Source organism: Microtus pennsylvanicus, chromosome X, assembly GCF_037038515.1.
Source record: "Microtus pennsylvanicus isolate mMicPen1 chromosome X, mMicPen1.hap1, whole genome shotgun sequence".
Classification (NCBI taxonomy): Eukaryota; Metazoa; Chordata; class Mammalia; order Rodentia; family Cricetidae; genus Microtus; species Microtus pennsylvanicus.
In genome coordinates, this window is record NC_134601.1 from 110,930,930 (window position 1) to 111,003,018 (window position 72,089).

At 37.2% G+C, this 72,089-nt stretch overlaps 2 protein-coding genes across 2 annotated transcripts; one reads left to right on the forward strand and one right to left on the reverse strand.

The window, feature by feature from the left end:
* Positions 1-12,534: 12,534 nt before the first annotated feature.
* Positions 12,535-13,164, reverse strand: LOC142841787 (claudin-34-like). The gene has a single exon (XM_075958863.1). It carries the CDS (start codon positions 13,162-13,164, stop codon positions 12,535-12,537), a length of 630 nt encoding a protein of 209 aa, XP_075814978.1.
* A 19,349-nt stretch (positions 13,165-32,513) lies between these two features.
* LOC142840495 (claudin-34-like) lies at positions 32,514-56,689 on the forward strand. Its single transcript, XM_075956987.1, has 3 exons — positions 32,514-32,743; positions 33,012-33,230; positions 56,035-56,689. Exons 1-3 carry the CDS (start codon positions 32,514-32,516, stop codon positions 56,687-56,689), a joined length of 1,104 nt encoding a protein of 367 aa, XP_075813102.1.
* Positions 56,690-72,089: the final 15,400 nt, after the last annotated feature.

Genomic DNA, 72,089 nt, shown 5'->3' on the forward strand with positions numbered 1-72,089 from the left:
CCAGATGTATAGGTGCTAGCATAAAAACACAGCAACAGTATTTTGGAGGGCGGCAGTAATGGCATATGCCATTCATCACAGCACTTGGCAGACACAGCCAGGCAGTTCAAAGTCAGTTCAAGGCTAGCCTAGTCTACAGAGAGAGTTTCAGGAGAGCCAGAGCTGCACAGAGAAACTATGTCTCAAAAAAAAAAATCAACAACAACAAAACTAACACAAACTGTGGGAGAAAATAAATAAATTCCTTAAAGAAAACTAGGAGGAAAACAACAAAAAAAGTTGAAGAAGATAAAGAAAACTGTTCAAGGCGTAAATGAGTAATGTGATATGTATTTGCTTATATATGGATATTAGCCACTAAATAAATGATAACCAAAGCTACAATCCACGACCCTGAGAAGTTACTTATAGTAAAACAACGAGGGGAATATAAGGATCTTCATAAAAGGAGAAAGTAGAAAAGATTTTATGGATGAATTGGGGTTAGTGGGAAAAGGAATCAGGATAATCAGCTGAGAAGGGGATGTAGAGAGCTGAGGTGAAGTGTGTGGAGAGACAGAATGGAAGGTCATTTTAGGAGTGGTATAGAAATCTGTTGTAGAGAAAATGCCCCTAAATATATATGAAGGTGATCCTAATGAAATTGTCAAAAAAAAAAAAAAAAAGAAAAGAAAAGAGGGAGAAAAAGTCCCAACTAGACATCTCTTGTCACCAATCAAAGCTTCCAGTACCAGAACTTGGTTTCTTCAAATTGTGTTGTCAGCCAAAGGGGATCTATTGAAATCCCCAAGTAACCCTGGCCATTCCCAAGATAATAGGTTGCTCTCTACAAAAGAATAATACTTATTATTCTGATTTATTACTATATAATGAATTATTACTGAAGATAACTACACTACTTACTAAATATGGAAAAGTTTATTTGCTTGCATAAAATCTTCTCTCCTATGCTTTAGTGTCTTTGGGGTGGGAAGGTACTCTGAAAGCTACCAAATGAGATTATGTAAATGCCAGCCCAGCCACAAACCACAAACCTTTTGATCTATAGTCTTTCCTGCCTGCCAATATGCCAGTGCAATAGTGGCTCAAAATTTGTGGGAATCCAACCAATGTCTAATTTGACTTAAGGCTCACACCATGAGATGGAACCCATAACGAATACTGTTTGGGTGATTAAGAAACGGATACTAGAAATCCCAGGTACCTAGAGGAAAACCAAATACTATTACACTACTGTCATAAAAGAAAAAAATATGTAGCAATAAATTACTTCAAAAGATACTCATAGATCTCTGCATTACCCAGGCATCATTAGAGATACTTCCTCCTGCAGAAGATGGGAACAAATAGAGGGATCCATAGCCAGGTATTATGCTGTAGCATGAATAATAAAAACCAGAGACATAAATTGGGGTTCAACATGAAAACTAGAAAAATAAGGCAGCAAAGCCACTAGAGAAGTCTTACCTTTTACCAAGGGTGGGTGACCGCAAAACTAAGCAGACTAAGCATCGCTCTGCTCTCATTTTATATTCCCTCTACTGGTGGGATTAAAGCATGACTCCCTAGTACTGTATTAAAGGTTAAGCCACCATCACCTGGGTCTGATTCTGCAGTTATCTTGTATAGCGCAAGGTATCCTTGAACTCACAGATATCCATCTGCCTCTGTCTCCAAAATCCTGGGAATAAAGGTGAGTATTGCCATTTCCTGAACTCTGGTGCCTTTAACTTTGACTCTAGTCTTCAGGCAATAATTATTTATTAAAATACAAATAATATACCACTATATTATGCAGAGAGTTGAGAGACATTGAAGTACTGAATCCTAAATGAGATGTCTTCATATTCTTTCCTTCTGGATTCAAGATACCTCATGGAAGAGGAGGTAAAAAGCATGTAAGAGCCAAAGTCAGCAGAAGACATCAAGGAAACAAAGCCCTCTAAATCAACATTTTCTCTGCACATGTCAACTTTCAGAGACTAAAGCAACAGACACAAGGACTGCAGAAGTCCGCACCGTTTGGGGTCTTAGATATGAAAGGAAAAGTGGACACAAACCCATACCTAAACCAATAGCTATCTCTAATTGATAGAGATTTGCAAATGAAAATTATTTACTTCAAGGAAGTCTCACTGGGGATTCAAACTACTCTGAAGGGTAAGCCACATATCCAGTAGTAGAATTGGGCATGTGACCAACAGAAATTAACTCAATGGCACCTTTGGGGGTTACTTGTCCATATTGTCCTGTCACGGATAATTTTTTAAATTTTATCTATCCACCCATATCTATCTATCTATCTATCTATCTATCTATCTATCTATCTATCTACCTATCTATCTATCATCTATCTATCTATCTATCTATCTATCTATTTACCTATCTATTTTTCCTCTCATATATCATATATTACATCCAGACAACATTTTCCCCTTGCCTCTCCTCCCAGTTCCTCCGCATCACCTCTGCTTTCCCAAAGATCCTCTTCTCCTTCATTTCCTATGTACCTAGTCTTATTTTTATATTTATTTGATTTTATTTATATTTTTCTTTTCTCTTTTACCCTACATGTCTTTTGCATATTATATTATGGCTTTCCATTTAGTATTTATATGGGGTTCTTGAATCTGTGAATAAGTGGGTCACTGTTTGTTGTGCCTTCTCTTGGGCGCTTCTCTTTCTGTTTGTTTGTTTTGTCCAATTGTGATATATCAGCCTTTGGGTTACCATATTATATCACATTATATTTTATATCGGCGGTTTTCAATATGTGGGTTGCAAATCCATTAGGTGTCAAATGACAGTTATTAAGTAGAAATGAAAAATTTATCGTTGGGTGTCACCACAACATGAAGACATCACACTGTCTCTCAGTTGCTTAGAAGGGACTACCCATATGATAGGCATTCTTACATTTACCTTCAATAACTGCAGGAACTAAAGTTAGAGGTACATAATTCGTGTACTTATGGCTTAGCACAGTGGTTCTCATTTTTTCAATACTGCTACTCTATATACAGTTCCTCGTGTTGTGGTCACCCCGACCATAAATTATTTCATTGTTAATTCATACTGTAATTTTATTACCGTTACAAATTTTGTAATACAAATTTCTGTTAACCAATGATCTTACATGACCCCTGTGAATGGGAAGAAAATGAGGGGAATAGAGAGAAGGAAAATGATAAGAACATATTATGTGGGAAAAAAATCTGCTTTCAACAAAAGAGGGGAGTGTTATTTGAGATTTGTATATGTATATATATATATATATATATATATATATATATATATATATATACATTGAAAGAATCTTATTACATAGGGTTTCCCTAAAGCAGTTTTGTCCACTTAACAAATATCTTTGAACAGTACATATTCCATTTGTACTCACTGTTGAATAATTATTCATTATTACTTATGAATATATCTTTCAGAAATTTTCATGCAATAGATACCTCAGTGTACATTGTATGGATAAAAGGGCTAATAATGGTGATAATAACTTGTGTTTTATATATGTTTTAATGATAACAGAGATGAGCCTTCAAAGGAAGATTCATGTTAAAGTGTCATGGTCTATAACATTGAGGAAGATTAATAAGATTTTTGTAGCTGGCTGTATGATAAACAGTTGAGCCAAATGGTTGTAGGGACAAGGCTCTAGGCCATTGGCAGGGGGACATCTCACTTCCTAAAGCCCTTGAGAAACTTGAGTGAGACATTATTTTCTTTCACATTTTTCCTTCCTTCCTGTCACATTTGCTTTCACATAAATCAAGAGGATTTGAAGAAAGTCTCTATTTCACTAGAGTACCCCAGAACATGTTGTTTGCTAGACATAGACATGAGATTGCTTCCAAATCTTGTTGTATGTGACTAATATACTAGTAGACTGTATGGTAAAGCTTCAAGCTGGTCCTAAAAGTATGAGAAAAAAGAGAATTTATTATACTTAACAACAACCAAGATATGTATAAATTCAGAGGTAATACATCTATAGCTATAACATCTATAGCTAGCAGACAGACAAACTTGATAACAGACAAGTCCAGAGCCTGACATGGACCAAACAGGGCTCCAAACATTAGAAACTGGGGTGATAGTGTGCAATCATCCCGTGCTTAAATCAGGGAACTATTAAATCCCATAACAATTATCTTACACAATGTCTAGTTTCTTATGTAACTGACAAAATTACAGAGACAATAAATTTTAGCATTTACTTGTTTGATAAATCTTCCCACCTTCAGCATATTCTTTCCTTAATTTCTCTCTATTCCTCAATTTCACACTTTTCTGAAATTTTTAATAAAGCTTGTTTAATCTTTGCATGCTTCCAGGTCACTCTTCATCTTTATTTTTTAATAGATTGAGACAAGGGATTTGGAGTCATCAACCTTTCATTACTACGGCATTACCATGATCTGGATCAAGGGCAACTGTGCAAAGGAAGATCCTGCTGTTCCAATAAACCTTGTAACAGTATTACTTCACCCTGTATTTACAAATCCATGTATGTAGTTCAAGTAATTGTTGATTACAAATGTTTCAGTAATGTGGAATATCACATTTTTGAATTTACCAGAATTATGGGTGCATAATAAATATTTAATGAACTGTTAAATAACTTATATTTTCCATGAATACATGTATAAATATAAAAACATACATCTATATCTAGTATTTTGATGCTGTAATTTATTTGTTAATACATTACTGTGTCGGTGTGTGACTGTATGCGAGAGGTGAGTGGGAAAGTCAGGTATGTCACACCACAATGTGGAGGGGAAGAATACATTGTAAGAATTACTTCTATCCCTTTACCATTAAAGTCCCACATATCAAACTCATGTTGTGAGGCTTTGTGGAAAACATGGTAGATAGGAGAATTCTTACTATCATTATTATTCAAAAGGCCAAGGACTTTTCTGATAAGTCTGTACTGAAATTACTGTGGCAATGCTGACTGAAGAAGTTCCTGTGGTTTGCTTCTTATATTTTTAGTCTAGAAAGATGGTCAGCATTTGTTGCTCTTGTAGAGGACCTGGACCTGGTTCTTAGCACTCACAGCAAAAAGCCATTTCTGTTGTAGAGGATCCAAACCTCTGTCGGCATTAAGCATGCTTTGGGGGCACATACGTACATGAAGGCAAATGATTCATAAATTTATTTTACTGTATCATCAGTTGAAACAGTCCATTCTGAAGTGAGACTCTTATGATTATTAGTTTTTATTTCTCCCAGTGCTATAAATATATAAATATTAATAAGAAAAATTTCCCATTGATAATAGATATTTCATACAATATATCCTGATTTCAGTTTCACCTCCCTCTACTCCTTTTAGTTCATCTCCCACTTCCCCTTCTCTCCATGTAAGGCCCCTTTCTTTCTCTTACTAAGAAATGAATAAGCATTGAAGGGATAATAGCAATATAAGATAAAATAGAAAACATAAATATTTGAATAGGATAAATAAAACAAACAGAAAAAATGAGCCCAAGAAAAGACACAAGAAAGAGCTATTGATTCAGGAATTCCATAGAAACACATCATTCAAAGTTATAATATGTATGTAAAGGACCAGTAGGGCAAGAAGTAAATAAATAATTAAAAATAAAAAGATAAAATAAAAAAGAGAAAGAATAAGAGAGAGAGAGAGAGAGAGAGAGAGAGAGAGAGAGAGAGAGAGAGAGAGAGAGAAGAAAGAAAGAAAGAAAGAAAGAAAGAAAGAAAGAAAGAAAGAAAGAAAGAAAGAAAGAAAGAAAGTCTGTTGCTCAGGGCTGCCTGGCCACACATATGCAATCCAGGCCACACAGTTGTCATGGCAGGCTTGATAGAGACTGGCTGTAACAAAGGCCTGAGTTTCACTTTACTGGCAGGCAGCACCAGGTTCCCGGAAAAGTCATAAGCTGACACTACCCAGGGATGACTGGCATCTAGAGGGAAGTACCTGATGTTCCAACCATTAGATAAGAATAGATAAGATCACCAGATGTCCCTGAGCCCAGAACAAACTTATTCCCCTTTTGTGAAGATATGATACCCGTAGACAAATGTCAGCCAGTTAAGATTGCAGGAAGAAGCTTCTTTGATGATGAGTGAGCAATGATCACTGATCTATTAGTATAGCAGAGTGCATTCAGGCAGGTGTGATCCTGGAGAAGAAGCTGAGAACTACATCCAGATCCACAGGCAGAAGCAGAAGATTCTGGGCTTAACATGAGCATTTGAAACTTCAAATCTCTCCCCAGTGACATACTTCCTCTAATAAGGCCACTCTTTCTGATGCTTCCAAATAATGCTACCCCCTGGTGACTAAGAATTCCATTCTATAAGCCTATGGGGGCCAATCGAATTCAAATCACCACATGGATACTGGAGGGTTATTCCTACTGGATTTTGAGACCACTGTATTAGCATATCTTGCATGTAGGATACCATTTTAGAACAAAGGGTTTATAGCTGGATTGGTATTTTCATTTCTCCTTTGACAGTGTGCAGAGTACCTCCAAGTACACATACTACAGTTCTATAGGGGAGAAGGCTAGAGGTTCACACCAGCTCCATGTCTCGCTCCATCTTCAATGGGTTGTATATATTGTATTCAGAAATGGGGCCTTGCTGTTAGTTTGTGAAATGAACGTTTTAGACTTTGAAAAAGCCCAGGTTGTTTGGGGGTTTCTATTAAACCATTTTAGCCAACAATTCAACTAGATGTAACATATTTCTGTACTGTGTGTGACAAGAGATCACCACCAGATTTGTGCGCCCTGTTTCTGGTACTGTGTGTGACAAGAGATTACCACCAGATTTGTGTGCCCTGTTATTTGCCAACTTCATTTAGATCACTTTCATATAATGTAGATATTTTAGGAAGCTTTGTCTGTATTAGGTTTCCATTGGTGTGGGAATTCCTTCTGTCTGTGTGTTGGTTTTAATGGTTAATGAATAAAGAAACTGCTTTGAACCTACAACAGTGCAGAACTGAGCTAGGTGGGAAAAACTAAGCTGAATGCTGAGAGAGAGAAGCCATGGAGCTACTGGAGTTACACTCTGGGAACTTTACCCGGTTAGCCATAGCCACATGATGATATACAGATTAGTAGAAATGGGTTAAATTAATATCTAAGAGTTAGCCAATAAGAAACTAGAGCTAAGGTGTCAAGCAGTGGTTTAATTAATACAGTTTCCATGTGATTATTTTGGGTCTAAGATAGCCAGGCAGTCGGGAAGAACTAGTGGCCTCTTCCAACAAATTGGCGCCTTAGTGGCCAAAAACAATCCTCATGAAACCTGAGGTAGCTTAATTCTAGACACAAAAATATAGAGTTTAACACAGCTTCTTGCTGTTTACTGGCAGCATGTCACAGCACTTTTAAGAGAGGTTTTCCTGACTCAGATATAGCAGAAAAAAAAAATTGCTGCTCTGTTTTAAAATGCTGGCTTTCTGGGCTGTGCTGCCGGCACAAACACTGACTCTTTTGGGAGGTCTGGCTATGGACCACTTGAATGGAATTTGTGGGCCCAGGTACTTGGAGGCCCTCTTGGGAACACAAGGCATGCACAGGCAGTAGAGCATGGTGGATTCTTGCTACCATTCACAGAGATATTTCCACCCTGCACAGTGCTCTGCATGTCAGATCTAGCTATTACTCATAGAAAAAGGCTTTATGTGCTGTACGTTCATTCTCAGTGTGAAAGTGCTGAGCACAGCTCCTACCTGGAGGACCCAGAGCTGTCAGTGATGGTACATCCACCATTTTATATTTTTGGTTGTGAGCCTAGCCTTTAACGGCTGAGCCATCCCTCCAGGCCCATCCACCATTTTAAAAATGGAGAGAGGTGGATCCAGCATCCAGAGCAGCTGCAACCAAGCTGCTTACCATTTTGAAAGCTCTTCAAAGCATTAAAGAATTACAGATAATACAGTAAGGACAGATTCAGATATAAAAGACCTCTAACGTACATTAATTAGGCTTGGGAGAGAGAAGAAAAAGAGTGCAGAGAGCTATAAAAAGAATTAAAGGATTTTTTTAAAAAAATAGTCTTTAAAGAGACAGAGTACAGACAGTTATAGCTTAAAAGAAATAAAGAAAAATAAGACATATAAAGATGGACTATACATAGAAAGTCTGGAGTATGTATATTATTGTATTTTCTTTGAATTTTTTGACTGTGAAGGAGCTAAGTACAGAGAGATATTTCATTATACAGGTTGCAAAACTAAACCAATGTAAATGTATATAGACTTTAAAATTTGAGTCTGTGGATATGTTGCTTTGGAAAAGAGGTTCTTTTCTTATTTCCACAGAAGATGAGAACCTGTGGATTGCTTCTAAACTGATATGTTTGGATGGACCAAGACCTCCTGAAAGGTCATCTTGAACACCCTTCAAAAAATTACTTAACCCCATAAACAGCAGGAAGAAATTTAGACAGAACCATATCCATATTACCAAATATTGTATATAAATGTTTGTTTACATTTAAATGAGTATATGCTATAGAGATGAATAATTTGCTTTAGTATGGATCCTGGTTTATTAATAAAAATTTAAGGTCAATTTTGTTATAACATATTTATGTATTTCTGATCTTGATTACAGTATTGTATTTGTACAGATCATTTAAAAATGTAATGTATAATTAAGAAAAACAGGTTAATGGATAATCATCTATAATAGTCAAGCTTGTAGTCATGTTAATTAGATTTTATAGATTACAGAGATTTTTTTCAGTTAGATAGATATTCTTCAAATCTTTCAGAGACCTTCAGAATATGGCATATATAATGTTGAAGGACTTAAAACTTTTTATGACAGTGAGACACATCTGCTCCTGGCAGCACCGATTACTTCAAGAGGATGATGGGCATCAAAGAGGCTCTTATGGAATTTGCTAGACATTTGATCAAGAAACTTCTCTTGCCTGTACTGCTTAACTGGATATGCAGGCCCCACAAGATAATGACTGCTGAACTTGCCTAAAGGTGAAATGGTTTTTCAATGTTCCTGCTTCATAAAAGACTCTACTAGACATTCTGCAAGATAGAAAGTAAAGTGACTGGCAAACTGCCAATATTTCTGGAACTGTCTTTGAAATTTCCTACTTCCTGAAAAGGTCTGCTGATACTATGGGCCTGTAGGCTGAAGATCGATGCCCCAATGGTACAGAAGAACTTTGGGTGACTGTCCGGGCGATGAGATGTCTCTGTCAATTCTAGAGTTTTGGAAGCTGCTTAAAATGTACATCCTGTTTACTTAGGTGACATCACATCCTTCTGGAGTCTTTGATGGAGTTGAAGAATTTATAGTTATAGTTCCTTAGTTATGATAAAATATAAAGTAGATATAAATATTGTAACTGTTATTCTTGCTTGATAATGGTTTTGTGATATGTAATTTTACTACGTTAAAGTTAAAGCCTTCCTTTTTGTTTAAACAGAAAAGGGGAAATGGTGTCTATGTGTCCTACTGTGTATGTGTTGCCTTTATTGGTTAATGCTAAAAGAAAGAAGGGCAGAGTCAGAGAGAAGTCATGGAGCCACCAGAGACATATGCTAGGAACTTTAACCTGGGAAGCCACAGTCACATGGTGATATACAGATTAATAGAAAAGGGTTAACTTAATATGTAAGAGTGAGCCAATAAGAAGCTAGAGTAAATGGGCGATGCAATGATTTAATTAATACAGATTTGTGTAATTATTTTGGGTCGAATTTAGCTGGGTGGCCAGGAAGAACTAGTGGCCTCTTTCAACATTCCATACTAACAGTTAAATGCTCCTTAATTTTTGCTGTCTCTCCTCATATTCTTTCCCTTGAAACCTCTTCCTCCCTTCCCAACTTGATATTCCCATTCCAATCCCCCTTCCTCATCAATTCATAACTGTATTCAATTTTGTCTTCCTAGGAAAATCCATCTTTTCATCCTAGTCCTTTCTCTATACCTAACCTTTGTGGTTCTATAGATTCCTTGGTTATCAAGCGTTTAACAGTTAATATTTATATATAAGTGAATACATACCATATTTGTCTTTCTGTGTCTATATTACCTCACTCAGGAAGATTATATTTTAATTTCATTATTTTCTTATAAATTTTATGGTTTCATTTTTGTTAACAGATGAATAATATTCCATTGTGTTAATGTACCATATTTTCTTTATCCATTCCTCTGTTGAGGAGCATCTAAGTTGTTTCCTATGACCTGAATACCTGAGGTAATGGTTAAGACAGAGGAAAAGCTTGCATTCACCTAGTGCAGTAGTTCTAAATTTGTAGGTCCTGACACTTGGGAGGTCAAAAGACCCTTTCACAGGGTTCACATACCAGTGATTTATATCATAATTCATAACGGTAACAAAATTACACTTATGAAGTAACAACACAAATAATTTTATAGTTGGGGGGTCACCACAACATGAGGAACTTTACAAAGGGTCACAGCATTAGGAAGGTTAAGAACCACTGATCTAGAAGTAGAGTTCACTCTTTCCTATGAGACACTACAATCTAAAGAAATAATTATAAAATTATGTAAGACTTGGAGTAAAGCTATGGAATCGCACCCTGAAAAATCTAGTGATCCAGTTCTAATGCTGTTAAGTAGAAGAGATCAATTTCTGAACTGGTTTTCTAGACCCTACCCACATGTAAAGCCTTGAGATTGTGATGCTGATTTAGGAGGTAATAGGAAACTCAAATTCCCTTCTGGCAATTCCAGTGCTCAGAATTGGGAACATTTCTGGAATTGCTGATATATCCTCTAGTGCCCTGAGCTATCTGTCTCATTTCTATCTCATACCCTCAACATTCACACCTTCTGAGGAGGCAACCACAACTGTCACTTAGGGATTCGGGACAATTACTGAATCTGGCATTTTACTGTTGAGTGGGGTAGTTGATGGGATACATAGGTTACCCTTTTAGTGGCCCTTATTGAAGGACCAAAAATACATCGGCTGTTCCATTTGTATAACAACCAGTTGTAAGAGGGAAAGGACAGTTGCTACCCTGTATGCAGATGCAGAGGTAACATAGACATCATGGTAACAATCATTAGAAGAGAAACTGTAGGCATGGAAGACACAGAATATATTTCTGATGTTCAAATCAAAGTCTATTAGAATTCGTTGATCTCATAAAATCGTCTGTCTAATGGAATCTTCTACATCTATTATTTGAACATTAAGTTTGGACTTGAGAGTAATAAAATCAGTACATGCCTTGTAAAACATTGATAGTTATTGAAGAAGTTACAATCTCAGTTTGTGTGACCCTTTGGGCAACTTCTGCAAAAAAAAAAAAAAAAAAAAAAAAAAAAGCTTAGGAAAAGTTCCAACATGCCAGGGCAGGTCATTTCCTCATCTCTTCACAGAAATAAAAGATATGAAAAAAGTATTATGGCGAATCAGGGAGTATCCCAGTTGGGTTAACACACATCACCATGGAAATTCTCTCTTGTGGTTTTTAGACTCAATTAATAAAATACATAAAGGACAGAATAAAATGTAAGCTCAAAGTCAAATAACTATAGTTCAAAACAGTATAATCATACTGTTAAGGCAAGGTATAAATCTGGCAGCTGCCCAGAGGAGGAGAGTGTAGAAGAGAAGGGAATAAAATAAAATACAAAGTTTGAGGTAAGATTACCTCAGTTAAAGGGCATCCGGCACTGACAGTGAAGAGGGGACCTTTACAGGATAAGGAAGCCCACAGAAATAGGGCGGTAAAAGCATATGTAGGCTTGGGTCAGCATCCCAACGAAAATAGCAGAAGAGGACAAAAAGTTGTTCCATCCTTCTGAATCACAACTAAAGAAAACATTGTTCAGCCATGTTCCTTGTTCCTCTGTTCATTGATTGGAAGTAACCTAGATATCTGTCAACAGATGAATGGGAAAAGATGTGGAAAACTGATTCAATGAAACATTACTCAGCTGTTAAAGGATGAAATTATGAATTTTTTTGGTAAAAGGATGGAACTAAAAAATAATCAACATGAGGAAACAGAAACACAAACATTGCTTATTTGGTTGTTAAGTCTTCATTAAGAAGGCTACGATCTGTGGAACCAGAGGTTAGCTACAGGGTAGTAGACCAGAGAGGAGGGATGAATTTCCCTGGGAAGGGACTTAGAGTAGACAAACATGGATGGTTGAGAGGGCTGGCGTCAACAGTTTGGGTTCTGTTTTTATCCTTGGGTTGAAGAGAAATACGGGAGGTTAATGTACTTTGACACTCATTTCAATATGGAAGTTTTTTATTTACTTTTGATGACAACAAATAAAACACAAATCTTATATGAAAATTCAAATAAGATTTTATTTAATGTGAACACATAATCCAAATAATGAATTAAGAAAACAGAAAACAAGACAAAAAAGAAATGGTCAATTTGACCATTTTTTGTCACAGGCCACATTTGGTGTAACTTTGGGCTCTTTCAAAATTTATGTAGACACAATGGCAAATGTTTTCTGTCTTTGCTGGATTTTCAAGGTGGTGTAAGATCAAAATTTACTTTTAAATTTTAGAATGGGGTGTCTTGAGCATGGCTGAATTTGAAGGAAGGCAAATTTTGCCACTTATTAGAAAGAAAATTGCAGCTACAAATGCCAAAACCATGGCACTACCAACCTTCTGAGTGTCTGGATCAGAAGGCATATTAAAGGATGGTGGAAAGGCAACCCCCCACTTATGCATGATGGATATGTAATTGATCAAAACAGCCAGGAAAAGTAAGCTGCTAGCAATGATCTTCAGAATTCCTGAAAGTCTGAATAGTTTGCAAGTGACATTCCTCCACACGCTTTCCACACACAGAATCCAAAGAGCAATAATGGTAGTGATTTTCCCAAACAGCCCAAAAAAGATAGCCACCAGCAGCAGGTGCTGGTTTATTTGAATATACAGTGGAATGAAGGGGTCACGGTAGTTGTATTGGTGACATATTCGCGTTTTGCTGGGGTTGTTGCCTTTGTGGAAAACACAGGCTTTCCACATGCCCACAAAAGCCCTTGTAGGCTTGGAAATCATAGGGTCTTCATAGTACCACACTCGCCACTGAGGAAGGCTCAAAGACATGCAGCAAAGTAGACAGGCCACTGTGGTCAAAACAAAACCTCCCATTTGGCGATTGTATGTATTCAACATGATGCTGACAGTGAATACTTGAGATCTGCAAAGATATACAGGACAATATGAAAACAGTTACTCGGGACAAGGACAGGATACTCAGGTTTAAAGTACTGAGGGGAAAGTATTATGTATGAGAGAGTGAGTCTTGCATCTGCTGACTTGGATGTGGAATGAGTAAAGCCTGAGAAGCCCGCTGTGTCTATCTGTTCAGGCAGGTAGATAATCTAATCAACACACCCTCTACACTGTATAATTCTTCATTTGCCACAAACTTCTGGAAATCCCATTGCCTCTCCCATCCAAGGGCTAGTATGAGAGGCATGAGGCCCTACATCTGATTAGTTGCATGATATCTTCAAGGATCACCCGTGATTAGCAAGTGTGAGAAGTTTTTCCTAGTGATGTGTCACATTGTTTCATTATTCATTGTTCTTGGGTCTTTGGATTAGCTCGAAGCTTTGCCTGTTATGAACATCACCATATGAATGAGCATGGTACAGGAAACTTTGTGTGCATACATTGTGTTGTCATTTCTCTTGTGTAGATACTGAGGCATTCAACTTTGAGGAGAAATAGTGTGAAGGTCATGTAGTTTTCATTGTGGAATTTATAAAAATATTTCACGGAAGTTGCATGAATTTTACATACCCAGTAGCCAATCTAGAAGTTTTCAGTTTCTTTATAACATGCTTCTCACTTGCTGAGTACAATACACCAGCACGCCAATGCTGAAAGAGATTAAGTAAATGGGAACTCATACGGGAATAGAAAATTAACTTACTCTGGAATATGTAATATGAAACATATTATATATGTTATCTTACAGCAACCCATTTCATTCTAATATTTAAAATATGTCAAATTCTAAGAAAATTTGTGAACACAGCTGGTGCTAACCCCTAGGAAATTATAAAATACAGAGAAATTATAAGTATATTTATAGCTTTATGTTTAGTTGTAATTGTCTACTTGAAACAATATAAGAATGATCAGAGAAGGCAGTCTCACAGAGTCTAGATTTGGTTTGCTTTAGGCATGCCTGCGAGGGATTATTTTGATAATGTTAATTGTAGAAGGAAGACCTACCCAGTGTGGGTAGCACCATTACCTAGGAAGGGGATTATGAGCTGAATGTGAGTGTAGAAATGCATATAAATGCTAAAAGGAATGTATTCCTTCATTGCTCCCTCTTCTGGATGATGGCTATCTTGTGCTTAGCTGCTTCAGGATCTTGCCACCCTGACCTCTTCTGATTAATGTATCTTGACCTGGAAAAGTGAGCCAAATAACCCTTTTCTCCAGTAAGTTTTTTTTATAATATTTTATGCCAGAAAGGGGGAAAGATTAAGACATGCAGCATAAGTTGTATCTATTCATTCATGCTTGCATTTTCTTCTGTCTTCAAATATACCAGGTAGACATTAAATATGATAAATTTGAGTCCTTGGAATCAGATTGGTCTAACTTTGTTTTAAGCTTAGAAGTCTATCTCATTATTTCTGCCATTGATTTTTTTGGTGTAATTTTTTTTGTTTATAGTAGACAGGCTCTTACAATATAAACCAAATATTTTCTAACTTCATATGTAGTCCACATTGGATTCAGACATGAAACTAGCCTTCCTCAGACTCTGAGTGCTGAAGTTATGTGCTTGACCACTATTCATAACTTGTGTAAGAATTTTTCTAATGATGATAACATTTGCAATGTGTGTGTATGTGTGTCTGTCTGTGTGTGCGTGTGTGTGTGTTTGTGTGTGTGTTAGAGGTAGATTCCCAGGGGACTACTGCATGCTAATGAAATGTTCTACCATGAATTTATACTCCTATAATTGGAAGAGCATTTTTCACAGGCTCCCTAACAATCAAATGGAGGGCACAGAGTGTTAGAAATGAGGAGAGTGAATGCCAAGTTGTGCCTGAGACCTGCTCTGAAATTAAGGCTCAAATTATCTGTCTAGTTTGGGTGCAGGCAAATGGCGAATGTATTTGAAGGTGAATGGAGAGAGTGAGGTAGAGAAGTCATTCAAATCAATCTCTAGAAAATATTTGGGCAGTGCCTAGGAGTCTTTCTTAGTAATACTTTGGACAGTGACATAAGGCCAGGGATTTTTGAAGCTGGAGTTTGTTATTATTACCAGAGCCTTTCTGTAAAGGGCCTTATTAATAACCATCATTCTTTTGACCTGATAATCCTAAATTCAATTTTCTGTGTTGCTGAATATTAAATCTGGGGCATTATGGATACTAGAAAAGCACTCTGCTACTGAACTATTATTATTAGACATGATTGTGAAAGATGAACAAGCATATCTTATTTCCAAGAGTAGTTCATGGATTCGTATTTTTTTTGCTTAGGTTTTTTTTCTTATGATCTGAGAAATGGCCTCATTGAATAGGCCTTAATGCTCTCATGATCATTCTGGAGTCCAGAATGCACGTCTAGTGGTGATCCTCTAGATTCTTCCTATACCTGAATACTAAGATATACTTATAAGAATAGAACTTAGAAGGAAATGAATACTAATTCTTGAATTACATCATGAGCTGAATCCAGGTTTCCTGTGCTCTCCAGTGTTTGGTGATGCAAAGGAATACAGATGCTTTTTTTTTAATGCTCCAATCAGAGATTTGATTAAAAAACCTGTTTTTTTATTTTTTTTAATTTATTTATTTATTAAGGATTTCTGCCTCCTCCCCGCAACCGCCTCCCATTTCCCTCCCCCTCCCCCGATCAAGTCACCCTCCCTCATCTGCTCAAAGAGCAATCAGGGTTCCCTGATCTGTGGGAAGCCCAAGGACCGCCCACCTCTATCCAGGTCTCCTAAGGTGAGCATCCAAACTGCCTAGGCTCCCCCAAAGCCAGTACGTGCAGTAGGATCAAATGTACTCACTCATATTTGGTTTCTAGCCATAAATAAAGGACATTGGGCTTATAATGCATGTTCCTAGAGAAGCTAAGTAAGAAGGTGAACCTAAAGACAAACACATAGGCATCCTCATGAATATTAACCTTCATCAGGCGATGAAAGGAGACAGAGACAGAGGAGCACGGGACAGAAATCTCAAGGTCCAAATCAGGAGCAGAAGGAGACGGAGCACGAGCAAGGAACTCAGGACCGCGAGGGGTGCACCCACACACTAAAAAACCTGTTTTAATTGTTTTAAAAACCTGTGGTATTTCCGTGGGCCCAATCTTCTCCTTGCAACCCTAAATTATTCAAAAGAATCTTGTATGTGGTTACCCTCAGAGAGTTCATAATGAAGTTATAGAATTTCCTAAGATAGAAGGTGTGGCAGCCCTGTCCATGTGAAGGAGATGAGAAGAACCAGAAGTACTCAGCACATAATAAGAGAATGATGGTGAGCTATATGCATGAGATTTGGAGTTCACAAACATGGCTTTCACAAGTAACACACTAGTTGAACAGACTAACAGCTCTAGGGGTCAGAGAGGGACAAGTAAAGATCAAAGTTAAAAATCCAAATATGGCTTCTATTAAGCACATTAACTCTTACATACAATATTGGTTTTTGGGTTTCTTTGCTGATGTTGTTTTAGCAGCATGATGCTGTTGAATCACCATAACTTAGATCTTCTCTACTGATTATCTTCTAGCGTTGACCATTATATCTCAGAGGAAAACTAAATGGGAGTATACCCTTCCATTTATTTTACATTTTCAGATATTTCCATCTATAGACTGATGTGGAAGTCCCCTCTGTATGCCATGAATATGTTTTTTTTGCCATTGGTTAGTAAAGAAGTTTCTTTCAGCCAGTGGCTTAACAGAATATAGCCAGGCTGGAAAAGATATATAGAGAGAGTAGACTGAGTTTGGGAGACCCCATGTAGCCACTGAAGAAGACAGATGCCCAGGAACCTTACATGGCAAGCTACGAGCTTTGTGGTAAAATACAAAATAATATGAATGGGTTAATTTAAGATATAAGAGCTAGCTAGAAATAAGCTTAAGCTATTGGTCAAAGAATATTGTAATTAATATAGTTTTGTGTAATTATTTCAGGTCTGGGCCATCAGGAATTGAACAAGCAGCCTCTGTCTACAATAGACTTTGACTATGATTTTCAGGGATGACAAAACAGAACAGCTCTGTGATGGGATTAGGTGGCTGTGGCTACTTACCTTATAGTGGAAAGGAATAAAAGATAGAGTAGGTTCTGGGGATGAGAGAAAATCCTCAAAGGCATTCCTTTTGACTTTTACCTTCCCCACATATATACCATCTCCTTATATTTTCAGAATATTCTGAAATAGCACCACCAGGTACAGTTTAAGGATTTAATATATGAAACTTTTGTAGGAACAAGGTATAACACTACTAAACATGATACAGAGTGTTAGTATCCAGGGATACCTTGGTAATATGCCTGGGAAACCTGGAACAGTGCATCATGTACGGTGCCCTGTGTCACGTCTGTGTGCATGGCAGACAGTACCCTGTCCCTTTAAGAGACAAGCTGTAGAGTGAATAAAAAAAATAACTCAGCTATAGAAACTGGGCCTCAATCTGAAAACTAAAAAAACAAAGCACTCAACCCAATAGAGAAATCTTACCTCTAGCCTGGCTGGGTGACCCTAAACTAAGCAAACTAAGTTTCTCCTCCATTTTATATTCCCTGTAGCGCTGGGATTAAAGGTATGAGCCACAACCACCTGGATATCGTGTAGGCCAGGGTGGCCTTAAACTCACAGAGAACTATTTGTCTCTGTCTCCCAAATCCTTGGATTAAAGGTGTATGTCACAATTGCCTGACCCCTAGTGGGTTTAGGCAAGATTTATTTATCAAAATACAAATAATATACCACTATATTTACCCTCTTTTGTTTAAAATAAACATGGCTATAAATAACATAAGAAAAATTATATACAATAAGTAAAATGACTATATACAATATATACAGGGAACGAATACATCAACAATGTCTAGTTCATTTGCATTTGACATATTCAGAGAAAATAGTCCACATCTATCCTATCTTGGTGAGTCCAAATTTTTGTACCTAATTTACTCTCTACTACAATTTACATTGCCATCCAAAACTACTTTTTGATATCTCTCAATCTTAAATACTTTACATTTCTTTAGTGAATTTCTTTTCTGAGTAGCATGAACAAGGGAAACTATAGTTATAATTTTCTAGTCTTCAACTACCTCAGAGACTCAAAAAGGAAATAATATTAACTGGGTAAGCAGGAAGTGAAAGCAAGCTACTTCCAAAAAATGTGAGTAATGACAGAAATGTCTGGCTGTCTAGACAGTCACCCAAAGTTCCACTGCAAAGTTGGGGTATCTCCATTTTTGGCCTACAGACCTAGCATATATGGTATACCTTTTTGCGAATCAGGATTTCATGAAGGGTTTTCTCTCCTTGTCTCAATTAAGTTTGGTGTCTCTTTCTTTTCTGTCCTGATGCTTCAATTAGGACAGCATACCATCAAGAGTAGAGGCAAGAGCATTTTCTTTCCCAGTGGCTTACTTTCACCACAGAGAAAGTAAATTACATATGTAGTTTCTTCAATACCCTTCTCTGAAGTAGATTGGTGTTGCCAGGAGTAGACATGTTTCATTGTCAAACCAATGAAGAACCTAAGTCATTAAAACATCTTAAATGATATATTCTGTAAATCTTTGAAGTGTTTGAAGATGACCCATCTAAAATATATCTTTGTTGTACCTTTAAAACATACCCAATGTGACTACAAGTTTGATTATACTAGGTGATTAATTATTAACCTGCATTTCCTTATTATCCCAGTTGGTGATAAGAATTTTTGAGGACTATAAATTTGGATTACAATGCTAAATAAGTTATATTGGTACAATACCTTGAACAACAGCAGAAATGTATGAACAGTATGTTTAAACAAAATTAATATCAATATACAATATTTGTATATAATATACAAAAGTTCAATCCAATCTAAAATATTTAAAACTAGTAGCTGCTTTTAAAAGTAGATTCAGTAATCTAGTTTGTTTGTCTTACCACAGCTATATCCTTTCTTTTTTCTTGAGAGTAGATTCAATAATCTACTGTTGTATCCTATCATATCAATATCCCCTTTTTTCTTTTCAAACACAAGAACCTTTAATCTAATTTTCTTTGTTTAGCTTTTTTCCTGACCATTGTCCATAATAACTTGTTACTAGCCCCCTAAACAAGGACAATTATTTACAATCCATTGAAGGACCAAAAACCCCACCTCTTGGGAATGTGGGCATCATATTCTTAAATTTACTTCATGCTGTCTAGGGTTGATGGTATCTTTAGGGGTCCTGAAAAGAAAATATGGGGCATTTGTTGTTCAGTCTATGCCTAATCTGAAAGTACAGCGCTTGTCTCAAGTCCTCGCTAGAGTAGTCTGTTAGGCTGGATCATCTCAGCTATCCACCTCAAATTATTCTGACAAGTTTTTAGTGCAAATTCGACCTTAGGTGATGCTTTTCAGCTTATTGGTATTATCATAATCCTGGAGGAGTCATCATTGTGGGGCCCCATCACCCTCATGGAGACTTCAAATGTTGCTGTTAGGTGTGCTCATGGTTCACTGTAGAAAAGTGAAAGGGGTTCAAACCTGAAATCATGTACAACAAGGTAGATAAAACTTTTTCTAGAATTAGTTCATACTCAGTATGACCATTAATATCATGACAAAAATTTAAAATACATTGACATATATATTAATATATTAGTACTATTCAGATATATTAATCTTATAAATCTTTTACCTTAAGAAAAGCTGACAAAGTATCAATATAAAAACCATAGGATTATGAGACTAGTAGCAATAAAATAGTCCTTAAATTTTTGTTTTTCTTCTGTCCCATCGCATATCTCTTCTGACATAAGACAGAGACGTTGAATTTCACTCTAATGAGCATGCTTGAGTTTAGAGGAGAGAGCCACACTCCAATTCGAAAGCCATCTTAAATCTTTAGTTAGACTTGGACTACAAAAAGACCATTTATATTATATGTCTGTAGAGACAGCAGAAACAAAGATTTGGGAAGATTTTATGGAAGTCTTTCCCTGCTGGAAATGTGATATACCAATAGACCAATTTATTCTTTTTCTTGAGGAATTTTTTATGGACGATTTGTTCTTTTTCGTCGGATATCTCATTTGTGATCTTCAGATTCCCTACGTGGATATCTTTATTCTCCTGAAAAGACAGGATAAAATCCTTCACCAAAAAACCCTAACTGTGGGGAAGATTCTCATTTGGCAAGCTATATCTGATAAAAATTAAAAAGCATTTATTAGTTTTATATGTTATTTCAGATTAAAAGTCCGTTTTTAATTGTCATCTTTTGTAATTAAGAGGTGTCTCTTGTTGAAAGCAAATCTTTATCAATTTCTGTGGGAAAAAAAGCGAAATCCTTTTCCAAACATAACATATGTCCTGGTTTGAATTCTGAGGTTACCACATCTTTAACGTATATTGGCTGATTTAATTCCACAGATTTTTCTACAATTCAATGTCTCTCCACAGCGGTTGTTCTCATACTAATGTCCTTACTCATTAGTATTTAGAAGATTAAAAGTTTATAAAGCATTATGAAACCTATTTTTGGGGGGATATTTATCATTCCTTTCTGTTTATGTGACATATACTTTAGAGTTTGATTTCCTCTTTCTGTAACTGCCTGGCCTATAACATTGTGTGGTAGATATGTAATATGTTTTATATCATAATAAGCAAAACTAAATTTCATTTTCTTAGAGAAATATGTTGGATCATTATGTCTTTATTTGTATAGGTGTACCCATGATGGTCATAACTTCTAGCAAATGTGTGATGACCAAATCAGCCTTTTTCAAACTCAGTCATTGCCCATCGAAAACCAGAATAGCTATTAATGGTGTGGTATACATATTTTAGTTTTCCAAATTCTACAAAATGGAACATATCCATCTGCCAGATTTGATTTCTTTGAGTACATTTTAGGATGCTTCCTGCAGTTAATGCTGCTTGTTTGTAAAAAGAACAAGTAGGATATTTCCTTAAAATCTACTTGGCTTGTGGTCATGTAATGGAAAAGTACTTTTTAAAACATTTGCTATTGACATAATGATTTTTAAGAAATACTGAGGCCTTCAAGCACATTTACAGTCAATCAATTTCTGTATTGCCTGGTGCTAGGTGACCTGGCAGACCCTTATGGGATTGGGTATGTGTTATGTATATGGGATGATGCTTATTCCTTATTATATCTTGTACATGATAAATAATAAATCCAATTCTGTATAGTCTGTTATAAATTCAGCAGTTTCAGTATGCAAAATACCTCTCTCTGCATATTGTGAATCAGTAACTATGTTGAGAAGTCCTTTAAAATCCCTTAGTACCATGAGAATAGCATATAATTCTGACTTTTGGACAGGATCATAAGATCTTCTTTCACTTTACTTAAATTTTCTTATTTGTAACCTGCCTTTCCTGATTTTCTTGCATCACTATATAATATAGGGCCTCTGGTTATTGGTGTGTCCCATACAATGTAAGGAAGGGTCCAATTATTAATCTTTATAAGTCGAACATTTCTCTTGCTTTTAGGATAGCTTTCGATAATCTCTCCCAAAAACATACTGCAAGCTCTTTACCATGGTTCACTCTCTTCCCATAATTTGTTAATTCCATCATTAGTATAAGGGACTATAATTTCTCCTGGCTCAATGCCTGCTAATTGAAGAAGTCTCAATTTCTTTTGTAATTAACTCAGAGACCTTTTCTACATAAGTCTTTAATTTTAACTCAATTTATGTGGTAAAAAGATCCATTCTAAGATGATATCTTGCCTCTGCATTAAAAGTCCTGTAGGGGAGTATTTGGGAGGTAATATGACCAGAACGCAGTTAAGATTCAGATCCACACGATCCACATGTATCTTCTTCAATTTCTCTTCAATCAAAATCAGTTCTCTCTCACCTTCTGCTTATAATTCCCTGAGAATATTTAAATCTTTGTTATCATGCAAGGATTTTTTTAAATGAATCATTTCATTATGTTTTATCCCAATAGTGGGCCTTAGTGAGGAAATGACTCCTAGCAATCTTTAGAAGTCATTAAGCATCTGTAATCAATCTCTGCCAATTTGAACCTTTTGGAGTCTAATTTTCTGTAACCTAATTTTATAGCCTAAATAATTAATAGAATCTCCGTTTTGTACATTTTCAGGAGCAATTTGTAAATCCCAACAAAGCAAAATTTTCTTTACTTTTTCAAACATTTTAATGTATCTACTTTTGAACCAGATAACAAAATGTCATTTATGTGATGGTAAACTATAGATTCATGAAAATGCTTATGTATCATTTAAATGGCTGACTTAGAAAACATTGGTACAGGGTGAGGTTATTGAACATTCCCTGTGGGAGAATCTTCCATTAATATCTCTTAGCACTCTGAAAATTATTATGAGTAGGCACTGTGATGGCAAATTTTTCTCTGTCTTATTCTTGAAAAGTTATAGTAAAGAAACAATCTTTAGACGGGCGGTGGTGGCGCATGACTTTAATCCCAGCACTCTGGAGGCAGAGGCAGGTGGATCTCTGTGAGTTCAAGGCCAGCCTGGTCTACAAGAGCTAGTTCTAGGACAGGAACCAAAAACTATGGAGAAACCCTGTCTCAAAAAATCAAAAAAAAGAAAGAAACAATCTTTAATATCAATAACTATAAGAGGCCATCCTTCAGCCTCTTAAGGCAAAAGATGCTAGACTTTAGGGAACCTATTGGTTGAATCACCTTATTAACAGCTCTGAAATCTGTTACCGTTCTCCATTTTCCAGATTTCTTTTTAACAACAAATACAGGAGAATTCCAAGGACTGAATAGTTGATTCTTCAATATGGTGAGTATCTAGTTGCTCCTGCATCAGCTGTTCTAAAGTCTGTAATTTTTCTATTGGTAAAGGCACTTAGTTAACCCATACAGAATTGTCTGTCAACCATTTTAAAGGTAAGGCTGTTGGTGTCTTTGAAATATCATCAGCCTTTATGCCCTCTTCTTGTACAACCTGAATGTTCAGTGACTGCTTTTTATAAAACCCAGTATTGTTCCCTGAAACATGTTAATTTATGTTTTGGTTCTATGATTTGGGAAATGCTCATCTGAGTATTCCATTGCTATAACAAATCACATCCCCCCAAATTCATTGCTATGTTAGCTACATTTGGTTTTAATATTCCTCCCTGTCCTTCTGGCCCTCTACATTTGACACATCCTGTGCTCTACTTTATCTGAGAAAAAGTTTTGATCCCTAAGAACTGAACATTTATATCCTGGAGAGGATAATTTGGATGCCAAGATGCTGATGAAATTATTGTTTCATCTGCACCTGTGTCTACCAGACTTTCAATAACAATGTCATTTATTCATATTTTTAATTTTGATCTTTGTTCATTTATAGAAGTTTGTCAAAATATTCAGTTTATGGCTTCTCTTGAATTTCTTTGTTCTCCCTTCTATAGTCATTTTATTATCCGAAGCAGTATGATTTCTTACAATAGGCAAAAGTTACTTTACTTGCTCTGGGAAGGAGTTTCCTATATAATGGCATGAAAGAACTGAACTAGATTTGGAATAAGGGTCAAATTTGGCTTAGGGGCCTGTGAGAAGCCCTTCACATAGATTTCCAATGGCAAAGGATTACCTTGAATATTCCTCATTGCCCTACATCCATTAATTCAGTGCCTGCTTTTGTAACACCTTTTGCATTAGTCCTGAAGGAAGGGTCATTCTGAAAGGATTATTTTAAGAAAAAACAAGATTGTTTATAGGAATACCCTGTATACAATCCCTTTTAAAGATACTTTGTTTACCACAGTTATAATAGATAAGGCAAACAGATGCCAGACTTTAGGGAACCTATTGGTTGAATCATCTTATTAACAGCTCTGAAATCTGTTACCATTCTCCATTTTCCAGATTTCTTTTTAACAACAAATACAGGAGAATTCCAAGGACTGAATAGTTGATTCTTCAATATGGTGAGTATCTAGTTGCTCCTGCATCAGCTGTTCAAAAGTCAGTGGTTTTTCTATTGGTAAAGGCCATTAGTTAACCCATACAGGATTGTCTGTCAACCATTTTAAAGGTAAGGCTGACACTATGATTTTCCCTCAAACCTCTGAAATCCACCTCTCTTATCCATGTATCATCGTGTCCATGGGTTTCGGTATTAATTGGTTCTTGGATACATTCCTCCAAAGGTGCTGACCTTGTGTTTAATGGCCTAATTATCCTTTTGTGTAGAGAACTGGCATTCTCAAAAGCCAGAGATTAAATTATTGCTTGTCCGGTGGTGCAGGAGAATTGACTGTATTCTGTCAATCATAATTTAAATAAACACTGACTGGCCAGGCAGGAAAAACAGGCAGGAAAACCATAGACAGGCCTCAAATGCTCAAACAGTGCCACGAAAAAAATATCAGCAACTAACAGTCACTGGTCATTAACATCTCTTAATATCAACGGACTCAATTCACCTATAAAAAGGCACAAGCTAACAGAATGGATATGAAAAGAGCATCCATCCTTATGCTGAATACAAGAAACAAACCACAACCTCAAAGATAAACATTACCTCAGAGTAAAGGGTTGGGAAAGATTTTTCAATCAAATGGACCTAAGAAGCAATCAGTTGTAGTTATTCTAATAGCTAACAAAATAGACTTCAAACTAATTTAATCAAAAGAGATGGAGAAGAACACTTTATACTCGTCGCAGGAAATATTTGTCAAGATGGAGTCTCATTCTGAACATGTATGCCCCAAATAGAAGGGCACCCACATATGTAAAAGACACATTACTAAAGCTTAAATCACACATCAAACCCCACACATTAGCAGTAGGAGATTTCTATACCTCACTCTCACCAAAGGACAGGTCAGCCAGACACAAACTTAATAGAGAAATAAAACAACTAACATATGTCATGACTCAAATGGGCTTATATTTAGAACATTTCACCCAAACACAAAAGCATGTACCTTCTCATAATCTCATGGAACCTTCTCGAAAACTGAACATATACTCAGTAACAAAGCAAACCTCAACCGATACAAAAAAAAAATGGAATAACCTTCTGTATCTTATCAGATCACAATGACTTAAAGTTAGAATTCAATAAGATTAATTACAGAAAGCCTACAAACTCATGGAAATTGAACAGTGCTCAACTGAATCACCCCTGGATCAAGAAGAAATAAAGAATTAAAAGTCTTTCTAAATTTCAATGAAAATGAAGGCACAACAGACACAAACATATGAGACAAGAAGAAAGCAGAGCTAAGAGGAAAGTTCATAGCACTAGGTACTGACATAAAGAAAGTGGAGAAATCTCACACTAGAGATTTACCAGCACGCCTGAAAGGTCTAGAACAAAAAGAAGCAGATTCACCCAGGAGTAGACAACAGAAAATAATCAAATTGAGAGCAGAAATAAAAAAAAATAAGAACAAAAAAGTACAAAAAAATCAATGAAACAAAGAAGTTGTTCCTTGAGAAAAATCAACAAGTTAGAAAACTCCTTATCCAAACTAATTGAAAGGCAGAAAGAGAACATCCAAATTAACAAATCAGAAAGGAAAAGAGGGAAATAACAGCAGACAATAAGGAAATCCGGAGACTCATTAGCTCATACTACAAAAACCTGTACTCCACAAAATTGGAAATGGGCAATTTTCTGGATAGGTACCACATACCAAAATTAAACCAAAACCAGATGAACAAATTAAATAGACTTTGAACCTGTAAGGAATAGAACCAGTCATCAATAATCTCCCATCCAAAGATAGCCCAAAGACCAATGATTTCAATACGTAATTCTACCAAAACATTAAAGAGGTGCTAATACCTATTCTCAAATTATTCCACAAAATAGAAACAAAAGGGACATTGCCAAACTATTTTTACGAGGCTACATTTACCCTGATACTGAAACCACACTAAGACTCAACTAAGAAAGAGAATTACAGACCATTTTCTTGTATGATTATTGATGCAAAAACACACAATAAAATACTGGCAAACAGAATCTAAGAACATATAAAAATAATCATCCACCATGATCAAGTTGTCTTCATCCCAGAGGCTCATGAATGCTTATTCAACATATGAAGAACTATCAATGTAGTCTACAATATAAATAAACTGAAAAAACACGATCATCTCATTAGATGCTGAAAAAGCATTCAACAAAACCCAACACTTCTTGATCATAAAGGCTTATTTATTTATTTATTTATTTATTTATTTATTATTAAAGATTTCTGCCTCCTCCACCACCGCCTCCCATTTCCCTCCCCCTCCCCCGGTCAAGACCCCCTCCCTCATCAGCCCAAAGAGCAATCAGGGTTCCCTGCCCTGTGGGAAGTCCAAGGACCACCACCTCCATCCAGGTCTAGTAAGGTGAGCATCCAAACTGCCTAGGCTCCCACAAAGCCAGTACGTTCAGTAGGATCAAAAACCCATTGCCATTGTTCTTGAGTTCTCAGTAGTCCTCATTGTCTGCTATCCGGTTTTATCCCATGCTTTTTCAGACCCGGGCCAGCTGGCCTTGGTGAGTTCCCCATAGAACATCCCCATTGTCTCAGTGTGTGGGTGCACCCCTCGCGGTCCAGAGTTTCTTGCTCGATAATTTGTGATCCTAGAGAAGCTAAATAAGAAGGTGAACCCAAAGAAAAACATATAGGCATCCTCCTGAATATTAAGCTTCATTGGGCGATGAAAGGAGACTGAGACAGAGACCCACATTGGAGCACCGGATTGAAATCTCAAGGTCCAAATCAGGGGCAGATGGAGAGAGAGCACGAGCAATGATAAAGGTTTTTGAGAGATCGGGGATACAAGCGATGTGCTTAAACATAATAAAGGCAGTATACAGCAAGCTGGCAAGCAACATCAAATTAAATGGACAGAAACTCAAAGAAATTCCACTAAAATCAAGAATAAGACAAGGCTGTTCACTCTCTCCATGTCTATTAAACATAGTACTCAAAGTTCTATCTAGACATCACAGGGATACAAATTGGAAAGGGAGAAGTCAAACTTTTGCTATGATAGTATACATATTGCCCTCCAAAATTCTTTGAGGAAACTCCTAGAAATGATAATACCTTCAGTTATATGGCTAGATGCAAGATCAACTCAAAAATCAGTAGTCCTTCTATATAAAAATGATAAAGGGGCTGAGAAAGAAATCAGAGAAACATCACCAATTTACAATAGCCACAAATAACATGAAATATCTTGGGGGTAACACTAACCAAAGAAGTGAAATGCCTGCATGTCTGTCGCCCTAGTAACAAAACCCCAAGACAGATATTGGGATTCAAGCTGAAGATTAGAAAACCAAAACAGCCAAGCCACTAGAAACAATTTACCTCTACCAAGGCTGGACAACTGCAGACAGAGAGCTAAATCTTTGTCTCCTCTCATTTTATATTCCACTTTAGTGCTGGGATTAATGGGGTGACTCCCTAGTACTGGGATTGAAGATGTGAACCACCACCACCTGGATCTGTTTCTGCATCAGTCTCGTTTAGGCCAGGGCACCATTGAACTCACAAAGATCCATCTGCCCCTGTCTCCCAAATCCTGGGATTAAAGGTGTGTGATATCACTGCCTGGCTTCTAAAGGTTTAGTTTTATTTTCTTATCTTCAGGTGAGGCTTTTTTATTAAAAATAAATAAAATATCATTATGTGCGACAAGAACTTTGAGTCTTTGAAGAAAGAAAGTGAAGAAGATATCAGAAAATCAAAAGATCTCACATGCTCTTGAAGAAGTAAGATCAACATAATAAAAATGGCATTTCTACCAAAATCAATCAACATATTCAATACAATCCACATCAAAATCCCAACACAATTCTTCACAGACTTTGAAAGAACAATATTCAACTTTCATTTGGAAAAAAAAACCAGGATAGCCAAAACAATCCTATACAATAAAGGAACTTCTGGAGATATCACCATCCCTGACATTAAGCTCTACTATAGATCTACAGTAATGAAAACAGCTTGGTATTGACAGAAAAACTAACAAGTGGACAACGGAATTGAAATGAAGACTGCGATATTGATCCACACACCTAAGAACATGGAATTTTTGACAAAGAAGATAAAATTATCCAATGCAAAAAGAAAGCATCTTCAACAGCTGGTGATAGCATAACTGGAACTCACCATGAAGAAGAATGCAAATAGGTCATATCTATCCCCATGCACAAAGCTCAGGTCCAAATGGATCAAAGAACTCAACATAAATCTCAGCTATGGCTTCATTTCTTCCTGCCATGATATTACAGACTAACCCGCTAAAATTGCAGACAACTCTCCAATTACATGCTTAGATTCATAAGAGTTCCCTTGACCATAAAGTCTTCATAGAAATAGAATGTTAAATAAAACAGGAGCTATCTCAAATACCATGTGATTACAATAAGGAAGTCCCTGGCAGCTCAACCCTACAGAATAAAAAGCCATAATCATAGTTGCTAGGGCTCAGAGCAGTGAGAAATAAGAGGTGACAGTTGATAAGTATAGAGCTAGTCAGAGAAAATGGAAAGTCAGGACAGTTTCACAACACAGCAGTGAATGATCTTTCTGCTGTGGAACTATATACTGAATTTTGATATGAATGAGTTTTTAACCTCATTATGCAGACCAAGCAATAAAAATAAATAGAAGCTCTACTAACCAGCGATGCTGCTGTCAAGTGAACGGATGGTAGGTGACGTGACAGGAAAGCCAGTTACATAGGCCAGTAGAGCCGACAAGGAGCTGGCTCCTCTCACTTGTCCTTTGAGGCTCTTTGTTGCCTTCACAGTGAGCTCTGAGCTCTTGAGCTATTGTTGGCTGCTTCTAGTTCTGAGAATTCTATTGTGTCACCAAATTCCAAGTTTCACTTGATCTCACCTACTTGTTTTCTGTGATTAATGTTTGAGTATTGACACTGTTGATAGGGTGGGGGAGACTGCAAATGACAGACAGACACAACACACAAGAGAGTGCTTGGAATCTGCTGTAATTTTACCAAATTCATGTTTTCATTATAAGAACAAATCAGAAGGTCATGTGTCATCAGTTGGCACAGTATGAAAGCTTCTTTTAGTCACATAACCAGGGACAGGTGTTAGATATAAAACATCCTTAGAAGAGGAAATCCTGTCCTTGGGAACTTAAACCTCAGACAAGTGGTTTCATTTTATGAATAGAAAGTTTATGTCTCATTATCGCTATCATGGTCCTTCGTCTTCCTAACCCTTTATTGCATCTAGTGACCAAATATACCTAATCAGTTCTCTGCACCTGTTAAAATATACTTTTTAGTACCTTCTTATGCAGCAGACACCATGGGGGTTGGGATCTAGAAAGCCTATCCATAAAGTTCAGAGTATAATATAACAGTCTTTGCCCATCAACATTAACAAATCTATTCCCTTGCTCATCATACTCCCCATGTATGACAAAAGTTCTGCTGTAGTCTTATACATTCCCATACTGTGCTTCCTTATCCCAGAGCTGTTTCTGAAGAGAATGATCCTTGTCTTGTATATATAAAGACTACCATTAGTATGAAAGTAATTGTGCAAATCTCATATCCTGCATAGCCAGCTAATTGAGAAACCAGTCTATGCCCCAAGGGCGGCCAATACTGGGATGTCTGCCATTGACCTCCAGGAAGCCTAGTCCCATGCGCCACATAGCTCCCGTCTGGCATAATGACATATGTCATGTCACACAGACGACACTGGAGTTGGTGTGGCACGGGTGAATTCAGCAGCCAATGAGATTATAACTGCAATGATAGAGGGAAACTCCTGAAACACATTTACAAATTACAATGAGATAACAATTACAGTTTTTGGTACAGAGTATTATAGAGCAACTTTGTACTATATTGAAATACACTAGAAGAAATCTTTCCATATGGCTTAGGAAAAAGTCAGTATTCAAATTCTGTCCCTGTGGTGCTGTAAAGATGTCTTAGAAAATAGAAACATTTGCCACTTCTTTGGAAGTTGCAATTTTAATTTCCAATACCCATGTCCCATGGCTCACAACTGCCTATAATTTCTGCTTTTAGATATACAACTTTCTTTTCTGATCTTGGATATGGCATACACACAATATACACATAAGTTTACATTTTTGCAGTCTATAGAAATGTTTCAGTGGTTAATAGCACTTGCTTCTCTTCCTCGGTATATGTTTTCAATCAACAAGCATCTCACAAACATCTGTATTTTCATTTCAAAGGAATCCATTGCTGTCTTCTGGCCCTCAGGGGCATCTGGAGCAAGTGGTGCATAGACATACATGCAGTCAACACATTAATATATTTTTAAAAAAATAATCTTTAAAATGTGTTCTTAGTCTTCTATAGCTTCTTGTTTATAAGATAAAAGAACTTGGATAGAAAATGATGTGAGGGCTGACAGGAAATTATAGACTAAATACCAATAGAATGTTTGCTTTATCTTTTTATGATTTTTGAGACAGTCTCAACATATATTTCCCAGTAATCTTTTTTTTACATTAAGCACAATACAGCAATTTATTTAGATGCTTAAAATGAATACAAAGGGAAATAAAGACCACAAAATCATAATACTACAACAGTGTGTCATATATTAGATGGTATAAATAAATACAACCAGTGGTGCTCAACTAAAGAGGAAACTAAATATCCCAAAATGTAGCACTCAACCATGCTTGCTGCTCTGACACAACACTCTTACAGATCTAAAAGGTGTCAAAATTAGTAACTGTAAAATCAATTTTTGCATGTTATTTTAGCTTAAAAGATCTCACAAGGAGATCTGAAATATCAGTTTTGACAACTGTAATGTCAAGGATACTCAGAACAAGAAAAAAATCCTATAATACAGGAGAGTCCAGATATATATGTATGTATGTATGTGTGTGTGTGTGTGTGTATATATATATATATATATATATATATATATATATATATATATAATGTGGCTGGCCTCTGTTGCAAGATTGTACAAGGTTATGTGCAAAAACTAAGTCTGTCCAAAGGGCCATACTATCGCAGAGTCAAGCTTCTGCTAGGTAAATTAGATATAGCATTTATCACACAGCAAGAGCAACAGTAAAAACCAACCTATGAGGGGCACACAGTAACAGTATCATAAGCACCACTTGAGGCATAAAAGACTATACAAATATACATTTCAACTATTCAGAATAAATACATGAAAAAAGGTCCCATGTTCCCAAGTCTACTAGACACACTGGACTGGTAGCATGTATGCCTACCCTGCACTACTATGTGATCAGGGTAAGGCTTTCCCAGGACATCCAAGCAAATATCTTACCAAGAGAAAGAATTGCTGGAAAAGCAAACAATGAACTGCTTTTCCCTGTGAGCATTCATGAGCTTATTGGTTTTCCACACTTCATTATTGAATCTACCAGAGAAGGGTCTGAAGCAAGATCAACCAACCACATGTCATAGACATAGAAATAACCACTGGGACTGTAATGGTCATATGTTCCCAACAGTCTGACTGACCGGTCCTTGCAAGGCAGTGCCAGTTAAAAGACAGCTCTGCAATCAGAACAGAGGTCTAAGATGCAACATGGCCCATGTGTGCCAGGCCCCTCAGGCTTGCTGGCTGCTCAGTTTTACTCCAGTTAAGCTGACAAGCGTGGGATCAGCAACTTCGTCAGTCATGTTGTCAAACTGTTCCCCATCCTCACTGTCAATTGTACTATTCTGCCATTCAATCTGTGGGTTTGGTAAGTGCTCTGCATTCTCAGATGCATTTTCCCACTTTGACTGGTCCTTGGACCAAAACCCTTTGTTGAAGTATCTTGTGAGGAAGCTTTTCCTAGCTTCGTAAGAATCATCTTCATGACCCTTGGGGTCTAAAGCTAAAACAACAGGCTCTTCAGGCTTCTCTTCAAAGCAGCTGGGAGAATCACTGTCATCCTCCAGCTTTCGTTTTTTTAGCAGAGGAAACTCCACCTGTTCATAGGTGCGCTTCACAGGAGCCAGGCCTGGAGACTGATTGAGCCGAGAAGGTGCATTTGTTTTGGCCCGGCCATTCTGGGTTTTTCCAACACCCCTGCAGTGGACTAGGTGGAGGGTGATGGTTGAGGCTGTCATGTTGCTAGTATGCACACCAGCCCTATCCCACCAGGAGAGAAATTGAGAAGTTAGCCACCAGTCTGTGGCTGTGGAAGAGTGACATTGCTTCCCATTTCAGTAACAAGTGAAAGAAGTGTGATCATGACTGTGAGAAGTACAAGCCCGGTGTGCTGCTAGGCTTTAACATGAATTAAATAAAGTCAAACACGAGATGGACTTTGATGCTGAGTGGCTGTTCGAAAATCATGACGAGAAGGACTCAAGAGGCAATGCTAGTAAGACTGCTGACAAAAAGCTTAGCTTTGAGAAGGAAGATGACAGCTTCTCAGATAGTTTTGAGCATTTAGAGGAAGAATCCAGTGGAAGCCACAGCCCTTTGACCCTGTCTTTGAAGTTGAGCCTAAAATTCCTAGTGATAATTCAGAGGAGCATGAACCGAAGGTAATTCCTGAGGATGCTTTGGAATCTGAGAGGCTAGACCAAAAATAGGAGGAGGATGGTTCAAAATATGAAACTATCCATTTGACTGAGGAGCCAACCAAACTAATGCATGATGCCTCTGACAGTGAGGTAGACCAAGATGATGTAGCTGAGTGGAAAGATGGTGCTTTCACCATCTGAGAGTGGGCCTGGTTCCCAACAGATCTCTGACTTTGAGGATAACACATGTGAGATGAAACCAGGAACCTGGTCTGATGTGTCTTCCCAGAGTGAAGATGCAAGCAGCAGTAAGCCAGGTGTCAAAAAAGGCTATGGTGCAAGATGACACAGAGCAGTTGAAATGGAAGAATAGTTCCTATGGAAAAGTTGAAGGGTTTTGGTCCAAGGACCAGTCACAGTGGGAAAATGCATCTGAGAACGCAGAGCACTTACCAAACCCACAGATCGAGTGCCAGAATAGTACAATTGACAGTGAGGATGGGGAACAGTTTGACAACATGACTGATAAAAGCTATTTACAGCAAACCGACAGCTAACATCAAACTAAACGGAGAGAAACTCAAAGCCATCCCACTAAAATCAGGAACACGGCAAGGCTGTCCACTCTCTCCATACCTCTTCAATATAGTGCTTGAAGTTTTAGCAATTGCAATAAGACAACATAAGGGGATCAAGGGGATTCGAATTGGAAAGGAAAAAGTTAAACTTTCATTATTTGCAGATGATATGATAGTGTAATTAAGCGACCCCAAAAACTCCACCAAAAAACTCCTAAAGTTGATAAACAGCTTTAGTAATGTGGCAGGATACAAGATCAACTCCAAAAAAATCAGTTGCTCTCCTATACACTAAGGATATGGAAGCAGAGAGGGAAATAAGAGAAGCATCACCTTTCACGATAGCCACAAATAGCATAAAATATCTTGGGGTAACTCTAACCAAGGAAGTGAAAGATCTATTTGACAAGAACTTTAAGGAACTGAAGAAAGAAATTGAAGAGGATACCAGAAAGTGGAAAGATCTCCCTTGCTCTTAGATTGGGAGGATCAACATAGTAAAAATGGCAATTCCTGATATTTTTTTCGTGGCACTGTTTGAGCATTTGAGGCCTGTCTATGGGATATATATATGAGTTATGACTATAATGACATTAGTGAAGGATTTTTCTGAAGAGCATAATCCAAACTGAGAGGTTGTGGAGGAGAGTTTTACCCTGAGTCCTCCAGATTTGTAGTAATATGAGCGGCGGGGCTGCGTCCCCAATACCCCAGCCGCCACCTCGGCTAGCTTTTGCCCCGAAATAACAACACACAAACTGTATTCATTTAAACACTGCTTTGGCTCATTTCTACCTAGCCTCTTCTAGGCTAACTCTCACACCTGGACTAGCCCATTTCTTATCATCTGTATAGCACCGGTCTTACCGGGAAGATTCTAGTTCAGAGCTTCATCGCGTGTGTCTGCCCAGGAGCCGGGAGCATGGCATTTCTCTGAGGCGTCTGCTCCGGAGAGGAGAGCTGTCGAGTCTGACCTCACTTCCTCTTCCTCCCAGCGTTTTGTTCTGTTTACTCCTCCCACCTATCTTCTAACCAATGAGATGGGCCAAGGCAGTTCCTTTATTAGCCAATGACCTTCCTCCATCACAGATTGACTATACTTGGTATTTACTTAACATGTTTGATTTATGTTTGAGATTGTTAGTTTTTTGTTAATTTAAACTAGACCTTCATAACCTTAAGTTTTTATTACTTTGTAGGCTATATTGAAGCAGAATTAAATCACTTATAGAGTATGAAGTGACAGAACTAACCATATTGGGGGAAGGGAAGGGAGTGGGAAAAGGGAAGGGAGGGAGGGAAAGAGAAAAAAATTTTTAAAAAAAGGTAAGAGGAGACAGAAAAATTCTTCCCTGTCCCTTCAGAAGAGCAATGAAAAAGAGAGTGGGAGTAGGCAGAGTTTGTTGTAGTGGTATATTATTTGTATTTTGATAAATAAATTCTTCCTGAATACTAGAGGAAAAGCTAAAGCCACTAGACATCAGGCAATGGTGACACACACCTTTAAACTCAGGATTTGGGAGACAGAGTCACATGTATCTCGGTGAGTTAAAGGCTACCCTGGGCTACACAAGATCTATGCAGAAACATATCCAGTTGGTGATGGCTCACACCTTTAATCCCAGTCCTAGAGAGTCACACACCTTTAAACCCAGCACTAGAGGAAATATAAACTGGGAGGAGAGAGAGAGGCTTAGTTTGCTTCGTTTACAGTCGCCCAGCCTTGGTAGAGGTAAGACTTCTCTAGTGGTTTGGTTGCTTTGCTTTCTTGGTTTTTGGGTTGAACCGCAATTTCTTTTCTGTCTCAGGGTTTTTCTTATTTATGCTGTATTCGGTGTCAAATATTTGGGGTAGAAATTCACGAAAAATTCATTTGCCTGAAGCTTTTTAGCCACCAACAAAGCCCAGGGTTGTGCGTGGGGATCCAACCCCACTCATCTAGGTTCTCTCTCTCTCTCTCTCTCTCTCTCTCTCTCTCTCTCTCTCTCTCTCCATCATGGGTTGCAGACTGTCCCTGAACCCTCTCCTCAGGCTCCTGCCAAACTAGTTGGCTGTCTTGAAATCCAGTCAGGCTTTTACTGTTCTACATAGCAGAAATCAGCCTCACATCTATATCAACATTGTTGGCAGTTTTGGTAAGATAATTGGGAATTATTAAAGGCAAGAATTAGTTAAAAGAGAGAGCTTTTTCATACAATAAAAATGGAAAAAACCATTTTAACAAAGGGATTTTATATCTCTGTCTGATGATATGCTTGACATGTTAAAAATGGAATGATTGAGATGATATCTGATTTAGATGGAATTTATGTAATGTCAATTATAAACATTATCAGCATTATCATTTTTGTTGCATCACTTAAAAAGTTGATTAATCTGAGTATTAAGTTATAGGACTTAGAAACAGCTAATAAAACAGATCACAGAGAAATTCAAACCCAGACAAGAAGAATTTAATGGAGAGCCAATTTCAGCCTTGCATTATAAGAATGGAGAGGAAGAGCCTAAGGTTTACAGACAGCGAATCATAATATTCCCAGCAACCTTACAGGAATTTCAAAATGGCAGAGGCTATGTTATAGCTAACTGTAACCCTGTGCCATGGTTAGATTTAGAGATTCAAGGAAACAACCATCTCATATAGCATGCATTCACCTTTTGTCATGCAAATGTTATACTCATGGTCACTTTGTAATAGAATTACTCCTAATGACTAGAAAGATTTGGTTAATGCAGTTTTAGAGATCAGTACACAATTACAATAGATACCTGGTTCAAAGAAGAGGCTAAGATTATTGAACAATGAACTAAAGCTAGAGGTAGAGAAATCCCCCAAGATCAAACTCTTGGTGAAGGAGACTATGTTACTATAGAAAGTAGGCTGTATATGATATCCACAAACTGGATTTATGCCATGTCTTAGCTTTGAATGCTTGGAACAGAATTAGAGAATTAGGAAGGAAAATTGAGTCAATTAATTCAGGAGCCAAAGGAAGCCTTTATGAAAGTTTTACAAAGATTGACTTCAGCAGTAAATAAAATGATAAGAAATTCAGATGCTGGACTGTAACATGTGGTCCAGGCTTGTTGGGGTTTCTGTCCCACCTGGTCCTCCAGCCATTTTGTCCCAGATAAAATCACACAGAGGTCTCCATAAGTGATAAACTTATTGGCTCAGGCTACTTATTAGAGCTTGTAGCTTGTATTAACTCATTATTCTTACCTATGTTAGCCACATGGCTCGGTACCTTTCTCAGTGGGGTAGGTCACATGCTGTTCTTCAGTGATCTGGGCAGGACTGGTGGAGGTAGCTTCCTGCTTCCCAGAATATTCCTGTTGTCTTTGCTCCACCTCTGTTGCGGGAGGTCCTCCCACTCCTCCAGCCAATAGCCGCTGAGATACCAGCCCATTGGGGCATGGTCTCTCTCCCTTTAAAAAAGCAGCCACTTCCCTCTCCTCTCTCTCTCTTCACTTCCTGCTCCGCCAGCGACTAGACTCCTGGTTGCGTAGAGGGCTGTTGCCTGGGACAGTGATCTGTAAGTTTTTCCCCTTTAAATAAATATCACCCTATTAATCATAATCCCAAATTGGTGTGGCATTGTTTGTGACTTACGCCTTCATTTGGGCACCCAACGTTTGGTTTTAGAACCTCTCCCGGCTCGCAGCCGCGAATTCGGCTTGGCGGCCGGAAGTTCGGCTTGGCGGCTGCAAGTTCGGCTTGGTGGGCGCTAGTTCGGCTTGGTGGGAGCCCTTGCTTCCTCAGCCGCTGCCTGTGCCTTGCAGCGGTGGCCTTGGCCTCCCCATGTGGATTTAAACTCCACAGGCCCGCGTAGTCTCTGCCCGCGTGGTTTGCTCTTTTCTGAGTCGTTTTTAAATCTCCCTTGCAAGCACAGCTCTTAAGTGGCGCGAACCAGAGCACGCGGTTGCTGAAAGCTGCAACCCCTCAGGGTGACTCTGTCACGTGGAGGCATAAGCAGCTTCCAGATTGCTCTTCTCTACCCCTGGATTCTGGGTTTCTGGTTCCGTCTCTGGAATTGATTTAATTACATTTACTTTGTTGAGAAACTTGCGTTTTCCAGTTTTTAACATCTACTAAGGCACTGAAACAGGACCATGTTTTCATCGCAACTCTGCAACAGCACCACCTGCTGGATAATAGGTAATATGGCAATTTTCGTTTCTAACGCAAATTTTACTGCTTTGTTTTCACTAATACAATGGATTAGTAATTTTATATTTACTAATACAATGAATTACATCATACAAGGTTTATATGATTATGGGGATACCTTAATTTGCTTGTTACTAGGCTTCAGTTTTCTTTTCCATATTCTATCATTAAGGAAGAATATGGCACTCCTAAGAACGATTGAATCTTTACATACTAATAATGAACAGAAAAATATGGCACTCCTAAGAATGATAGAATCTTTACGAACTAATAATGAACAACTAATTGACAGGATTAAAATTATTGAAAATCAGAGGTTATCTGAACAAGTGGATACTATGACAGACAAAATTGATTCCATATCCAAGGGTATTAGAAAGTTACCTGAAAGGGTTCAGGCTGTTGAATTTGACCTTCAGAGTTTATCACAAAGTTTTGATAAGGTAACAGACAGAATGTACCTCCAAGATGGGAATCTACATGATATACAAGAAAAGTTTAAGGAGGACATGTTATCTTTGAAGGAAAAAATTAAAGCTTTGGAATCACAGGTGCAGAATAGGGACCAAAAAATTGATACCTCAGTGAAATCACTGGAAATATATACAGGTCAGGAGATTCAGGATTTAAGAGAGACAGTGATAAAAAGATTTGAAAAGATTGGAGAAATTATTGCAGCTGGTGAACAGAGTAAGGAGGCACAAGGACAGGATACAATGCCTCCACCAGCTATTAGAACTGGCTTACCCAGGGTTCTAGCGACATACCCTATACTTAATTCTGACAAAGCGTCAACTTCTAAAGGCTCAAAGGGAGTCAGAGAAGCTAGATAGACACCAATAGCAATGAATGATCTGAAAGAAATTAAGCAAGCTGTTGTTAATTTTGGCTTGCACAATGCATATGTAAAGGAAATGATAAAGACTTGGGCTTCTAATGCTAGAGCTACCCCCCATGATTTCCATCAGTTAGTGTCTGCAGTTTTAGATAATGGACCTTCCTTGATGTTTGGAATTTATTTCAGAGAAGAATCCAAACATATGGAACAGCAAGGAAGAGCAAAAGGTATTGAGGTTTCCCAAGATCAAATTCTTGGTGCAGGAGAATATGCTGATCCACAGGTCCAAGCTCTTTATGACGATGAAGTACTGTGTCTATGTCACCAAGCAGCTTTAAATGCTTGGAATAGGATACAAGATCCAGCAAAAAGGGTTGAATCATATACCAGAATTAGGCAGGGACAGAGAGAAACCTTTATTGACTTTTTGCAAAGATTGATTAAGGCTCTGGACATAGGGGTAACAGACCCAGAATCTAGATGAATACTTCTTGAATCTCTAGCTTTTGAGAATGCAAACATAGAATGCAAAAAGATAATTGGGCCTTTAAAGTCTAGATCAGCACCTATGGATGAATGGATTCAGCATACGATGAATGTTGAGACGTTTAGCTATAATGATGAATCTTGGGTAGGAGAAGTGATTTCCAAAGCAATGAGGAGACATCAAACTGCCAGGTGTTTTAATTGTGGTAAATTAGGACATTTACAAAGGGATTGCAGGCAAAGAATTTCTAGAAATAATATCTCTTCTGGGAATGACAAAAATAGGAGACCTAGGCCTTCAGGTATATGTAGGAGATGCGGTAAAGGCAGGCATTGGTCCAACGAATGTAGGTCAACAACAGATAGACGGGGCAATCCGATATCATCGGGAAACTCTTTGGGGGGCCTCTCGCAGGCCCCCAAGCCAACAGTGGCCCAGTCATTCCCAGTCACAGTGGAGAACGTGCCTCACCAAGAAAATTAAAAGCTCCAATTTCTGCTGTAAAAAGTAATACTGGTCTAAATGATGAATTACATGTGGAGGATGAGTCAAAAAGCCCAGTAGGACAGAGTAAACGTATATTTTGGCAGACTTCTATTAATGATCAAAGACCAAAGCTAAGAGTCTGTATAAATGGCACTTTTATTGAAGGCTTATTAGACACAGGTGGGGATGTAAGTATCATTACCCCAGAATCTTGGCATCTGAATTGGCCTCTTCAAGAGGTAGATGTTCAGTTCCTAGGAATTGGAACCCTATCTCGTGTAAAACAAAGCACAAGATGGGTTGAATGCATAGGGCCCGAAGGACAAATAGGAAGACTAAGACCATATATAGCCAATATTGCCATAAATTTATGGGGCCGTGACCTGCTACAGCAATGGAATACCCAGATTAACATTCCTGTATTTCCAGGAATTCATAATTCTGGGAAGGATATGATGAGGTATTGTGGAAAAAGGTCACCAGCCATTCAGGCTGTACAAGAACATACAGCAAATACCAAACCTTTAGAGGTACCAACAGCCCTACCTTTAAAATGGCTAGCTGAGAAGCCAATATGGATCAAACAGTGGCCTCTAGCTGAAGATAAACTACAGGCATTGGAACAGCTGGTGCAAGAGCAACTAGATGCTCATCATATTGAAGAATCAACCAGCCCTTGAAATTCTCCTGTGTTTGTTGTAAAAAAGAAATCTGGTAAATGGAGAATGGTGACAGATCTAAGAGCTGTCAACAAAGTAATTCAACCTATGGGCCCACTACAATCTGGAATTCCTTTGCCTTCTCTGTTACCAAAAGGATGGCCTCTTATAGTTATTGATTTGAAAGATTGTTTTTTCACTATACCGTTACAAGAAAAGGATAGAGAAAAATTTGCCTTCACAGTGCCTACTTATAATAATTCTCGGCCTAATAGGAGATATCAGTGGACTGTCCTCCCACAGGGTATGCTCAATAGTCCTACATTGTGCCAATATTTTGTAAGTAAGCCATTGGAAATAATTCGTAAACAATTCCCCAAGTCCATCATTTATCATTACATGGATGACATCTTGTTATCTGATTCAAATAAAGATACTTTAGAAAGGATGTTTGAAGAAGTAAAGAAAGTCTTGCCTAGGTGGGGATTACAAATTGCCCCTGAAAAGATTCAAAGAGGAAACTCTATTAATTACCTAGGTTACAGAATAGGGTTAGAGAAAATCAAAACGCAAAAGGCACAAATTAGGAGAGACCGGTTAAAGACTCTTAATGACTTCCAAAGATTGTTAGGAGACATTTCCAGTCTACGACCAGCTGTTGGGATAACACCTGATCTAATAGTTCATTTAAACAAAACCTTAGATGGTGATAAAGATTTGAATAGTCCAAGAGAACTGACAGCTGAAGCAGAAAAGGAACTGACAATGATTGAGGAAAAATTACAGGAGGCACATGTGGATAGGGTGAACACAAATCTTAGCTGCATCCTAGTCATATTGCCTTCCAGAATTTCTCCTACAGGGATTCTAATGCAGAGGGAAGATATTATTTTAGAGTGGATATTTATACCTAATAAACCAAGTAAAAAATTAAAAACTTATGTGGAAAAAGTCTCTGAATTAATTATAAAAGGTAAGCTGAGACTTCGTCAACTAGCAAGTATAGACCCAGCAGAAATTATAGTGCCTTTTACTACTGAAGAAATAAAAAAGTTATGGGAAGACAATGAACCGTGGCAAAGAGCTTGTGCTAATTTTTTGGGAGAAATTAATAGCAACTATTCCAAAAGTGGTAGACTTAACCTCATAAAAAGAACTTCTTGGATTCTTCCTAGAATTGTACATGATGCTCCAATAACTGGAGCCCGTACTTTCTATACTGATGCAAATAAATCAGGGAAAGCAGGTTACAAGTCAGATGAATTGAGTAAGGTGGAACAAAGCCCTTATAATTCTGTCCAGAAGGCAGAATTATATGCCATTCTTATGGTGCTAAGGGATTTTGAGGAACCTCTTAATATAGTTACAGATTCACAATATGCAGAAAGAGTTATCTTGCATATTGAGACAGCTGAATTTATACCAGATGACACAGAGTTGACTTCATTGTTTATCCAGGTACAAGATATAATCAGGAACAGGCTTTGTCCGATGTATATTACACACATCCTGTCCCATACAGGTCTGCCTGGTCCTCTAGCCCAAGGCAATGCTGAGATTGATCAATTATTGATTGGAAGTGTGTTGCAGGCCTCAGAATTTCATAAGAAGCATCATGTCAATAGTAAAGGCCTAAAGAAAGAATTTTCCATTACTTGGCAACAAGCTAAGGACATTATAAAGAGATGTCCTACTTGTTCTTTCTATAATCAAACACCATTGCCTGCAGGGAGTAACCCAAAGGGTACTAAGAGAAATGAAATCTGGCAGATGGATGTGTTCCACTTTATGGAATTTTGTAAATTAAAATATGTACACCACACCATAGACACGTATTCAGGTTTTCAATGGGCTACTGCCCTGAGCTCAGAAAAGGCTGACTCAGTAATCACACATTTATTGGAAGTTATGGCCATCATGGGTATACCTGCACAAATAAAGACAGACAATGGTCCAGCATCTGTATCTAAGAAAATGAAATGCTTTTTTGATTATTATAATATAAAACACATTACAGGTATACCAAATAATCCTACAGGTCAGGCAGTTATAGAAAGATCAAATCGTACTATAAAGGATATGCTGAACAAACAGAAAGGGACCGAAAATACCCCCAGAAATAGATTACATAATGCTTTATTAACCTTGAATTTTCTTAACGCTAATGAGAAAGGAACGACAGCAGCAGAGAGACATTGGATAATGGAAAAGTCTGCTGAACTAAATCAACCGATTTATTTCAAAGATGTGCTGACCTCTCAATGGAAGCCAGGAGATGTGCTACGTTGGGGAAGGGGTTTTGCTCTTGTTTCCACAGGAGAAGAAAAATTGTGGATACCATCAAAATTAATAAAGTTTCGATTTGAAGAGGAGAAACCTCTTGGAAAGGAGAAATGACAACTCATCCACAATGATGATATTCATACAGGTGGTAAGAAAAACATATAGAATGGGGGCAGGGTTCTGTTCTTATCTCCACAGGAAAACACTCATCTTTGAAAAATTCAAGGGACCCTGGATGTTTGGATACTGACAGATGGAAAAATACCTACCCAATAGGAAATATCAAGAAAACTGAAAGGGTTGTGTAAGTAATATTAAACCATATTTCTAAATTTATAAAGCTGGTTTTGAAGTTGGACTCTGGCTCAGTCCCTCTCCAATTCCAAGCCTGTTTAGTAAGAGAAAAACCCAGAGTTTCTGGAGTTTCTGTCTAATGTCAAGAGCCATGATATGGGACAATAAGAAATATGAGTTTAGAAAACATCTTTGCTTTTCTTCATATCTATCATACTTTTCATTGAACACATCTATCATGCCTTTCAGTGAATATGTATATATATGTCTATATGATTAATGTTTAAGTTTTTCACAACGAACAATGAGTTTTTCCTGAAGTGACATTTGAAGTTTCCAGGAAGAAGATGGGGCCCCATAACAACAACTCCACCTGGTTGATATGACGTCATGATACTGATAGCGCTACTACAAGACCTGCTTCGGGTACCAGCTGCACAAGACAGTTCCAACTTGGTTAGCTGAAATGGTGCACATCTTATACAACATTTTGGCCAGACCTGCACAAAATATTCAGAGACTATTGGCAATTTTAAAAGACATTGATCTTGAAATTTAACCATCATTTTACTTTCACAGGATGCCCCAGAAAGAACGTTGCCCCTATGACAGCTGGAAGTAATTCTAGAGGATGACGTCCCCTCTCCCAGTAAAGTTTGCCCTTGGGTTTAGGGACATCATTTAGGGGTTGATTATAATTAGTATAAGATTGAGGGTTGGGGGAGGAATTTTATAAGCTCAGGGATCTTTTTGAAAAAAAAAAAGAGGGATGATGGGATAATAGATTTGTAATTGTGAGTTACTGTTTTTAGACAAATATATTGATATAGATTCTTGTATATTGATACAAAGTTAAATTATATTGACTATTGTATGCATTCATGTTTCTACCTCTGTTTAAAACATTTTTTATGTATTGACATATATTGTATTGATATATATATATTGTATATATTTACCATATTGCAGTGTACATTTCTACCTCTGATTAAGATACTTATATAATGTTTGTGTATTGATATATATTTACCTACTGCAATGTATATTTGTACATTGTTTATATTTGGAGGTCATTGTCCTCATTTGTTTCACAGTCGTTTATTGTCTTAGTCTTTAAGTTAGATAGATATTGAGAATTATATAGACTAATAGTCATCTAAGTTTGTCATTTATAATTAGACTAATCAGGTTCTTTAGATATATAGAGATTATACTCAGTATAGATAGATAATCTTCAACTTCTTCAAAGAGCTGTAGAAAATGGCCTTTAATCTAACTCAGAGTTTTGTGGTAGTGAGACACAATTGCTCCTGGCAACACCACTCTATTCCCGAGAGAATGTTGAACACCAAAGACACTCCACCTGGAGCCTTTCTATTTGGCAGAACTGGCCTTGGGGCAAAGAAATGCCCATACCTCAACCACTGACAAAGATACAGAGCGTGCATCAATGGATAAAACAGGGCTGTCTTATCCTGCCAAGACAGGGTAAGATAGTTTTGAAAAGTTGCTTCCCTTTGAAAATGGTATGTCAGTTATGTTAGGCCTTAGCCAAAGTTGGTTGCTTCAACGCTGCTAACGTGATTTTGGGTGATTGCCCAGGTAGCTAGTTGTCTCTGTGATTTGATGCATGTTTTGGAAGTTGTTTTACTGAACTTCCTAATTACCCAGGTAACATTATTTCCCTTCTCAGATATTTGATGGGGTTGAAGACTATATAAATGTAGTTACTTTCTCTCATGACTTGGCCAAGTTATTTATTATACAAGACCTAAGCTAGTTAGAATAGGATATTTGTACTTATTGTATATAATTTCATAGTAGGTTTAGATCTCTCTTATTTAAACAGAAGGGGGAGGTGTTGCGGGAGGTCCTCCCATTCCTCCAGCCAATAGCCGCTGAGATACCAGCCCATTGGGGCGTGGTCTCTCTCCCTTTAAAAAAGCAACTACTTCCCTCTCCTCTCTCTCTTCACTTCCTGCTCTGCCGGCGACTAGACTCCTGGTTGTATAGAAGGCTGTTGCCTGGGACAGTGATCTGTAAGTTTTTTCCCCTTTAAATAAATATCACCCTATTAATCATAATCCCAAATTGGTGTGGCATTGTTTGTGACTTACGCCTTCACACCTCTACTTCCTGTCTGGATTTCCTGCCTGTTTTTCCTGCCTGGCCAGTCAGTGTTTATTTAAATTATGATTGACAGAATACAGTCAATTCTCCTGCACCACCGGACAAGCAATAATTTAATCTCTGGCTTTTGAGAATGCCAGTTCTCTACACAAAAGGATAATTAGGCCATTAAACACAAGGTCAGCACCTTTGGAGGAATGTATCCAAGAACCAATTAATACCGAAACCCATGGACACGATGATACATGGATAAGAGAGGTGGATTTCAGAGGTTTGAGGGAAAATCATAGTGTCAGCCTTACCTTTAAAATGGTTGACAGACAATCCTGTATGGGTTAACTAATGGCCTTTACCAATAGAAAAACCACTGACTTTTGAACAGCTGATGCAGGAGCAACTAGATACTCACCATATTGAAGAATCAACTATTCAGTCCTTGGAATTCTCCTGTATTTGTTGTTAAAAAGAAATCTGGAAAATGGAGAATGGTAACAGATTTCAGAGCTGTTAATAAGATGATTCAACCAATAGGTTCCCTAAAGTCTGGCATCTGTTTGCCTTATCTATTATAACTGTGGTAAACAAAGTATCTTTAAAAGGGATTGTATACAGGGTATTCCTATAAACAATCTTGTTTTTTCTTAAAATAATCCTTTCAGAATGACCCTTCCTTCAGGACTAATGCAAAAGGTGTTACAAAAGCAGGCACTGAATTAATGGATGTAGGGCAATGAGGAATATTCAAGGTAATCCTTTGCCATTGGAAATCTATGTGAAGGGCTTCTCACAGGCCCCTAAGCCAAATTTGACCCTTATTCCAAATCTAGTTCAGTTCTTTCATGCCATTATATAGGAAACTCCTTCCCAGAGCAAGTAAAGTAACTTTTGCCTATTGTAAGAAATCATACTGCTTCGGATAATAAAATGACTATAGAAGGGAGAACAAAGAAATTCAAGAGAAGCCATAAACTGAATATTTTGACAAACTTCTATAAATGAACAAAGATCAAAATTAAAAATATGAATAAATGACATTGTTATTGAAAGTCTGGTAGACACAGGTGCAGATGAAACAATAATTTCATCAGCATCTTGGCATCCAAATTATCCTCTCCAGGATATAAATGTTCAGTTCTTAGGGATCAAAACTTTTTCTCAGATAAAGTAGAGCACAGGATGTGTCAAATGTAGAGGGCCAGAAGGACAGGGAGGAATATTAAAACCAAATGTAGCTAACATAGCAATGAATTTGGGGGGATGTGATTTGTTATAGCAATGGAATACTCAGATGAGCATTTCCCAAATCATAGAACCAAAACATAAATTAACATGTTTCAGGGAACAATACTGGGTTTTATAAAAAGCAGTCACTGAACATTCAGGTTGTACAAGAAGAGGGCATAAAGGCTGATGATATTTCAAAGACACCAACAGCCTTACCTTTAAAATGGTTGACAGACAATTCTGTATGGGTTAACTAAGTGCCTTTACCAATAGAAAAATTACAGACTTTAGAACAGCTGATGCAGGAGCAACTAGATACTCACCATATTGAAGAATCAACTATTCAGTCCTTGGAATTCTCCTGTATTTGTTGTTAAAAAGAAATCTGGAAAATGGAGAACGGTAACAGATTTCAGAGCTGTTAATAAGGTGATTCAACCAATAGGTTCCCTAAAGTCTAGCATCTTTTGCCTTAAGAGGCTGAAGGATGGCCTCTTATAGTTATTGATATTAAAGATTGTTTCTTTCTTTTTTTTGATTTTTTGAGACAGGGTTTCTCCATAGTTTTTGGTTCCTGTCCTAGAACTAGCTCTTGTAGACCAGGCTGGCCTTGAACTCACAGAGATCCACCTGCCTCTGCCTCCAGAGTGCTGGGATTAAAGTCATGCGCCACCACCGCCCGTCTAAAGATTGTTTCTTTACTATAACTTTTCAAGAATAAGACAGAGAAAAATTTGCCATCACAGTGCCTACTCATAATAATTTTCAGAGTGCTAAGAGATATTAATGGAAGATTCTCCCACAGGGAATGTTCAATAACCTCACCCTGTACCAATGTTTTCTAAGTCAGCCATTTAAATGATACATAAGCATTTTCATGAATCTATAGTTTACCATCACATAAATGACATTTTGTTATCTGGTTCAAAAGTAGATACATTAAAATGTTTGAAAAAGTAAAGAAAATTTTGCTTTGTTGGGATTTACAAATTGCTCCTGAAAATGTACAAAACGGAGATTCTATTAATTATTTAGGCTATAAAATTAGGTTACAGAAAATTAGACTCCAAAAGGTTCAAATTGGCAGAGATTGATTACAGATGCTTAATGACTTCTAAAGATTGCTAGGAGTCATTTCCTCACTAAGGCCCACTATTGGGATAAAACATAATGAAATGATTCATTTAAAAAAATCCTTGCATGATAACAAAGATTTAAATATTCTCAGGGAATTATAAGCAGAAGGTGAGAGAGAACTGATTTTGATTGAAGAGAAATTGAAGAAGATACATGTGGATCGTGTGGATCTGAATCTTAACTGCGTTCTGGTCATATTACCTCCCAAATACTCCCCTACAGGACTTTTAATGCAGAGGCAAGATATCATCTTAGAATGGATCTTTTTACCACATAAATTGAGTTAAAATTAAAGACTTATGTAGAAAAGGTCTCTGAGTTAATTACAAAAGAAATTGAGACTTCTTCAATTAGCAGGCATTGAGCCAGGAGAAATTATAGTCCCTTATACTAATGATGGAATTAACAAATTATGGGAAGAGAGTGAACCATGGTAAAGAGCTTGCAGTATGTTTTTGGGAGAGATTATCGAAAGCTATCCTAAAAGCAAGAGAAATGTTCGACTTATAAAGATTAATAATTGGACCCTTCCTTACATTGTATGGGACACACCAATAACCAGAGGCCCTATATTATATAGTGATGCAAGAAAATCAGGAAAGGCAGGTTACAAATAAGAAAATTTAAGTAAAGTGAAAGAAGATCTTATGATCCTGTCCAAAAGTCAGAATTATATGCTATTCTCATGGTACTAAGGGATTTTAAAGGACTTCTCAACATAGTTACTGATTCACAATATGCAGAGAGAGGTATTTTGCATACTGAAACTGCTGAATTTATAACAGACTATACAGAATTGGATTTATTATTTATCATGTACAAGATATAATAAGGAATAAGCATCATCCCATATACATAACACATACCCAATCCCATAAGGGTCTGCCAGGTCACCTAGCACCAGGCAATACAGAAATTGATTGACTGTAAATGTGCTTGAAGGCCTCAGTATTTCTTAAAAATCATTATGTCAATAGCAAATGTTTTAAAAAGTACTTTTCCATTACATGACCACAAGCCAAGTAGATTTTAAGGAAATATCCTACTTGTTCTTTTTACAAACAAGCAGCATTAACTGCAGGAAGCATCCTAAAATGTACTCAAAGAAATCAAATCTGGCAGATGGATATGTTCCATTTTGTAGAATTTGGAAAACTAAAATATGTATACCACACCATTAATAGCTATTCTGGTTTTCGATGGGCAATGACTGAGTTTGAAAAAGGCTGATTTGGTCATCACACATTTGCTAGAAGTTATGACCATCATGGGTACACCTATACAAATAAAGACATAATGATCCAACATATTTCTCTAAGAAAATGAAATTTAGTTTTGCTTATTATGATATAAAACATATTACATATCTACCACACAATGTTATAGGCCAGGCAGTTACAGAAAGAGGAAATCAAACTCTAAAGTATATGTCACATAAACAGAAAGGAATGATAAATATCCCCCCAAAAATAGGTTTCATAATGCTTTATAAACTTTTAATCTTCTAAATACTAATGAGTAAGGACATTAGTATGAGAACAACCGCTGTGGAGAGACATTGAATTGTAGAAAAATCTGTGGAATTAAATCAGCCAATATACGTTAAAGATGTGGTAACCTCAGAATTCAAACCAGGACATATGTTATGTTTGGAAAAGGATTTCGCTTTTTTTCCCACAGAAATTGATAAAGATTTGCTTTCAACAAGAGACACCTCTTAATTACAAAAGATGACAATTAAAAACGGACTTTTAATCTGAAATAACATATAAAACTAATAAATGCTTTTTAATTTTTATCAGATATAGCTTGCCAAATGAGAATCTTCCCCACAGTTAGGGTTTTTTGGTGAAGGATTTTATCCTGTCTTTTCAGGAGAATAAAGATATCCACGTAGGGACTCTGAAGATCACAAATGAGATATCCGACGAAAAAGAACAAATCGTCCATAAAAAATTCCTCAAGAAAAAGAATAAATTGGTCTATTGGTATATCACATTTCCAGCAGGGAAAGACTTCCATAAAATCTTCCCAAATCTTTGTTTCTGCTGTCTCTACAGACATATAATATAAATGGTCTTTTTGTAGTCCAAGTCTAACTAAAGATTTAAGATGGCTTTCGAATTGGAGTGTGGCTCTCTCCTCTAAACTCAAGCATGCTCATTAGAGTGAAATTCAACGTCTCTGTCTTATGTCAGAAGAGATATGCGATGGGACAGAAGAAAAACAAAAATTTAAGGACTATTTTATTGCTACTAGTCTCATAATCCTATGGTTTTTATATTGATACTTTGTCAGCTTTTCTTAAGGTAAAAGATTTATAAGATTAATATATCTGAATAGTACTAATATATTAATATATATGTCAATGTATTTTAAATTTTTGTCATGATATTAATGGTCATACTGAGTATGAACTAATTCTAGAAAAAGTTTTATCTACCTTGTTGTACATGATTTCAGGTTTGAACCCCTTTCACTTTTCTACAGTGAACCATGAGCACACCTAACAGCAACATTTGAAGTCTCCATGACGGTGATGGGGCCCCACAATGATGACTCCTCCAGGATTATGATAATACCAATAAGCTGAAAAGCATCACCTAAGGTCGAATTTGCACTAAAAACTTGTCAGAATAATTTGAGGTGGATAGCTGAGATGATCCAGCCTAACAGACTACTCTAGCGAGGACTTGAGACAAGCGCTGTACTTTCAGATTAGGCATAGACTGAACAACAAATGCCCCATATTTTCTTTTCAGGATCCCCTAAAGATACCATCAACCCTAGACAGCATGAAGTAAATTTAAGAATATGATGCCCACATTCCCAAGAGGTGGGGTTTTTGGTCCTTCAATGGATTGTAAATAATTGTCCTTGTTTAGGGGGCTAGTAACAAGTTATTATGGACAATGGTCAGGAAAAAAGCTAAACAAAGAAAATTAGATTAAAGGTTCTTGTGTTTGAAAAGAAAAAAGGGGATATTGATATGATAGGATACAACAGTAGATTATTGAATCTACTCTCAAGAAAAAAGAAAGGATATAGCTGTGGTAAGACAAACAAACTAGATTACTGAATCTACTTTTAAAAGCAGCTACTAGTTTTAAATATTTTAGATTGGATTGAACTTTTGTATATTATATACAAATATTATATATTGATATTAATTTTGTTTAAACATACTGTTCATACATTTCTGCTGTTGTTCAAGGTATTGTACCAATATAACTTATTTAGCATTGTAATCCAAATTTATAGTCCTCAAAAATTCTTATCACCAACTGGGATAATAAGGAAATGCAGGTTAATAATTAATCACCTAGTATAATCAAACTTGTAGTCACATTGGGTATGTTTTAAAGGTACAACAAAGATATATTTTAGATGGGTCATCTTCAAACACTTCAAAGATTTACAGAATATATCATTTAAGATGTTTTAATGACTTAGGTTCTTCATTGGTTTGACAATGAAACATGTCTACTCCTGGCAACACCAATCTACTTCAGAGAAGGGTATTGAAGAAACTACATATGTAATTTACTTTCTCTGTGGTGAAAGTAAGCCACTGGGAAAGAAAATGCTCTTGCCTCTACTCTTGATGGTATGCTGTCCTAATTGAAGCATCAGGACAGAAAAGAAAGAGACACCAAACTTAATTGAGACAAGGAGAGAAAACCCTTCATGAAATCCTGATTCGCAAAAAGGTGTACCATATATGCTAGGTCTGTAGGCCAAAAATGGAGATACCCCAACTTTGCAGTGGAACTTTGGGTGACTGTCTAGACAGCCAGACATTTCTGTCATTACTCACATTTTTTGGAAGTAGCTTGCTTTCACTTCCTGCTTACCCAGTTAATATTATTTCCTTTTTGAGTCTCTGAGGTAGTTGAAGACTAGAAAATTATAACTATAGTTTCCCTTGTTCATGCTACTCAGAAAAGAAATTCACTAAAGAAATGTAAAGTATTTAAGATTGAGAGATATCAAAAAGTAGTTTTGGATGGCAATGTAAATTGTAGTAGAGAGTAAATTAGGTACAAAAATTTGGACTCACCAAGATAGGATAGATGTGGACTATTTTCTCTGAATATGTCAAATGCAAATGAACTAGACATTGTTGATGTATTCGTTCCCTGTATATATTGTATATAGTCATTTTACTTATTGTATATAATTTTTCTTATGTTATTTATAGCCATGTTTATTTTAAACAAAAGAGGGTAAATATAGTGGTATATTATTTGTATTTTGATAAATAAATCTTGCCTAAACCCACTAGGGGTCAGGCAATTGTGACATACACCTTTAATCCAAGGATTTGGGAGACAGAGACAAATAGTTCTCTGTGAGTTTAAGGCCACCCTGGCCTACACGATATCCAGGTGGTTGTGGCTCATACCTTTAATCCCAGCGCTACAGGGAATATAAAATGGAGGAGAAACTTAGTTTGCTTAGTTTAGGGTCACCCAGCCAGGCTAGAGGTAAGATTTCTCTATTGGGTTGAGTGCTTTGTTTTTTTAGTTTTCAGATTGAGGCCCAGTTTCTATAGCTGAGTTATTTTTTTTATTCACTCTACAGCTTGTCTCTTAAAGGGACAGGGTACTGTCTGCCATGCACACAGACGTGACACAGGGCACCGTACATGATGCACTGTTCCAGGTTTCCCAGGCATATTACCAAGGTATCCCTGGATACTAACACTCTGTATCATGTTTAGTAGTGTTATACCTTGTTCCTACAAAAGTTTCATATATTAAATCCTTAAACTGTACCTGGTGGTGCTATTTCAGAATATTCTGAAAATATAAGGAGATGGTATATATGTGGGGAAGGTAAAAGTCAAAAGGAATGCCTTTGAGGATTTTCTCTCATCCCCAGAACCTACTCTATCTTTTATTCCTTTCCACTATAAGGTAAGTAGCCACAGCCACCTAATCCCATCACAGAGCTGTTCTGTTTTGTCATCCCTGAAAATCATAGTCAAAGTCTATTGTAGACAGAGGCTGCTTGTTCAATTCCTGATGGCCCAGACCTGAAATAATTACACAAAACTATATTAATTACAATATTCTTTGACCAATAGCTTAAGCTTATTTCTAGCTAGCTCTTATATCTTAAATTAACCCATTCATATTATTTTGTATTTTACCACAAAGCTCGTAGCTTGCCATGTAAGGTTCCTGGGCATCTGTCTTCTTCAGTGGCTACATGGGGTCTCCCAAACTCAGTCTACTCTCTCTATATATCTTTTCCAGCCTGGCTATATTCTGTTAAGCCACTGGCTGAAAGAAACTTCTTTACTAACCAATGGCAAAAAAAACATATTCATGGCATACAGAGGGGACTTCCACATCAGTCTATAGATGGAAATATCTGAAAATGTAAAATAAATGGAAGGGTATACTCCCATTTAGTTTTCCTCTGAGATATAATGGTCAACGCTAGAAGATAATCAGTAGAGAAGATCTAAGTTATGGTGATTCAACAGCATCATGCTGCTAAAACAACATCAGCAAAGAAACCCAAAAACCAATATTGTATGTAAGAGTTAATGTGCTTAATAGAAGCCATATTTGGATTTTTAACTTTGATCTTTACTTGTCCCTCTCTGACCCCTAGAGCTGTTAGTCTGTTCAACTAGTGTGTTACTTGTGAAAGCCATGTTTGTGAACTCCAAATCTCATGCATATAGCTCACCATCATTCTCTTATTATGTGCTGAGTACTTCTGGTTCTTCTCATCTCCTTCACATGGACAGGGCTGCCACACCTTCTATCTTAGGAAATTCTATAACTTCATTATGAACTCTCTGAGGGTAACCACATACAAGATTCTTTTGAATAATTTAGGGTTGCAAGGAGAAGATTGGGCCCACGGAAATACCACAGGTTTTTAAAACAATTAAAACAGGTTTTTTAGTGTGTGGGTGCACCCCTCGCGGTCCTGAGTTCCTTGCTCGTGCTCCGTCTCCTTCTGCTCCTGATTTGGACCTTGAGATTTCTGTCCCGTGCTCCTCTGTCTCTGTCTCCTTTCATCGCCTGATGAAGGTTAATATTCATGAGGATGCCTATGTGTTTGTCTTTAGGTTCACCTTCTTACTTAGCTTCTCTAGGAACATGCATTATAAGCCCAATGTCCTTTATTTATGGCTAGAAACCAAATATGAGTGAGTACATTTGATCCTACTGCACGTACTGGCTTTGGGGGAGCCTAGGCAGTTTGGATGCTCACCTTAGGAGACCTGGATAGAGGTGGGCGGTCCTTGGGCTTCCCACAGATCAGGGAACCCTGATTGCTCTTTGAGCAGATGAGGGAGGGTGACTTGATCGGGGGAGGGGGAGGGAAATGGGAGGCGGTTGCGGGGAGGAGGCAGAAATCCTTAATAAATAAATAAATTAAAAAAAATAAAAAAACAGGTTTTTTAATCAAATCTCTGATTGGAGCATTAAAAAAAAAGCATCTGTATTCCTTTGCATCACCAAACACTGGAGAGCACAGGAAACCTGGATTCAGCTCATGATGTAATTCAAGAATTAGTATTCATTTCCTTCTAAGTTCTATTCTTATAAGTATATCTTAGTATTCAGGTATAGGAAGAATCTAGAGGATCACCACTAGACGTGCATTCTGGACTCCAGAATGATCATGAGAGCATTAAGGCCTATTCAATGAGGCCATTTCTCAGATCATAAGAAAAAAAACCTAAGCAAAAAAAATACGAATCCATGAACTACTCTTGGAAATAAGATATGCTTGTTCATCTTTCACAATCATGTCTAATAATAATAGTTCAGTAGCAGAGTGCTTTTCTAGTATCCATAATGCCCCAGATTTAATATTCAGCAACACAGAAAATTGAATTTAGGATTATCAGGTCAAAAGAATGATGGTTATTAATAAGGCCCTTTACAGAAAGGCTCTGGTAATAATAACAAACTCCAGCTTCAAAAATCCCTGGCCTTATGTCACTGTCCAAAGTATTACTAAGAAAGACTCCTAGGCACTGCCCAAATATTTTCTAGAGATTGATTTGAATGACTTCTCTACCTCACTCTCTCCATTCACCTTCAAATACATTCGCCATTTGCCTGCACCCAAACTAGACAGATAATTTGAGCCTTAATTTCAGAGCAGGTCTCAGGCACAACTTGGCATTCACTCTCCTCATTTCTAACACTCTGTGCCCTCCATTTGATTGTTAGGGAGCCTGTGAAAAATGCTCTTCCAATTATAGGAGTATAAATTCATGGTAGAACATTTCATTAGCATGCAGTAGTCCCCTGGGAATCTACCTCTAACACACACACAAACACACACACACGCACACACAGACAGACACACATACACACACATTGCAAATGTTATCATCATTAGAAAAATTCTTACACAAGTTATGAATAGTGGTCAAGCACATAACTTCAGCACTCAGAGTCTGAGGAAGGCTAGTTTCATGTCTGAATCCAATGTGGACTACATATGAAGTTAGAAAATATTTGGTTTATATTGTAAGAGCCTGTCTACTATAAACAAAAAAAATTACACCAAAAAAATCAATGGCAGAAATAATGAGATAGACTTCTAAGCTTAAAACAAAGTTAGACCAATCTGATTCCAAGGACTCAAATTTATCATATTTAATGTCTACCTGGTATATTTGAAGACAGAAGAAAATGCAAGCATGAATGAATAGATACAACTTATGCTGCATGTCTTAATCTTTCCCCCTTTCTGGCATAAAATATTATAAAAAAAACTTACTGGAGAAAAGGGTTATTTGGCTCACTTTTCCAGGTCAAGATACATTAATCAGAAGAGGTCAGGGTGGCAAGATCCTGAAGCAGCTAAGCACAAGATAGCCATCATCCAGAAGAGGGAGCAATGAAGGAATACATTCCTTTTAGCATTTATATGCATTTCTACACTCACATTCAGCTCATAATCCCCTTCCTAGGTAATGGTGCTACCCACACTGGGTAGGTCTTCCTTCTACAATTAACATTATCAAAATAATCCCTCGCAGGCATGCCTAAAGCAAACCAAATCTAGACTCTGTGAGACTGCCTTCTCTGATCATTCTTATATTGTTTCAAGTAGACAATTACAACTAAACATAAAGCTATAAATATACTTATAATTTCTCTGTATTTTATAATTTCCTAGGGGTTAGCACCAGCTGTGTTCACAAATTTTCTTAGAATTTGACATATTTTAAATATTAGAATGAAATGGGTTGCTGTAAGATAACATATATAATATGTTTCATATTACATATTCCAGAGTAAGTTAATTTTCTATTCCCGTATGAGTTCCCATTTACTTAATCTCTTTCAGCATTGGCGTGCTGGTGTATTGTACTCAGCAAGTGAGAAGCATGTTATAAAGAAACTGAAAACTTCTAGATTGGCTACTGGGTATGTAAAATTCATGCAACTTCCGTGAAATATTTTTATAAATTCCACAATGAAAACTACATGACCTTCACACTATTTCTCCTCAAAGTTGAATGCCTCAGTATCTACACAAGAGAAATGACAACACAATGTATGCACACAAAGTTTCCTGTACCATGCTCATTCATATGGTGATGTTCATAACAGGCAAAGCTTCGAGCTAATCCAAAGACCCAAGAACAATGAATAATGAAACAATGTGACACATCACTAGGAAAAACTTCTCACACTTGCTAATCACGGGTGATCCTTGAAGATATCATGCAACTAATCAGATGTAGGGCCTCATGCCTCTCATACTAGCCCTTGGATGGGAGAGGCAATGGGATTTCCAGAAGTTTGTGGCAAATGAAGAATTATACAGTGTAGAGGGTGTGTTGATTAGATTATCTACCTGCCTGAACAGATAGACACAGCGGGCTTCTCAGGCTTTACTCATTCCACATCCAAGTCAGCAGATGCAAGACTCACTCTCTCATACATAATACTTTCCCCTCAGTACTTTAAACCTGAGTATCCTGTCCTTGTCCCGAGTAACTGTTTTCATATTGTCCTGTATATCTTTGCAGATCTCAAGTATTCACTGTCAGCATCATGTTGAATACATACAATCGCCAAATGGGAGGTTTTGTTTTGACCACAGTGGCCTGTCTACTTTGCTGCATGTCTTTGAGCCTTCCTCAGTGGCGAGTGTGGTACTATGAAGACCCTATGATTTCCAAGCCTACAAGGGCTTTTGTGGGCATGTGGAAAGCCTGTGTTTTCCACAAAGGCAACAACCCCAGCAAAACGCGAATATGTCACCAATACAACTACCGTGACCCCTTCATTCCACTGTATATTCAAATAAACCAGCACCTGCTGCTGGTGGCTATCTTTTTTGGGCTGTTTGGGAAAATCACTACCATTATTGCTCTTTGGATTCTGTGTGTGGAAAGCGTGTGGAGGAATGTCACTTGCAAACTATTCAGACTTTCAGGAATTCTGAAGATCATTGCTAGCAGCTTACTTTTCCTGGCTGTTTTGATCAATTACATATCCATCATGCATAAGTGGGGGGTTGCCTTTCCACCATCCTTTAATATGCCTTCTGATCCAGACACTCAGAAGGTTGGTAGTGCCATGGTTTTGGCATTTGTAGCTGCAATTTTCTTTCTAATAAGTGGCAAAATTTGCCTTCCTTCAAATTCAGCCATGCTCAAGACACCCCATTCTAAAATTTAAAAGTAAATTTTGATCTTACACCACCTTGAAAATCCAGCAAAGACAGAAAACATTTGCCATTGTGTCTACATAAATTTTGAAAGAGCCCAAAGTTACACCAAATGTGGCCTGTGACAAAAAATGGTCAAATTGACCATTTCTTTTTTGTCTTGTTTTCTGTTTTCTTAATTCATTATTTGGATTATGTGTTCACATTAAATAAAATCTTATTTGAATTTTCATATAAGATTTGTGTTTTATTTGTTGTCATCAAAAGTAAATAAAAAACTTCCATATTGAAATGAGTGTCAAAGTACATTAACCTCCCGTATTTCTCTTCAACCCAAGGATAAAAACAGAACCCAAACTGTTGACGCCAGCCCTCTCAACCATCCATGTTTGTCTACTCTAAGTCCCTTCCCAGGGAAATTCATCCCTCCTCTCTGGTCTACTACCCTGTAGCTAACCTCTGGTTCCACAGATCGTAGCCTTCTTAATGAAGACTTAACAACCAAATAAGCAATGTTTGTGTTTCTGTTTCCTCATGTTGATTATTTTTTAGTTCCATCCTTTTACCAAAAAAATTCATAATTTCATCCTTTAACAGCTGAGTAATGTTTCATTGGATCAGTTTTCCACATCTTTTCCCATTCATCTGTTGACAGATATCTAGGTTACTTCCAATCAATGAACAGAGGAACAAGGAACATGGCTGAACAATGTTTTCTTTAGTTGTGATTCAGAAGGATGGAACAACTTTTTGTCCTCTTCTGCTATTTTCGTTGGGATGCTGACCCAAGCCTACATATGCTTTTACCGCCCTATTTCTGTGGGCTTCCTTATCCTGTAAAGGTCCCCTCTTCACTGTCAGTGCCGGATGCCCTTTAACTGAGGTAATCTTACCTCAAACTTTGTATTTTATTTTATTCCCTTCTCTTCTACACTCTCCTCCTCTGGGCAGCTGCCAGATTTATACCTTGCCTTAACAGTATGATTATACTGTTTTGAACTATAGTTATTTGACTTTGAGCTTACATTTTATTCTGTCCTTTATGTATTTTATTAATTGAGTCTAAAAACCACAAGAGAGAATTTCCATGGTGATGTGTGTTAACCCAACTGGGATACTCCCTGATTCGCCATAATACTTTTTTCATATCTTTTATTTCTGTGAAGAGATGAGGAAATGACCTGCCCTGGCATGTTGGAACTTTTCCTAAGCTTTTTTTTTTTTTTTTTTTTTTTTTTTTTTGCAGAAGTTGCCCAAAGGGTCACACAAACTGAGATTGTAACTTCTTCAATAACTATCAATGTTTTACAAGGCATGTACTGATTTTATTACTCTCAAGTCCAAACTTAATGTTCAAATAATAGATGTAGAAGATTCCATTAGACAGACGATTTTATGAGATCAACGAATTCTAATAGACTTTGATTTGAACATCAGAAATATATTCTGTGTCTTCCATGCCTACAGTTTCTCTTCTAATGATTGTTACCATGATGTCTATGTTACCTCTGCATCTGCATACAGGGTAGCAACTGTCCTTTCCCTCTTACAACTGGTTGTTATACAAATGGAACAGCCGATGTATTTTTGGTCCTTCAATAAGGGCCACTAAAAGGGTAACCTATGTATCCCATCAACTACCCCACTCAACAGTAAAATGCCAGATTCAGTAATTGTCCCGAATCCCTAAGTGACAGTTGTGGTTGCCTCCTCAGAAGGTGTGAATGTTGAGGGTATGAGATAGAAATGAGACAGATAGCTCAGGGCACTAGAGGATATATCAGCAATTCCAGAAATGTTCCCAATTCTGAGCACTGGAATTGCCAGAAGGGAATTTGAGTTTCCTATTACCTCCTAAATCAGCATCACAATCTCAAGGCTTTACATGTGGGTAGGGTCTAGAAAACCAGTTCAGAAATTGATCTCTTCTACTTAACAGCATTAGAACTGGATCACTAGATTTTTCAGGGTGCGATTCCATAGCTTTACTCCAAGTCTTACATAATTTTATAATTATTTCTTTAGATTGTAGTGTCTCATAGGAAAGAGTGAACTCTACTTCTAGATCAGTGGTTCTTAACCTTCCTAATGCTGTGACCCTTTGTAAAGTTCCTCATGTTGTGGTGACCCCCCAACTATAAAATTATTTGTGTTGTTACTTCATAAGTGTAATTTTGTTACCGTTATGAATTATGATATAAATCACTGGTATGTGAACCCTGTGAAAGGGTCTTTTGACCTCCCAAGTGTCAGGACCTACAAATTTAGAACTACTGCACTAGGTGAATGCAAGCTTTTCCTCTGTCTTAACCATTACCTCAGGTATTCAGGTCATAGGAAACAACTTAGATGCTCCTCAACAGAGGAATGGATAAAGAAAATATGGTACATTAACACAATGGAATATTATTCATCTGTTAACAAAAATGAAACCATAAAATTTATAAGAAAATAATGAAATTAAAATATAATCTTCCTGAGTGAGGTAATATAGACCCAGAAAGACAAATATGGTATGTATTCACTTATATATAAATATTAACTGTTAAACGCTTGATAACCAAGGAATCTATAGAACCACAAAGGTTAGGTATAGAGAAAGGACTAGGATGAAAAGATGGATTTTCCTAGGAAGACAAAATTGAATACAGTTATGAATTGATGAGGAAGGGGGATTGGAATGGGAATATCAAGTTGGGAAGGGAGGAAGAGGTTTCAAGGGAAAGAATATGAGGAGAGACAGCAAAAATTAAGGAGCATTTAACTGTTAGTATGGAATGTTGAAAGAGGCCACTAGTTCTTCCTGGCCACCCAGCTAAATTCGACCCAAAATAATTACACAAATCTGTATTAATTAAATCATTGCATCGCCCATTTACTCTAGCTTCTTATTGGCTCACTCTTACATATTAAGTTAACCCTTTTCTATTAATCTGTATATCACCATGTGACTGTGGCTTCCCAGGTTAAAGTTCCTAGCATATGTCTCTGGTGGCTCCATGACTTCTCTCTGACTCTGCCCTTCTTTCTTTTAGCATTAACCAATAAAGGCAACACATACACAGTAGGACACATAGACACCATTTCCCCTTTTCTGTTTAAACAAAAAGGAAGGCTTTAACTTTAACGTAGTAAAATTACATATCACAAAACCATTATCAAGCAAGAATAACAGTTACAATATTTATATCTACTTTATATTTTATCATAACTAAGGAACTATAACTATAAATTCTTCAACTCCATCAAAGACTCCAGAAGGATGTGATGTCACCTAAGTAAACAGGATGTACATTTTAAGCAGCTTCCAAAACTCTAGAATTGACAGAGACATCTCATCGCCCGGACAGTCACCCAAAGTTCTTCTGTACCATTGGGGCATCGATCTTCAGCCTACAGGCCCATAGTATCAGCAGACCTTTTCAGGAAGTAGGAAATTTCAAAGACAGTTCCAGAAATATTGGCAGTTTGCCAGTCACTTTACTTTCTATCTTGCAGAATGTCTAGTAGAGTCTTTTATGAAGCAGGAACATTGAAAAACCATTTCACCTTTAGGCAAGTTCAGCAGTCATTATCTTGTGGGGCCTGCATATCCAGTTAAGCAGTACAGGCAAGAGAAGTTTCTTGATCAAATGTCTAGCAAATTCCATAAGAGCCTCTTTGATGCCCATCATCCTCTTGAAGTAATCGGTGCTGCCAGGAGCAGATGTGTCTCACTGTCATAAAAAGTTTTAAGTCCTTCAACATTATATATGCCATATTCTGAAGGTCTCTGAAAGATTTGAAGAATATCTATCTAACTGAAAAAAATCTCTGTAATCTATAAAATCTAATTAACATGACTACAAGCTTGACTATTATAGATGATTATCCATTAACCTGTTTTTCTTAATTATACATTACATTTTTAAATGATCTGTACAAATACAATACTGTAATCAAGATCAGAAATACATAAATATGTTATAACAAAATTGACCTTAAATTTTTATTAATAAACCAGGATCCATACTAAAGCAAATTATTCATCTCTATAGCATATACTCATTTAAATGTAAACAAACATTTATATACAATATTTGGTAATATGGATATGGTTCTGTCTAAATTTCTTCCTGCTGTTTATGGGGTTAAGTAATTTTTTGAAGGGTGTTCAAGATGACCTTTCAGGAGGTCTTGGTCCATCCAAACATATCAGTTTAGAAGCAATCCACAGGTTCTCATCTTCTGTGGAAATAAGAAAAGAACCTCTTTTCCAAAGCAACATATCCACAGACTCAAATTTTAAAGTCTATATACATTTACATTGGTTTAGTTTTGCAACCTGTATAATGAAATATCTCTCTGTACTTAGCTCCTTCACAGTCAAAAAATTCAAAGAAAATACAATAATATACATACTCCAGACTTTCTATGTATAGTCCATCTTTATATGTCTTATTTTTCTTTATTTCTTTTAAGCTATAACTGTCTGTACTCTGTCTCTTTAAAGACTATTTTTTTAAAAAAATCCTTTAATTCTTTTTATAGCTCTCTGCACTCTTTTTCTTCTCTCTCCCAAGCCTAATTAATGTACGTTAGAGGTCTTTTATATCTGAATCTGTCCTTACTGTATTATCTGTAATTCTTTAATGCTTTGAAGAGCTTTCAAAATGGTAAGCAGCTTGGTTGCAGCTGCTCTGGATGCTGGATCCACCTCTCTCCATTTTTAAAATGGTGGATGGGCCTGGAGGGATGGCTCAGCCGTTAAAGGCTAGGCTCACAACCAAAAATATAAAATGGTGGATGTACCATCACTGACAGCTCTGGGTCCTCCAGGTAGGAGCTGTGCTCAGCACTTTCACACTGAGAATGAATGTACAGCACATAAAGCCTTTTTCTATGAGTAATAGCTAGATCTGACATGCAGAGCACTGTGCAGGGTGGAAATATCTCTGTGAATGGTAGCAAGAATCCACCATGCTCTACTGCCTGTGCATGCCTTGTGTTCCCAAGAGGGCCTCCAAGTACCTGGGCCCACAAATTCCATTCAAGTGGTCCATAGCCAGACCTCCCAAAAGAGTCAGTGTTTGTGCCGGCAGCACAGCCCAGAAAGCCAGCATTTTAAAACAGAGCAGCAATTTTTTTTTTCTGCTATATCTGAGTCAGGAAAACCTCTCTTAAAAGTGCTGTGACATGCTGCCAGTAAACAGCAAGAAGCTGTGTTAAACTCTATATTTTTGTGTCTAGAATTAAGCTACCTCAGGTTTCATGAGGATTGTTTTTGGCCACTAAGGCGCCAATTTGTTGGAAGAGGCCACTAGTTCTTCCCGACTGCCTGGCTATCTTAGACCCAAAATAATCACATGGAAACTGTATTAATTAAACCACTGCTTGACACCTTAGCTCTAGTTTCTTATTGGCTAACTCTTAGATATTAATTTAACCCATTTCTACTAATCTGTATATCATCATGTGGCTATGGCTAACCGGGTAAAGTTCCCAGAGTGTAACTCCAGTAGCTCCATGGCTTCTCTCTCTCAGCATTCAGCTTAGTTTTTCCCACCTAGCTCAGTTCTGCACTGTTGTAGGTTCAAAGCAGTTTCTTTATTCATTAACCATTAAAACCAACACACAGACAGAAGGAATTCCCACACCAATGGAAACCTAATACAGACAAAGCTTCCTAAAATATCTACATTATATGAAAGTGATCTAAATGAAGTTGGCAAATAACAGGGCACACAAATCTGGTGGTAATCTCTTGTCACACACAGTACCAGAAACAGGGCGCACAAATCTGGTGGTGATCTCTTGTCACACACAGTACAGAAATATGTTACATCTAGTTGAATTGTTGGCTAAAATGGTTTAATAGAAACCCCCAAACAACCTGGGCTTTTTCAAAGTCTAAAACGTTCATTTCACAAACTAACAGCAAGGCCCCATTTCTGAATACAATATATACAACCCATTGAAGATGGAGCGAGACATGGAGCTGGTGTGAACCTCTAGCCTTCTCCCCTATAGAACTGTAGTATGTGTACTTGGAGGTACTCTGCACACTGTCAAAGGAGAAATGAAAATACCAATCCAGCTATAAACCCTTTGTTCTAAAATGGTATCCTACATGCAAGATATGCTAATACAGTGGTCTCAAAATCCAGTAGGAATAACCCTCCAGTATCCATGTGGTGATTTGAATTCGATTGGCCCCCATAGGCTTATAGAATGGAATTCTTAGTCACCAGGGGGTAGCATTATTTGGAAGCATCAGAAAGAGTGGCCTTATTAGAGGAAGTATGTCACTGGGGAGAGATTTGAAGTTTCAAATGCTCATGTTAAGCCCAGAATCTTCTGCTTCTGCCTGTGGATCTGGATGTAGTTCTCAGCTTCTTCTCCAGGATCACACCTGCCTGAATGCACTCTGCTATACTAATAGATCAGTGATCATTGCTCACTCATCATCAAAGAAGCTTCTTCCTGCAATCTTAACTGGCTGACATTTGTCTACGGGTATCATATCTTCACAAAAGGGGAATAAGTTTGTTCTGGGCTCAGGGACATCTGGTGATCTTATCTATTCTTATCTAATGGTTGGAACATCAGGTACTTCCCTCTAGATGCCAGTCATCCCTGGGTAGTGTCAGCTTATGACTTTTCCGGGAACCTGGTGCTGCCTGCCAGTAAAGTGAAACTCAGGCCTTTGTTACAGCCAGTCTCTATCAAGCCTGCCATGACAACTGTGTGGCCTGGATTGCATATGTGTGGCCAGGCAGCCCTGAGCAACAGACTTCCTTTCTTTCTTTCTTTCTTTCTTTCTTTCTTTCTTTCTTTCTTTCTTTCTTTCTCTCTCTCTCTCTCTCTCTCTCTCTCTCTCTCTCTCTCTCTCTCTCTCTCTTATTCTTTCTCTTTTTTATTTTATCTTTTTATTTTTAATTATTTATTTACTTCTTGCCCTACTGGTCCTTTACATACATATTATAACTTTGAATGATGTGTTTCTATGGAATTCCTGAATCAATAGCTCTTTCTTGTGTCTTTTCTTGGGCTCATTTTTTCTGTTTGTTTTATTTATCCTATTCAAATATTTATGTTTTCTATTTTATCTTATATTGCTATTATCCCTTCAATGCTTATTCATTTCTTAGTAAGAGAAAGAAAGGGGCCTTACATGGAGAGAAGGGGAAGTGGGAGATGAACTAAAAGGAGTAGAGGGAGGTGAAACTGAAATCAGGATATATTGTATGAAATATCTATTATCAATGGGAAATTTTTCTTATTAATATTTATATATTTATAGCACTGGGAGAAATAAAAACTAATAATCATAAGAGTCTCACTTCAGAATGGACTGTTTCAACTGATGATACAGTAAAATAAATTTATGAATCATTTGCCTTCATGTACGTATGTGCCCCCAAAGCATGCTTAATGCCGACAGAGGTTTGGATCCTCTACAACAGAAATGGCTTTTTGCTGTGAGTGCTAAGAACCAGGTCCAGGTCCTCTACAAGAGCAACAAATGCTGACCATCTTTCTAGACTAAAAATATAAGAAGCAAACCACAGGAACTTCTTCAGTCAGCATTGCCACAGTAATTTCAGTACAGACTTATCAGAAAAGTCCTTGGCCTTTTGAATAATAATGATAGTAAGAATTCTCCTATCTACCATGTTTTCCACAAAGCCTCACAACATGAGTTTGATATGTGGGACTTTAATGGTAAAGGGATAGAAGTAATTCTTACAATGTATTCTTCCCCTCCACATTGTGGTGTGACATACCTGACTTTCCCACTCACCTCTCGCATACAGTCACACACCGACACAGTAATGTATTAACAAATAAATTACAGCATCAAAATACTAGATATAGATGTATGTTTTTATATTTATACATGTATTCATGGAAAATATAAGTTATTTAACAGTTCATTAAATATTTATTATGCACCCATAATTCTGGTAAATTCAAAAATGTGATATTCCACATTACTGAAACATTTGTAATCAACAATTACTTGAACTACATACATGGATTTGTAAATACAGGGTGAAGTAATACTGTTACAAGGTTTATTGGAACAGCAGGATCTTCCTTTGCACAGTTGCCCTTGATCCAGATCATGGTAATGCCGTAGTAATGAAAGGTTGATGACTCCAAATCCCTTGTCTCAATCTATTAAAAAATAAAGATGAAGAGTGACCTGGAAGCATGCAAAGATTAAACAAGCTTTATTAAAAATTTCAGAAAAGTGTGAAATTGAGGAATAGAGAGAAATTAAGGAAAGAATATGCTGAAGGTGGGAAGATTTATCAAACAAGTAAATGCTAAAATTTATTGTCTCTGTAATTTTGTCAGTTACATAAGAAACTAGACATTGTGTAAGATAATTGTTATGGGATTTAATAGTTCCCTGATTTAAGCACGGGATGATTGCACACTATCACCCCAGTTTCTAATGTTTGGAGCCCTGTTTGGTCCATGTCAGGCTCTGGACTTGTCTGTTATCAAGTTTGTCTGTCTGCTAGCTATAGATGTTATAGCTATAGATGTATTACCTCTGAATTTATACATATCTTGGTTGTTGTTAAGTATAATAAATTCTCTTTTTTCTCATACTTTTAGGACCAGCTTGAAGCTTTACCATACAGTCTACTAGTATATTAGTCACATACAACAAGATTTGGAAGCAATCTCATGTCTATGTCTAGCAAACAACATGTTCTGGGGTACTCTAGTGAAATAGAGACTTTCTTCAAATCCTCTTGATTTATGTGAAAGCAAATGTGACAGGAAGGAAGGAAAAATGTGAAAGAAAATAATGTCTCACTCAAGTTTCTCAAGGGCTTTAGGAAGTGAGATGTCCCCCTGCCAATGGCCTAGAGCCTTGTCCCTACAACCATTTGGCTCAACTGTTTATCATACAGCCAGCTACAAAAATCTTATTAATCTTCCTCAATGTTATAGACCATGACACTTTAACATGAATCTTCCTTTGAAGGCTCATCTCTGTTATCATTAAAACATATATAAAACACAAGTTATTATCACCATTATTAGCCCTTTTATCCATACAATGTACACTGAGGTATCTATTGCATGAAAATTTCTGAAAGATATATTCATAAGTAATAATGAATAATTATTCAACAGTGAGTACAAATGGAATATGTACTGTTCAAAGATATTTGTTAAGTGGACAAAACTGCTTTAGGGAAACCCTATGTAATAAGATTCTTTCAATGTATATATATATATATATATATATATATATATACATATACAAATCTCAAATAACACTCCCCTCTTTTGTTGAAAGCAGATTTTTTTCCCACATAATATGTTCTTATCATTTTCCTTCTCTCTATTCCCCTCATTTTCTTCCCATTCACAGGGGTCATGTAAGATCATTGGTTAACAGAAATTTGTATTACAAAATTTGTAACGGTAATAAAATTACAGTATGAATTAACAATGAAATAATTTATGGTCGGGGTGACCACAACACGAGGAACTGTATATAGAGTAGCAGTATTGAAAAAATGAGAACCACTGTGCTAAGCCATAAGTACACGAATTATGTACCTCTAACTTTAGTTCCTGCAGTTATTGAAGGTAAATGTAAGAATGCCTATCATATGGGTAGTCCCTTCTAAGCAACTGAGAGACAGTGTGATGTCTTCATGTTGTGGTGACACCCAACGATAAATTTTTCATTTCTACTTAATAACTGTCATTTGACACCTAATGGATTTGCAACCCACATATTGAAAACCGCCGATATAAAATATAATGTGATATAATATGGTAACCCAAAGGCTGATATATCACAATTGGACAAAACAAACAAACAGAAAGAGAAGCGCCCAAGAGAAGGCACAACAAACAGTGACCCACTTATTCACAGATTCAAGAACCCCATATAAATACTAAATGGAAAGCCATAATATAATATGCAAAAGACATGTAGGGTAAAAGAGAAAAGAAAAATATAAATAAAATCAAATAAATATAAAAATAAGACTAGGTACATAGGAAATGAAGGAGAAGAGGATCTTTGGGAAAGCAGAGGTGATGCGGAGGAACTGGGAGGAGAGGCAAGGGGAAAATGTTGTCTGGATGTAATATATGATATATGAGAGGAAAAATAGATAGGTAAATAGATAGATAGATAGATAGATAGATAGATAGATAGATGATAGATAGATAGGTAGATAGATAGATAGATAGATAGATAGATAGATAGATAGATAGATAGATAGATAGATAGATATGGGTGGATAGATAAAATTTAAAAAATTATCCGTGACAGGACAATATGGACAAGTAACCCCCAAAGGTGCCATTGAGTTAATTTCTGTTGGTCACATGCCCAATTCTACTACTGGATATGTGGCTTACCCTTCAGAGTAGTTTGAATCCCCAGTGAGACTTCCTTGAAGTAAATAATTTTCATTTGCAAATCTCTATCAATTAGAGATAGCTATTGGTTTAGGTATGGGTTTGTGTCCACTTTTCCTTTCATATCTAAGACCCCAAACGGTGCGGACTTCTGCAGTCCTTGTGTCTGTTGCTTTAGTCTCTGAAAGTTGACATGTGCAGAGAAAATGTTGATTTAGAGGGCTTTGTTTCCTTGATGTCTTCTGCTGACTTTGGCTCTTACATGCTTTTTACCTCCTCTTCCATGAGGTATCTTGAATCCAGAAGGAAAGAATATGAAGACATCTCATTTAGGATTCAGTACTTCAATGTCTCTCAACTCTCTGCATAATATAGTGGTATATTATTTGTATTTTAATAAATAATTATTGCCTGAAGACTAGAGTCAAAGTTAAAGGCACCAGAGTTCAGGAAATGGCAATACTCACCTTTATTCCCAGGATTTTGGAGACAGAGGCAGATGGATATCTGTGAGTTCAAGGATACCTTGCGCTATACAAGATAACTGCAGAATCAGACCCAGGTGATGGTGGCTTAACCTTTAATACAGTACTAGGGAGTCATGCTTTAATCCCACCAGTAGAGGGAATATAAAATGAGAGCAGAGCGATGCTTAGTCTGCTTAGTTTTGCGGTCACCCACCCTTGGTAAAAGGTAAGACTTCTCTAGTGGCTTTGCTGCCTTATTTTTCTAGTTTTCATGTTGAACCCCAATTTATGTCTCTGGTTTTTATTATTCATGCTACAGCATAATACCTGGCTATGGATCCCTCTATTTGTTCCCATCTTCTGCAGGAGGAAGTATCTCTAATGATGCCTGGGTAATGCAGAGATCTATGAGTATCTTTTGAAGTAATTTATTGCTACATATTTTTTTCTTTTATGACAGTAGTGTAATAGTATTTGGTTTTCCTCTAGGTACCTGGGATTTCTAGTATCCGTTTCTTAATCACCCAAACAGTATTCGTTATGGGTTCCATCTCATGGTGTGAGCCTTAAGTCAAATTAGACATTGGTTGGATTCCCACAAATTTTGAGCCACTATTGCACTGGCATATTGGCAGGCAGGAAAGACTATAGATCAAAAGGTTTGTGGTTTGTGGCTGGGCTGGCATTTACATAATCTCATTTGGTAGCTTTCAGAGTACCTTCCCACCCCAAAGACACTAAAGCATAGGAGAGAAGATTTTATGCAAGCAAATAAACTTTTCCATATTTAGTAAGTAGTGTAGTTATCTTCAGTAATAATTCATTATATAGTAATAAATCAGAATAATAAGTATTATTCTTTTGTAGAGAGCAACCTATTATCTTGGGAATGGCCAGGGTTACTTGGGGATTTCAATAGATCCCCTTTGGCTGACAACACAATTTGAAGAAACCAAGTTCTGGTACTGGAAGCTTTGATTGGTGACAAGAGATGTCTAGTTGGGACTTTTTCTCCCTCTTTTCTTTTCTTTTTTTTTTTTTTTTGACAATTTCATTAGGATCACCTTCATATATATTTAGGGGCATTTTCTCTACAACAGATTTCTATACCACTCCTAAAATGACCTTCCATTCTGTCTCTCCACACACTTCACCTCAGCTCTCTACATCCCCTTCTCAGCTGATTATCCTGATTCCTTTTCCCACTAACCCCAATTCATCCATAAAATCTTTTCTACTTTCTCCTTTTATGAAGATCCTTATATTCCCCTCGTTGTTTTACTATAAGTAACTTCTCAGGGTCGTGGATTGTAGCTTTGGTTATCATTTATTTAGTGGCTAATATCCATATATAAGCAAATACATATCACATTACTCATTTACGCCTTGAACAGTTTTCTTTATCTTCTTCAACTTTTTTTGTTGTTTTCCTCCTAGTTTTCTTTAAGGAATTTATTTATTTTCTCCCACAGTTTGTGTTAGTTTTGTTGTTGTTGATTTTTTTTTTTGAGACATAGTTTCTCTGTGCAGCTCTGGCTCTCCTGAAACTCTCTCTGTAGACTAGGCTAGCCTTGAACTGACTTTGAACTGCCTGGCTGTGTCTGCCAAGTGCTGTGATGAATGGCATATGCCATTACTGCCGCCCTCCAAAATACTGTTGCTGTGTTTTTATGCTAGCACCTATACATCTGGGATTGTGATGATTATAAGTGTAGTTGTTCGTTTCGGTTTTTTCTTTATTGGGTGGGTGCTTTGTTCTTTGGTTTCTGCTTCCTTTTCTGGATTTTAGGATGGTGTGATAGCTGTATAAATTTCCTGGTAGGAAATTTTCTGTGGACTTGATAGTTGTGGCCACTGGGGGGTCCCAGAAAAATGTGTTTTGATTACTGAGAGCTGACATTAATGTATGAGGATAGTTTAGGGATCTGAAGTGGTCCATAGGAGGAGGAGAGAGGAGTGTTCAGACAGGATCTGCTTATTTAATCTCCTTGCAAATGTGGGTGGACAGTGAAGAGAGGTCACCCTAGAACATCTGGTATAGTGCTTGGATATAGACTAGAGGATTGGGGCTTTTTCCCTGGCCTGTTCAGCCAGCTTGTTTGCAAAGAATGCCTGCTGGTGTTGGGGGCAGGGATAATGGAATATATAGTGGTATATTATTTGTGTTTTAATAATATCTGTCTCTGCGTTTTTATTATTTGAGCTACATCTGGTCCCCCTCCCTCGTCAGCCCTAAGAGCAATCAGGGTTCCCTGCCCTGTGGGAAGTCCAAGGACCACCCACCTCCATCCAGGTCTAGTAATGTGAGCATCTAAACTGCCTAGGCTCCCACAAACTCAGTATGTTCAGTAGGATCAAAAACCCATTGCCATTGTTCTTGGGTTCTCAGTAGTCCTCATTGTCTGCTTCTAGCAAGCTAGGTAGCTTCCTTGAAATCCAGTCAGGCCTTTACTGTTCTATGCAGCCATAAAAAAAAATTCATATCTTCACCATCATCTTCGGCATGTTTGGTAAGAAAATTTGGAATTCTTAAAGGGAAGAAATAGTTTAAAAACAGAGTATTTTCCCACATTAAAATTGGGAAATACCACTACAATGGAAATAATTGAGTCTCTGTACGATAGATAATACACGGGCAGTTTGAAAACGGAGTGATTAAATGAGAGGATAAGTGAATTAGATGGGATTTACATAACGTCAATTGTAAACATTATCAGCTTTTTTTAAATTTTCTTTTTATCACTAAAAAGTTGGGTAATCTGAGTGCTAAGATACAAGTTTTAGGAAAGCTTAATAAAACAAATCACAGACATGTTCAAATCCAGACAGAAGAATTTAATGGAGAACAAATTTCAGGATTGCATTAAAAGAATAGAGAGGAAGAGTCTAAGATTTTCAAACAACTAACCTTTAAAAATCCATCAACCATGCAAGAATTTCCAAATGGCAGAGGCTCTGTTACAGCTAACTAGACTTCTGTTTCAATGTAGCTTGAAGGAGATTCAAGAAATACATTCACCTTTTGTGAAACAAATGTTTAACTCATGATTAGTTTGTAACAGAATTATCCCTAAAGACAGGATAAACTTGGTTAAAGGTGTTTTAGAGCCTGGTCTACAATAACAATGGAGTACCTGGTTTAGAGAAGAAGCTAAGACTATTGAGCAATGGAGTAAAACTAGAGGTATGGAAAGCTCCCAAGAACAACTTTTTAGAGTATGTTACTATACAAAGACAATCCCTGTATCCTGGTCACATCCTGACTTTATGCCACTCAGCAGTGTTGGGTTCTTGGGACAAAATTGAAAAGGTAGGAAAGAAGCTTGAATCATTTACTAAAGTCATACAGGGCCCAAAGAAACCTTTACCAATTTCTTACAAACATTGACATAAGCAGTAAATAGAATGATTCAGAAGCTAGACAAATAATAATTGAATATCTTGCTTTTGTAAATGCTAATTCTCAATGCAAAAGGATGACTAGGCAATAAAGGCATGGTCAGCACCTTTGGAGGAATGGATATGAGATACGATTAATAGTGGATCTCATGATCATGATGATACTTGGTTAGGAGAGGTGATTTCCACAAATTTGAAGAAAAATTAAAATGTCAAATGTTTTAATTGTGGTAAACAAAGTCACCTTAAAAGGGATTGTAAAGAAGCATTTCTAGAAACAATGATTTTTCTAAGCATAATCCATTCAGAATACCCCTCTCTTCTCGATAATGTAGGTGATATGGCAAAGGCAGATTCAGACTAATAAATGTAGGTGCAAAAGGGATACTCAAGGTAATTCTTTGTCTTTAGAAAACTGTCTATTGAGACACAGTCCTTCATCTCTCCAGGGTAATTATCTCTCCCCCCTTTCCCTTGTTTCCTTCCCCATCTCCCTCATACTTATATCCTGTGTTTGTTTCTTATTCTATACTCTCTGCCCTTCTGGGACAAATACATCCTTTCTTTGCTGAGAACTTGGCCTTGAGGCCTGAGGCTATACTTTTCCTTTCATTCAGTCCTCCCTACTCTCTCACCCAGCCCAGAGATCAAAACTGCTTTTGGAGATTGGGCAATGATTTCTCTGACTACTGACTACAGAGAGGGTGATGTTTTGGGGTTTCAGAGACACAAGGATCCAAGGGGTGGTTTTCTAGAACTGATTCAAAGGATCTCAACAAAACTCATTTGGCTATGTTGTTCTGAGGTGTCATCCTTCACCAATAGTGTCCTGTGTGGGTGAGGTAATATCTGTAACATAAGAGTAAGAATGAATGACTAACATATTGAAAATGTGACTGGGAAATAATTAAGGCTACTTTCTATTACTAGAGGGAAAAAAGAACTAGGAGAAAGAAAGCAAGAAAAGAAAGAAAAAGTAAAACAAAAATTAGTTAAAAATAAAACAAGATTCTTCAACCTCAAACCGCTGCAGAGCTTTACATGTGTCAGCAAGGCTGCTGATTACTTTGTCCATTGCAAAGTGTACACCATGTAGAAAAGCCACTAGTTTTTAAGAGATTGAGAAAATTCTAATCATTTAACTCAATTTCCAAGGTCA

Excerpts from the sequence above, each read along its gene's own strand:
- LOC142841787 (XM_075958863.1), bottom strand. The coding sequence starts at position 13,164 with ATGTTGAATACATACAATCGCCAAATGGGAGGTTTTGTTTTGACCACA.
- LOC142840495 (XM_075956987.1), top strand. The coding sequence starts at position 32,514 with ATGGACTTTGATGCTGAGTGGCTGTTCGAAAATCATGACGAGAAGGAC. Across the intron at positions 32,744-33,011 it reads CAGAGGAGCATGAACCGAAG|AGTGAAGATGCAAGCAGCAG; the intron begins GTAATTCCTGAG and ends GTGTCTTCCCAG. Across the intron at positions 33,231-56,034 it reads GACAGTGAGGATGGGGAACA|ATCTCAAGTATTCACTGTCA; the intron begins GTTTGACAACAT and ends ATATCTTTGCAG.